The 72,089-nt window shown below is 37.8% G+C and overlaps 1 protein-coding gene across 1 annotated transcript; it reads left to right on the top strand.

Moving 5' to 3' along the window:
• Positions 1-49,157: 49,157 nt before the first annotated feature.
• On the top strand, positions 49,158-64,939 carry CMAS (cytidine monophosphate N-acetylneuraminic acid synthetase). Its single transcript, XM_061205037.1, has 8 exons — positions 49,158-49,518; positions 55,893-56,035; positions 56,195-56,350; positions 58,104-58,237; positions 59,985-60,079; positions 60,461-60,632; positions 61,407-61,560; positions 64,437-64,939. Exons 1-8 carry the CDS (start codon positions 49,259-49,261, stop codon positions 64,625-64,627), a joined length of 1,305 nt encoding a protein of 434 aa, XP_061061020.1. The 5' UTR covers positions 49,158-49,258; the 3' UTR covers positions 64,628-64,939.
• The last annotated feature ends 7,150 nt before the right edge of the window (positions 64,940-72,089 follow it).

Raw genomic sequence — 72,089 nt, 5'->3', positions numbered from 1 at the left:
GATTTCTGTGCATTAATTTTATATCCTGCTACTTTACCAAATTCATTGATTAGCTCTAGTAGTTTTCTGGTAGCATCTTTTGGATTCTCTATGTGTAGTATCATGTCATCTGCAAACAGTGACAGCTTTACTTCTTCTTTTCCGATTTGGATTCCTTTTATTTCTTTTTCTTCTCTGATTGCTGTGGCTAACACTTCCAAAACTATGTTGAATAATAGTGGTGAGAGTGGGCAACCTTGTCTTGTTCCTGATCTTAGTGGAAATGGTTTCAGTTTTTCACCATTGAGGACAATGTTGGCTGTGGGTTTGTCATATACGGCCTTTATTATGTTGAGGAAAGTTCCCTCTATGCCTACTTTCTGCAGGACTTTTATCATAAATGGGTGTTGAATTTTGTCGAAAGCTTTCTCTGCATCTATTGAGATGATCATATGGTTTTTCTCCTTCAATCTGTTAATATGATGTATCACGTTGATTGATTTGCGTATATTGAAGAATCCTTGCATTCCTGGAATAAACCCCACTTGATCATGGTGTATAATCCTTTTAATGTGCTGTTGGATTCTGTTTGCTAGTATTTTGTTGAGGATTTTTGCATCTATGTTCATCAGTGATATTGGCCTGTAGTTTTCTTTCTTTGTGACATCTTTGTCTGGTTTTGGTATCAGGGTGATGGTGGCCTCGTAGAATGAGTTGGGGAGTGTTCCTCCCTCTGCAATATTTTGCAAGAGTTTGAGAAGGATAGGTGTTATCTCTTCTCTAAATGTTTGATAGAATTCGCCTGTGAAGCCATCTGGTCCTGGGCTTTTGTTTGTTGGAAGATTTTTAATCACAGTTTCAATTTCAGTGCTTGTGATTGGTCTGTTCATATTTTCTATTTCTTCCTGGTTCAGTCTTGGCAGGTTGTGCATTTCTAAGAATCTGTCCATTTCTTCCAGGTTGTCCATTTTATTGGCATAGAGTTGCTTGTAGTAATCTCTCATGATCGTTTGTATTTCTGCAGTGTCAGTGGTTACTTCTCCTTTTTCATTTCTAATTCTATTAATTTGAGTCTTCTCCCTTTTTCTCTTGATGAGTCTGGCTAATGGTTTATCAATTTTGTTTATCTTCTCAAAGAACCAGCTTTTAGTTTCATTGATTTTTGCTATTGTTTCCTTCATTTCTTTTTCATTTATTTCTGATCTGATCTTTATGATTTCTTTCCTTCTGCTAGCTTTGGGGTTTTTTTGTTCTTCTTTCTCTAATTGCTTTAGGTGCAAGGTTAGGTTGTTTATTCGAGATGTTTCCTGTTTCTTGATGTAGGCTTGTATTGCTATAAACTTCCCTCTTAGAACTGCTTTTGCTGCATCCCATAGGTTTTGGATCGTCGTGTCTCCATTGTCATTTGTTTCTAGGTATTTTTTGATTTCCCCTTTGATTTCTTCAGTGATCACTTCGTTATTAAGTAGTGGATTGTGTAGCCTCCATGTGTTTGTATTTTTTACAGATCTTTTCCTGTAATTGATACCTAGTCTCATAGCGTTGTGGTCGGAAAAGATACTTGATACGATTTCAATTTTCTTAAATTTACCAAGGCTTGATTTGTGGCCCAAGATATGATCTATCCTGGAGAATGTTCCATGAGCACTTGAGAAAAATGTGTATTCTGTTGTTTTTGGGTGGAATGTCCTATAAATATCAATTAAGTCCATCTTGTTTAATGTATCATTTAAAGCTTGTGTTTCCTTATTTATTTTCATTTTGGATGATCTGTCCATTGGTGAAAGTGGGGTGTTAAAGTCCCCTACTATGATTGTGTTGCTGTCGATTTCCCCTTTTATGGCTGTTAGTATTTGCCTTATGTATTGAGGTGCTCCTATGTTGGGTGCATAAATATTTACAATTGTTATACCTTCCTCTTGGATCGATCCCTTGATCATTATATAGTGTCCTTCTTTGTCTCTTGTAATAGTCTTTATTTTAAAGTCTATTTTGTCTGATATGAGAATTGCTACTCCAGCTTTCTTTTGATTTCCATTTGCATGGAATATCTTTTTCCATCCCCTCACTTTCAGTCTGTATGTGTCTCTAGGTCTGAAGTGGGTCTCTTGCAGACAGCATATATATGGGTCTTGTTTTTGTATCCATTCAGCCAGTCTGTGTCTTTTGGTGGGAGCATTTAAACCATTTACATTTAAGGTAATTATCGATATGTATGTTCCTATTCCCATTTTCTTAAATGTTTTGGGTTTGTTATTGTAGGTGTTTTCCTTGTCTTGTGTTTCTTGCCTAGAGAAGTTCCTTTAGCATTTGTTGTAAAGCTGGTTTGGTGGTGCTGAACTCTCTCAGCTTTTGCTTGTCTGTAAAGGTTTTAATTTCTCCATCAAATCTGAATGAGATCCTTGCTGGGTAGAGTAATCTTGGTTGTAGGTTTTTCTCCTTCATCACTTTAAGTATATCCTGCCACTCCCTTCTGGCTTGCAGAGTTTCTGCTGAAAGATCAGCTGTTAACCTTATGGGGATGCCCTTGTGTGTTATTTGTTGTTTTTCCCTTGCTGCTTTTAATATGTTTTCTTTATATTTAATTTTTGATAGTTTGATTAATATGTGTCTTGGTGTGTTTCTCCTTGGATTTATCCTGTATGGGACTCTCTGTGCTTCCAGGACTTGATTAACTATTTCCTTTCCCATATTAGGGAAGTTTTCAACTATAATCTCTTCAAGTATTTTCTCAGTCCCTTTCTTTTTCTCTTCTTCTTCTGGGACCCCTATAATTCGAATGTTGTTGCGTTTAATGTTGTCCCAGAAGTCTCTGAGACTGTCCTCAGTTCTTTTCATTCTTTTTTCTTTATTCTGCTCTGCAGTAGTTATTTCCACCATTTTATCTTCCAGGTCACTTATCCGTTCCTCTGCCTCAGTTATTCTGCTATTGATCCCATCTAGAGTATTTTTAATTTCATTTATTGTGCTTTTCATCGTTGCTTGGTTCCTCTTTAGTTCTTCTACGTCCTTGTTAAATGTTTCTTGCATTTTGTCTATTCTATTTCCAAGATTTTGGATCATCCTTACTATCATTATTCTGAATTCTTTTTCAGGTAGACTACCTATTTCCTCTTCATTTGTTAGGTCTGGTGTGTTTTGACCCTGCTCCTTCATCTGCTGTGTGTTTTTCTGTCTTCTCATTTTGCTTATCTTACTGTGTTTGGGGTCTCCTTTTCACAGGCTGCAGGTTCGTAGTTCCCGTTGTTTTTGGTATCTGTCCCCAGTGGCTAAGGTTGGTTCAGTGGGTTGTGTAGGTTTCCTGGTGGAGGGAACTAGTGCCTGTGTTCTGGTGGATGAGGCTGGATGTTGTCTTTCTGGTGGGCTCGTCCACGTCTGGTGGTGTGTTTTGGGGTGTCTGTGGCCTTATTATGATTTTAGGCAGCCTCTCTGTTAATGGATGGGGCTGTGTTCCTGTCTTGCTAGTTGTTTGGCATAGGGTATCCAGCACTGTAGCTTGCTGGTCGTTGAGTGAAGCTGGGTCTTGATGGTGAGATGGAGATCTCTGAGAGATTTTTGCCGTTTGGTATTACGTGGAGCTGGGAGGTCTCTTGTGGACCAGTGTCCTGAAGTTGGCTCTCCCACCTCAGAGGCACAGCCCTGATGCCTGGCTGGAGCACCAAGAGCCTTTCATCCACACGGCTCAGAATAAAAGGGAGAAAAAATGGAAAGAAAGAAAGAAAGAGGATAAAATAAAATAAAATAAAGCAATTATAATAAAAAATAAGAAAAAAAATTAAATAAAAAAATTATTAAGAATAAATTTATTAAGAGAAAAATTTTTTTAATTTTTAAAAATAGATTTATTAATTTTTTATGCTAAAAATAAGAAAAAAATTATTAAGAAAAAATTTATTAAGAAAAAAAATTTTTTTAATTTTTTAAAAATAAAAAATACGAAAAAACTTATTAAAAATTTTTTTTTAATTTTTTAAAAATAGAAAATAAGGAAAAAATTATTAAGAAAACATTTATTAGGGGAAAAAAATTTTTTTTAAGTAAAAAAAAACAGAAAAAAAACGGACGGACCTAACTCTAGGACTAACGGTGAGAGCAAAGCTATACAGACAAAATCTCACCCAGAAGCATACACATATACACTCACAAAAAAAGGAAAAGGGGAAAAGTTAATATATCCTGCTCCCAAAGTCCACCTCCTAAATTTGGGATGATTCGTTGTCTATTCAGGTAGTCAACAGATGCAGGCACATCAAGTTGTTTGTGGAGCTTTAATCCGCTGCTTCTGAGGCTGCTGGGAGAGATTTCCCTTTCTCTTCTTTATTCGTACAGCTCCCGGAGTTCAGCTTTGGATTTGGACCCGCCTCTGCATGTAGGTCGCCTGAGGGCGTCTGTTCCCCGCCCAGACAGAATGGGGTTAAAGGAGCAGCTGCTTCGGGGGCTCTGGCTCAGTCAGGCCGGGGGGAGGGAGCAGTACGGAGGAGGCGGGGCGAGCCTGCGGCGGCAGAAGCCGGCGTGACGTTGCAGCAGCCTGAGGCGCGCCGTGCGCTCTCCCGGGGAAGTTGTCCCCAGATTACGGGAGCCTGGCCGCGGCAGGCTGCACAGGCTCCCGGGAGGGGCGGTGTAGAGAATGACCTGTGCTCGCCCACAGGCTTTTTGGTGGCGGCAGCAGCAGCCTTAGCGTCTCATGCCTGTCTCTGGGGTCCGCGCTGATAGCCGCGGCTCGCGCCCATCTCTGGAGTTCGTTTAAGCGGCGCTCTGAATCCCCTCTCCTTGCACGCCGCGAAACAAAGAGGCAAGAAAAAGTCTCTTGCCTCTTCGGCAGCTGCAGACTTTTTCTCGGGCACCCTCCTGGCTAGTTGTGGTGCGCTAGCCCCTTCAGGCTGTGTTCACGCAGCCAACCCCAGTCCTCTCCCTGGGATCCGACCGAAGCCCGCGCCTCAGCTCCCAGCCCCCGCCCGCCCTGGCGGGTGAGCAGACAAGCCTCTCGGGCTGGTGAGTGCTGCTCGGCGCCGAGCCTCTGTGCGGGAATCTCTCCGTTTTTCCCTCTGCGTCCCTGTTGCTGTGGGATCCACGCTGATAGCCGCGGCTCGCGCCCGTCTCTGGAGCTCGTTTAGGCGGCGCTCTGAATCCCCTCTCCTTGCGCGCCGCGAAACAAAGAGGCAAGAAAAAGTCTCTTGCCTCTTCCGCAGCTGCAGTCTTTTTCCCAGACTCCCTCCCGGCCAGCACCGAAGCCCGAGCCCCAGCTCCCAGCCCCCGCCTGCCCCGGCGGGTGAGCAGACAAGCCTCTCGGGCTGGTGAGTGCTGGTCGGCACCGCTCCTCTGTGCGGGAATCTCTCCGCTTTGCCCTCCGCACCCCTGTGGCTGCGCTCTCCTCCGTGGCTCTGAAGCTTCCCCCCTCTGCCACCCGCAGTCTCTGCCCACGAAGGGGCTTCCTAGTGTGTGGAAACCTTTCCTCCTTCACAGCTCCCTCCCACTGGTGCAGGTCCCGTCCCTATTCTTTTGTCTCTGTTATTTCTTTTTTCTTTTGCCCTACCCAAGTACGTGGGGATTTTCTTGCCTTTTGGGAGGTCTGACGTCTTCTGCCAGCGTTCAGTGGGTGTTCTGTAGGAGCAGTTCCACGTGTAGATGTATTTCTCATGTATCTGTGGGGAGGAAGGTGATCTCCGCGTCTTACTCTTCCGCCATCTTGCCCCTCCCTCCTGTTTCCTTAAGTCAGATTTGAAGTAGCTGTTGATTCTCCTTCAGTGGATTGTGTCTTTTGGTTTTCATATAGTCAGTGATGGGAAATGCCAACATACATTTTCTGCAAATTACATATTCTTCATGAATTTTTCTTGATAATTAGAAATTAAGTATTTAACACTTCAATGAATATGGATTTTTGTCTTTTGGAGCTCACCATTGTCTAGAGAGTTTATTGCAAAATACTAAAGGGCTACCAAACAATAAAATATAAATAAGTAGCTGCAGATTTCCATCATACAATAAATGACAAAACCACTGGAGGAAGGGTTCAGACTGTACTCTTTGTGACCTATGTGAGGACTGCTCTGCCTATAGTTGCCTGCCTGTATTTCATGTAAATCTAACCTACAATTTCCTCCAGTTCACTCTAACTCTGGTACCCTAACCTGTGGCCTGGCAGCTTCCTGCCTCTTGCAGGCAATGGCATGGCCCAGGACATAACTGTCAGGTCCTTTAAGTGGTTGGTGAGGGCAGTAAGTCTGAACATTTCTCAACCACCCACAGAGACTGGAAATAGTTTGCTGTTTTAGATGCACCTTTAATCATTCTGCGTTCTGCCATTTCGAGAGAAGTGTGAGTCACACTGCATGTGGGTCAGGTTAGGAGAAGAGAGACAGGCTGTTGCTGGATGTCTTTCATTCTCATCATATGTGAAAAAGAATCTTCTCGGCACACAAGTCTCACACACTACCTGGTAAGCCAGGTACTGCAGAAGCTAAAAATGAAAAGTGGTACTCTGCCAAACCGGTGCTGGATGATTTTAATGCAACAATCAATAACAATGCTTAATTTAGAAAATAAATCTCTGAGACAAATGCTAAACCAGACAGGAGACCAAGACAATTGGTATAAACTTGGACTTTCCAGGAAAACCACTTTACCTCCTATTTAGCACTATTATCATGGACCTTATTCAGCACAATTACCATGGACTCTTCCAAACCTTTTGATGTTCAGCCCCTGAAGACTTTTTCATTGGCTGGGGCAATAGCCAGTGTGATCCTTTGCTTCTCGGTCACAGAACCTCTGGGAGTTCAGATTATACCTCAGCCCGTGTGATGAAAATGTTCCTCTGTGTATCAGGACTTTTGGTGGCAGATGAGAGAAACTCAAGCTGAACTAGCTTAAGCAAGAATAACAATAAAAACAGCAGCAGCAATAACAACAATGAATGATATTTACTGGAAAACTATCAGAGTTCAATATCTTTTGGTGCCGTTTGCAGAAATAAAGCTGTAAAGCCAAGCATAAGGAAACCACGAGTCAGAGTAGCTTCAGGGCTGTCAGGGATTGGAACCAGGAATCTAGTGCCACCAGGAGTGTGTGTGTTTGTGTCTCTCTCGCCTTCCCATTTTTGCATCTTTCTGTGTGTTGGGTTCATTTCCCCAAATGTGAACCAGCTCCTTACACATGGCTGGGGTTCTGGCCTGTGACAGCTGCAGGTTCACATCTTCCCAGCATTACTACCAAAGGAAAGAATCTTCTTAATTTAAATATCACAACTAAATCTCCTTTAAAGATAAAACACCTAATTATATTAAAAGTCAGTGTTACCATTATCACTAAAATGACAGTAAACATCCACTGTTCCAGTATCTTGGAAATCACAGATGCTCATCATTATAGAACCTCAGAGGTTCTATTTCCTTCAAGTGTTATGGAAGGAGTGAAATGAGATAATAAACTAAGTGAGGTACAACTAAACAGATCTCCAGAACCAGCGTTCAGAGACTGAGCTGGTTTCTAGCCATTCTCATTGAACTTTAGTAGGTATTTTTTTTAACTTTTTATTTTACATTGGAGTATAGTTGATTAACAATGTTGTGCTAGCCTCAGGTATACAGCAAAGTGATTCAGCCACACACATACATGCATCCATTCTTTCTCCAACTCCCCTTTCATCTAGGCTGCTATATAATATTGAGCAGAGTTCCCTGTGCTACACAGTAAGTCCCTGCTGGCCATCCATTCCAAATAAAGCAGTGTGTACACGTCAATCTCAAACTCCCCAACTATCCCCCCAAATCTTTGTCCTGGTAACTATAAGTTCATTCTCTAAGTCTGTGAGTCTGTTTCTGTTTTGTAAATAAGTTCATTTGAATCATTTTTTTAGATTCTGCATATAAGCAATATCATACAACATTTCTCTTTCTCTGACTTACTTCACTCAGTATGACAGTCTCTAGGTCCATCCATGTTGCTGGAAATGGCATTATTTCATTCTTTTTAATGGCTGAGTAATATTCCATTGTATATATGTGCCACATCTTCTTTATCCATTCCTATGTCTATGGAAATTTAGGTTGCTTCCATGTCTTGGCTATTGTAAACAGTGCTGCAATGAACATTGGGGTGCATGTATCCTTTCGAACCATGTTTTTCTCTGGATATATGCCCAGGAGTGGGATTGCTGGATCATATGGTAGCTCTATTTTTAGTTTTTTAAGGAACCTCCATACTGTTCTCCACAGTGGCTATACGAATTTACATTCCCACCAACAGTGCAGGAGGGTTCCCTTCTCTCCACATCCTCTCCAGCATTTATCATTTGGGGATTTTTTTGATGACAGCCATTCTGATTGGTGTGAGGTGATATCGCATTGTAGTTTTGATTTGCATTTCTCTAATAATTAGCAATGTTGAACATCTTTTCATTTGTCTCATGGCCATCTGTACGTCTTCTCTGGAGAAATGTCTGCTTAGGTTTTCTGCCCATTTTTTGATTGGGTTTTTTGTTTTGATGACATTAAGCCGCATGTGTTGTTTGTAAATTTTGGAGACTAATGCCTTGTCGGTCGCTTCATTTGCACATATTTTCTCCCATTCTGTGGGTTGTCTTTCCATCTTGTTTATGGTTTCCTTTGCTATGCAAAAGTTTTTAAGTTTGGTTAGGTCCTATTTGTTTATTTTTGTTTTTATTTCCATTACTCTAGGAGACGGCTCAAAAATGATATTGCTGCGGTTTATGTCAGACAATGTTCTGCCTATGTTTTCCTCTAAGAGTTTTACACTGTCTGGCCTTACATTTAGGTCTTTAATCCATTTTGAGTTTATTTTTGTGTATGGTGTTAAAGAATGTTCTAATTTCATTTTTTTACATGTAGCTGTCCAGTTTTCCCAGCACTATTTATTGAAGAGAGTGTCTTTCCTCCATTGTATAGTCTTGCCTCCTTTGTCATAGATTAATTGACCATAGGTGCATGGGTTTATTTCTGGGCTTTCTCTCCTGTTCCATTGATCTATATTTCTATTTTTGTGCCAGTACCATACTGATTTCATGACTATAGCTTTGTAGTATAGTCTGAAGTCTGAGAGCCTGATTCTTCAAGCTCCATTATTCTTTCTCAAGATTGCTTTGGCTATTTGGGGTACTTTGTGTCTTCATACAAATTTAAAACTTTTTCTGTTCTAGTTCTGTGAAAAATGCCATTGGTAATTTGATAGGGATTGCATTGAATCTGTGCACTGCTTTGGGTAGTATAGTCATTTTGACAATATTAATTCTTCCAATCCAAGAACATGGTATATTTATCCATTTGTTTGTGTCATCTTTGATTTCTTTCACCAGTGTCTTATAGTTTTCGAAGTACAGGTCTTTTGTCTCCTTAGGTAGGTTTATTCCTAGGTATTTTATTCTTTTTGATGCAATGGTAAATGGGATTGTTTCTTGAATTTCTCTTTCTGATCTTTCATTTTTAGTGTATAGAAATACGATAGATTTCTATGTATTAATTTTGTAACCTGCAACTTTACCAAATTTACTGATGAGCTCTAGTAGTTTTCTGGTAGCATTTTTAGAATTTTTGTGTATAATATGATGTCATCTGCAAACAGTGACAGTTTAACTTTTTCTTTTCCAATTTGGATTCCTTTTATTTATTTTTCTTCTATGATTTCTGTGGCTAGGACTTCCAAAACTATGTTGAATAAAAGTGGCGAGAGTGGACATCCTCTTCTTGTTCCTGATCTTAGAGGAAATGCTTTCAGCGTTTCACCACTGAGTATGATGTTAGCTGTAAGTTTGTCATATATGGCCTTTACTATGTTGAGGTACGGTCCTTCTATGCACACTTTGTGGAGAGTTTTTATCATAAATGGGTGTTGAATTTTGTCAAAAGCTTTTTCTGCATCTATTGAGGTAATCATATGGTTTTTATTCCTCACTTTGTTGATGTGGTGTATCACACTGATTGATTTGCAGATATTGAAAAATCCTTGCATCCCTGGGATAAATCCCACTTGATCATGGTGTATGACCCTTTTCATATATTGTTGGATTCAGAGTGCTAGTATTTTGTTGAGGATTTTTGCGTCTATGTTCATCAGTGATATTGGCCTGTAATTTTGTGTGTGTGTGTGCGTGCTATCTGTGTCTGATTTTGGTATCACGGTGATGGTGGCCTCATAGAATGAGTTTGGGAGTTTTCCTTCTTCTTCAATTTTTTGTAACAGTTTTGGAAGGATATGTGATAGCTCTTCTCTAAATGTTTGATAGAATTCACCTGTGAATCCGTCTGGTCCTGGACTTTTGTTTGTTGGAAGATTTTTAATCACAGTTTGAATTTCAGTACTTGTGATGATTGGTCTGTTCATATTTTCTATTTCTTCTTGGTTCAGTCTTGGGAGATTGTACCTTTCTAAAAATTTGTCCATTTCTTCTAGGTTATCCATTTTATTGGCTTATAGTTGCTTGTAGTAGTCTCTTGTGATCCTGTGTATTTCTGTGGTGTCAGTTGTAACTTCTTTTTCATTTCTAATTTTATTAATTTCAGTCTTCTCCTTTTTTGTCTTGAGGAGTCTGGCTAAGGATTTATCAATTTTGTTTATCTTTTCAAAGAACCAGCTTTTAGTTTCATTGATCTTTGTTATTGTTTTCTTTGTCTCTATTTCATTTATTTCTGCTCTGATCTTTATAATTTCTTTCCTTCTACCAACTTTGGGTTTTGTTTGGTCTTCTTTCTCTAGTTGCTTTAGGTGTAAGGTTAGGTTGTTTGAGATTTTCTTGTTTCCTGAGGTAAGATTTTATTGCTATAAACTTCCATCTTAGAACTGCTTTTGCTGCATCCCATAGGTTTTGGTTCATTGTGTTTTCATTTTCATTTTTCTCTAGTTATTTTTTAATTTCCTCTTTGATTTTTTCAGTGATCCATTGGTTGTTTAGTAGCATATTCTTTGTGTTTGTGTTTTTTATAGTTTTTTTCCTTGTAATTTATTTCTAATCTCATAACATTGTGGTCAGAAAAGATGCTTGATATGATTTCAATTTTCTTAAATTTACTGAGGCTCGCTTTGTGGCCCAGCATGTGGTCAATCCTGGAGAATGTTCCATGTGCACATGGGGAAAATGTGTATTCTGCAGCTTTTGGATAGACTGCTCTATAAATATCAATTAAGTCCATCTGGTCTAATGTGTCATTTAAGGCCTGTGTTTCCTTATTAATTTTCTGTCTGGATGATCTGTCCATTGATGAAAGTGGGGTGTTAAAGTCCCCTACTATTATTGTGTTACTGTCGATTTCTCCTTTTATGGCTGTTAGTATTTGCCTTATATATTGAGGCATTCCTATGTTGGTTGCATATATATTTACAGTTGTTTTATCTTCTTCTTGGATTTATCCCGTGATCATTATGTAGCGTCCTTCTTTGCCTCTTATAACAGTCTTTATTTTAAAGTCTATTTTGTCTGATATGAGTATTGTGACTCCAGCTTTCTTTTGATTTCCATTTGCATGGAATACGTTTTTTCATCACCTCACTTTCAGTCTGTATGTGTCCCTGGGTCTGAAGTGGGTCTCTTGTAGATAGCATATATATGGGTCTTGTTTTTGTATCCATTCATCCATTCTATATTTTCTGGTTGGAGCATTTAATCCATTTACATTGAAGGTAATTATCAATATGTATGTTCTTATTGTCATTTTCTTGTTTTGGGTTTGTTTTTGTAGGTCTTTTTTCTTCCCTTCCTCTCTTGTTCTCTTCTCTTGTGGTTTGATGACCATCTTTAGTGTTGTGTTTGGGTTGCTTTTTCTTTTTTGTGTGTGTATCTATTGTAGCTTTTGAGTTTGCTGTTCCCATGAGGTTTTGATATAGCAGTCTATATATTACAAGGTTGTTTTAGGTTTCTGGTCTCTTTCCTGTCTAGAGAAGTTCCTTTAGCATTTGTTGCAAAGCTGGTCTGGTGGTGCTGAATTCTCTTAGATTTTGCTTGTCTGTAAAGCTTTTGATTTCTCTGTCAAATCTAAATGAGAACCTTGCTGGGTAGAGTATTTTTGGTTGTAGGTTCTTCCCTTTCATCACTTTGAATATATCCTGCCACTTCCTTCTGGCCTGCAGAAGTTTCTGCTGAGACATCAGGTGATAACCTTATGGGAGTTCCCTTGTATGTTATTTGTTATTTTTCCCTTTTTGCTTTTAATAGTTTTTCTTTGTCTTTAATTTTTATCAATTTGATTGCTATGTGTCTCAGTGTGTTCCTCCCTGGGTTTATCCTGCCTGGGATTCTCTGTGTTTCCTGGACTTAGGTGACTGTTTCGTTTCCCATGTTAGGGAATTTTTCAGCAATTATCTCTTTGAATATTTTCTCAGGTCCTTTCTCTCTCTATTCTCTTTCTGGGAGCCCTATAATGAGAATGTTGGTGCATTAAATGTTGTCCCAGAGATCTCTTAGACTGTCTTCATTTCTTTTCATTCTTTTTTCTTTATTCTGTTCCATGGCAGTGATTTCCACATTTCTGTCTTCCAGGTCACTTATCTGTTCTTCTGCCTCAGTTATTCTGCTATTGATTCCTTCTAGTGTATTTTTCATTTCAGTTATTGTATTGTTCATCTCTGTTTGTTTGTTCTTTAGTTCTTCTAGGTCTTTGTTAAACATTTCTTGCATCTTCTTGATCCTTACCTCCATCTCCATCCTTACCTTCTTTCTCCAAGATCCTGAATCATCTTCGCTATAATTATTCTGAATTCTTTTTCTGGAAAGTTGTGTATCTTCGCTTCACTTAGTTGTTTTTTCTGGGGTTTTATCTTGTTCCTTCATCTGGGACATATTCCTCTCTGTTTAATTTTATCTAACTTTCTGTGATTGTGGTTTCCATTCCACATGATGCAGGATTGTAGTTCTTCTTGCTTCTGCTCTCTGCCCTCTGGTGGATAAGGCTATCTAAGAGGCTTGGGCAAGCTTCCTAATGGGTGGGACTTGTGGTGGGTGGAGATGGGTCTTGTCCCTCTGGGGGGTAGGGCTGTACTCAGTAAAACTTTAATCCACTTGTCTGCTGATGGGTGGGGCTGTGTTCCCACCCTGTTGGTTGTTTGGCCTGAGGCAACCCAGCACTGGAGCCTACAGGCTGTTTGGTGGGGCTAATGGTGGCCTCTGGGAGGGCTCATGCCAATGAATACTTCCCAGAACTGCTGTCAGTGTCTTTGAGCCACAGCTGCCACCCACCCCCCCACCTCTGCAGGAGACACTCCAATAATACCAGGTAGGTCTGGCCTAGTCTCCCATGGGGTCACTGCTTTTTTTCCCCATGGTCCTGGTGCACACAAGAGTTTGTGTGAGCCCTCCAAGAGTGGAGTTTCTGTTTCCCCCAGTCCCATGGAAGTCCTGTGATCAAACACTGCTGGCTTTCAAAGTCAGATTCTCTGGGGACTCCTCCTCCCATTGCTGGACCTCCAGGCTGGGAAGCCTGAAGTGGGCTCAGAACTTTTACTCCTGTATAATTTTTTTCCAGTTTGTGGGTTGCCCACCCAGTGAGTATGGGATTTGATTTTATTGTGATTGAGCCCCTCCTACAATCTCATTGTGGCTTCTTCTTTGTCTTTGGGTGTAGGGTATGTTTTTTTTTGGTGGGTTCCAGTGGTTTTTTTTGTTGATGGTTGTTCAACAGTTAGTTGTGATTTTGGTGTTTTCATAAGAAGGGGGTGAGCTCACGTCCTTCTACTCCACCATCTTGAGCTACTTCAATCCCCAACTTAGGTAGGTATTAAAAGCAGAAAAGATAATGATGATCCAGGACAGGCATAAAGCTGACTTGTTTTTATAATCTCTGTCTTTCTAAGAAACATATATATATATGCATATGTGTGTGTATTTTTTAATGAATTTTGTGCTCTGTAGGATTTTATTGCTGTATTAAAAATTAATTCTCACCTACACTTTTACTAAACAAATACTTTCTTCATAGGGCAAAAGCAATTTATGCACTGGAAAAAGAATAAAGAAGGCTATTAAGACAGCAAAAGAAAAAATATGTTTTAGACTTTGAGGCCAATTGAATCATATAATCTAACTCTATTTTTAAGCCTAGTTTCCTGTTTCCCATTCAAACAACACTACTAAATTACTCCCTTTCCCTATCTGTTCTATAAAGCATATATATTCCAGATATATGGTACTTTTAATGATCTAGGCAGAAATTATGTCAACAGGAAAGCACTGGCTGATTTCGTAGTAAAGATTAAAACACACACAGAGATTTTTCTTAAATTTGTAGTTTTCTTCCCCAAATAATTTGTTTGTTTGAGAAAAGTATGTGACCTTAATTAGTTACATTGATAAAACTTTGTTCTTTCAAGTTGGATTAAAGCTCTGTGAAGTTCAAGGCTACTCTGGAAAATGCACAGATATTCTCAAGGAGCAATTACATATAAAGCAACAGTGGTTTTTAATAATAAATTATAACTGTAGTGAAATTTTTTTAAAAATCTGAGCACAATTTCTTTATTTCATCATATTCACAAATACAGTGTCACTATTTATGACACCTTGGCTCTGAATCCTGCTGCTACCACTTAGTAGGTGAGTAACCTTGGGCAAGTTAGTTAATCTCTAACAATTTCCTCCTCTGAATAAAAGGAGGAATATTAGCTTCTTTAGAGAGTTTTTACAAAGAGGAAATAAGATGATATATGGACAAGCAATTAACATAGAGCCTGGCATGAAGTAATATTCAATAAATTGCTTTGTTTTTAGGTTTTGTTGTAGGTGGAAGTCTGTAGCTCAAAAGGAAGTTATCAAGATTTTATGTAAAGTAAGTCCTTATAGCATAAGAGGAATCAGCTCTTCCTCATTCTTAGAGATAAGAGGGTTGTGGGACCCTAAAGGGCTATGATGGTATAATGATTAAAAGAACAGCAACAAAGTTTTTCAAAGAAACGGAATAACTCCTTAAATCTTTTCAATTTTATCCATACTCCAAATATTTTTCATTTTAGAAGGGAGCATAATTTGAGTTTCATAAGAATATGATAGGGTTACATAAAAATATAAATTATCTCCTGGAGCTACATAAACTGCTTCTCTATTTCAATTTGCTTTGGATGGTTCATTCATCTAGCTAGTTCATTAGCTGAAATTGCTAATTATTTTCATCCCTGTGATGGACAGTGGCCCACAGGAGTCCATCAGTGATACAGTGGTATCATTGTGTTGAAAGGGATTGTAAGGTAATTAATCATATCTACCTGCTCTATGGTTCCTGCTTTTGGTTTGTAGGTACTATATATAAATTCTAGCTCTTTCTTTCTGCTTGGATGGTAAACTCATGGCAAGGACTGAATGTAACTCACCTTTGACTCTTCAACAAGTAGACCAGTTCCTAGAATATGGATTTAGGTATGTGGTTGTTGATCTAACCTTATAGCATGTCTGAGTTCTCCTTTTCTTTTTTCTTGTGTCACCAGGCTTTTGTGTTGGTGTAGTCAAACATGGCATGAAGACAACGCTAAACCCGATACTATGGAGGACAATTTTTAATCAGCTTACAGAGATTTGGCGTTTATCATTCTTCCCTTCCCTCCCCCCACTTAATGGCATATAAGGACTTCAATGGTTAAAATATAGCCTTAAGTTGGCCCCTCAGCCACCAGAGAATTGGATTGTATCTCTTATAAGCAAGGAAGCTGTCCATGTGGGAAGCATCACTCCCATGGGATATTTGTATGACTGTTCAAATTTAAACAATATATCTGGGGAAAAGAAAGAATGCGGGCAAAATATAATAAAATTTTCTTATGTGTTTGTATAATTTCTACTTTTTGGCCAAAAGGAGTAATACATAACAATGGTTTCACGTTTTTCAGCACTTGGTCCCAAGCCAAGTTGAAAAATATCTCCTCTCCCTCTGAGGATCATCTGAGGCTTTAGTGTCTCCTTTTTGTTGTGAGAACCACATCCCAGGATGTTTCCCTTGTTTTGAAATGAGAGAGTGGACGTGCAGACCTGAGCGCAGTGGCCTGGTCATTAACACTCACCAGCTGTCTCAAGACATGGGATCCCAAAATAAAAGTGACGTGAAACATCCCAGGCCTAAAAGTCACTCTACTAACACCAGGGCATGAGAGAGGAAAGAACTCTCTGTGACTCCAAACTGTAGCTTACGTGCCAGGGGAAGAACACTTTTCCTGGTAGTATTGCTACAAAACAGGTGTGGGGAGAACACGGGCTCTGCCTGACCATCAGCAGTCTCCAGAGACCCAGGTGTGGGGAGCAGATGGGGGAGCTGGGTGATTTCATTGCACTTCTAAACAGCATGTGATCTTTGCATGCACTTTGTCTGTGTTTTGCCCTTTGACTCATTATCAGCCAGAGTCTGGGACCGGAAGGAGAATCTACTTCAGACAAAAGTATTTTGTTCTATTATTATTTTCCCATCCAAATTTAGGTCAAGAGCTAGGTTAATGTTCTATGGGAATCAAAACAAATCTAGATTGGTTGTTAGAGTGGTTGAGGTAAACAGACTAACTGTATCCTTGTCAGGATAATTTTATTGTGTGTATAAAAATGCTTTGTTCTTTAGGAAGAGACTAAAGCATTCAATGTGCAACAAGATTTGAAATATTCTACCTCTACTTGTCCAAATCTAGGGTATATATATATAAATAGGGACCTAATACCAGTGGGTTTTTTTAAAATCGATTCTTATCTAAATTAAAATCGAATAAAATCAAGTTCATTCTAGACCAGGTTGGAATTAGAGGTGAGTCTAGAAGCTGAGGCATCTCTGAGATATAAAATTTCAAAAATCATTGGATTATTTGATTGTTAACATGCCTGGTCTTGGTATAATACATATGTAAGTATATTTCCACTTTAAAAATTAAGGGAGGCAGGGTAGTGAGTGCCATGAAAAGATCATGAGCTTAGGAATCAAAAGTGGGTTTGAATCCCAGCTGTGCTACCAGCTATAGTATGTGACGTTAGTCAAGTAATTTTATTTTCCCCAAGTCAAAACCTCTGAGTTGGCAAAATTAGGGCAATACCTACTTCACGGAGTTGCAAAAAGTAAATGATAATGTATATGTGAAAGGCCAATTGCGTCATATATATATATATATAAAATATATATCATGTTATATATTATATTCATATATATTATATATATGTTATATATTATGTATATACATACATATGTTAGCAGTCTGATTAATGTCCATTTCCTTCCTTACTAGGACATCTAGATATTCAAGATATTAAACATTCCTCAAATATTAGCGCCTACTTTCTATACCTTAAATTGTGTGAATTATAGTTTTCATTAGGCCAGCTGTCTAATATTTTGGAATTTCATTCTAGTGAGTCCACCATTGGTTCACTCAGACTTAAAAGAAAAAAATCGACAGTATTACAGCAGGAAGTTATCCTTCGAAATGAGTGATACTTTCTAAGTGAAAACTAAGTGATATTTAGAGACCCTAAATATTGCAAAGATTATGGTGTCCCATCCTCCTTATCATTTATTCATTTGTTCATTTGTCACTTAACACATACTTATTGATTACCTACAATTGTCAGGCACTGACAGAAAAGTGATCCCAAATGATAATAACCTCTGCTTATAAGAAGTTTATATATTAGTGCAGGAGATAATATAATAAATATTACATCAAAGGTGATGTGTGCTTTGGAGAAAAATAGAGAGTAGAGTAATAGAGATGGGATGCTGGGGCAAGGGATAAGGTTCAAAATTGTAAACAGGGCCCTCCATATACTTGTCAATGTGAGAGGTGCAGAAAGCAAGGAGGTGAGAGAGTAAGCCAAGTAAACACTGAAGGGAGAGTCTTTCAGGCAAAGGGAATGGCCAATGCAAAGGCCCTGAGGTAGGGGTGGACCAGCTGTGTTGGAGGGAAAAAAGGAGGTCAGTATGGCTAGAGTGGAGTGAGAGAGAAGAAGAGCAGTAAGAGGTGAACTCAAGGATGTGATAAAGACCAGATCTTATTTGACCTTGTAGTTCATTGTAAGGACTTGGATTTTATTGTGAGTGAAATGTGGAGCCATTGCAGAGTTTTGAGCAAAAGAGTAACAAACAGGACCACTCTGGCTGCTGTGCTAAAAATAGACTGTAAAGCAGTCAAAGTGGAGGCTGAGAGATGGGTTGGAAAGCTATTGCAGTAATTCATATGAGAGATGATAATGGATTGAACCAAGGCAGGAACAGTAGAGTAATGAGAGAGGGTTGGGTTCTGGGCATATGCTGACGTTGCAGGAGCCAATAGGACTTCATGACAGGTTGGAAATGACAAGTCAAGAATACTTTCAATGTTTTTAGCCCGATCAACTGAAAAGGTATGGAGCTGCCATCAACAGATAAACAAGACTATGGCAGAGGAGATTTGGAGGTGGGAAGAAAATTGGGGCACCTTTGAGATTTTTATTAGACATCCAAGTAGAATTGCCAGATAAACAGTTGAATACAGGTCTGGAATTCAGAGAGGAGGTCCAGGCTAGAGATATAAATTTGAGCATTGTCACCAAAGAGATGGTCACCGAACTCAGATGGTCCACAACAACACATCCCATGATTTTGTGGAATTTAAATATAACTTGATTAGCAACCACTACTCTGTCGCATCAGGTTAGCCTTAAAATGATGCAGCAATTCTTTTTACACAATGGAATCTTTTGGACTCCACTTAAAATGTGGACATTTTACTTGTATTTAAAACTGTAAACCTAGATGATATCAATAAGGAAGTGAGTGTAGATAAGAAAAAGGATTGACCAATGTTGGGGCACTCCGACATTAAAAGATTAGAAGATTCGGGAGAAGTGGGAAGAGCTAAGACAGGCAAACAGCCAGCTAGGGGGAAGGAAAACCAAGAGAATGTGGTGTCCTGAAAGCCAAGCACAAAAGATGGTTTCAAAAGAAGAGAGTGATCTGCTGTGTGACATGCTGTTCACAGGGCAAACAAAACGAAGCCTGAGAATAAGAACTGGATTTAGCAACATGGAGGCCATTGACAACTTTTCAAAAGCACCATAAAAAATTCAAAGTAAAAAAAAATCATAATATAAGTTAAGGAAGACCCACAAAATTCTGATTTCGATATTAAGATTACTTTGATTTCTTTTTTAAAGTATCAGAGTCTTTTAAAAATGGGCAATGTGTAGTCCATTTTTAGTAGCTAAGGAATATATATATATACGCAGTCTGTGTTTTACATAATCTAGCACTGGCATGATTAACCCAACAAAATTACTCATCAAACCGAATTAAAATGTGAAGTGTAGACTTTACATCAGTCTTATCTATATCAACTTTATCTACACAAAAGCCCTTAGTAGTTACAACTAATGGTAATTTCAAATACATTTTTAATAAAAATTCTGAATATATGAGGAATATATTTCCAGACCTCGGGCGATGGTCCATTCCTTTTTGAACACTGGGTACAACAACCTCAAATATTAAAATATAAATTACATGTTGCAGTTTAGTAGAAATCAATTTGGCCTCTAATGAGTACATACTTATAGTGCCATCTACTGTTTGGTAGTAAGATCATAACATACTAGTGAATTAGGATAAAGAAATAAAATACAGGTATCTTCTTATTATCACAACTCCTTTCTGGAAATCAGACATCTTGTGCCATAACTCTAACCTGAAGAAAACATCCTATTATTTCCATGAGGAAAAATTACAACTAACACATTACACATCAAGGCAAAATCCTTACCAATTTTATAAAATGTAACAAAAGCTCACCAAAGCAAATATGTGTGTGTGTGTATATATATATACATATATATATATGAATGCGTACATATGTATGAAACAAACTATGTTAGGATGTAAATGCTTAAAACATTACTTTCTGATTATCAAACAATTGATATGGTTATTTCATAAACAACTGTTTTATATCCAGTAACATTAGTTGCCCATTGACATATTTTTCAAAAGTCTACAAGTAATTTCAATTTTCTTTGAAATGTAACTCAGTTTTCCTTCTAATCATTTGTTTAGCATGTTATATTTACCATAGAATTATCTCTAGGGTATACTGTTAGATGGAAAAGTAGAGAAAATTTTGTAAAATCTATCATTTATCTAAGAAAGGGGAGAGGCTATTATATATTATAAACAATGTTTAAAATCTATATATAACATATATGTATATAACATATGTGTTATTTTGAAAACAGTCAGATAAATTATTAAAAAATTAAAAGCAGTATCCTGTATAAGGAGGAAGAGATTAGAGCAAGGGAACAGGAATAGAAGCAAAGTTTCCTTAAATATACTTTCTTTAGTAGATTCAACCACATAATTATAAAGCACTATTAAATATGAAAAGGAATTCCAATAAATAAGGTGAAAGGAATGAAAAGTTATATTGAGCTTTAGTAGTGTGAATAAAAAATATTCTTATAAAAAACATTCTAATGAGGGATAAATACATTCTATGAAGTTGAAGTATAAAAAACCAAAAGTCATTTTTAACGGGAAAACATTAAAAAGGGGAGAGTTTGCGGCAGAGGGGGGGGGTCTGTCTGTACACTTTGGCACACTGAAAAGACTAAGGACCACATTTCTGTAGCTAATGTGTGTTATGCAGACTCTTCTCATCTTTAACAGACCTGAGTTCAAGTATTATCATTTAATTGCAAATATTCATGGGCCTTAACAAAATTTTATACTCAACATCTTCTCTCATTTTTACTCCCTTTGGAATCAACACAAAAGTATTTTATTCATTTGATAAGATTAATTTATAGACTCCACTAGGATATAGGTCTTTGTGTTTTTATGATGGTGGAAGGTCATTGTTTATTGTTTTGTTTTCTTTTCTCTGTGCTTGAAGCACTCTGCATCTATAAGGAAATCAAGTTGTCATCTTCACCTGTCAACACTTTAATTATTCTACAGAATAATTTATAGAATGGTAAATAGTAAAATTTAAAGGTAAGGTTAGTAAAATCAAATGAAGAAATTACAGTGCTTCCTCCCTTCCTTCCCTCTATCTTTCTATTTGTTCAGTCACTCAGCAAATATTTACTGAATTCCTGCTACCTGCAGGCTCTGGGTATACAATGGTAAGCAAACGTTGGCCTCACGAAGCTGAGGGTGAATCATAGGAACAGGAACAGCAAGGAGGAAACAGAGACAAAAGTATAAGGGGAAGGTCCTGGTCATTTTTATTTCATTTTTACTTCAGCCAGCTCTTCTTCAGCCCACATTAATACTCTATTGTGTTAAAGAAATTTGAGCTCTCAAACTCACCTGTGTCCTCTTAGTAGGGAAAGAGAAAGAGGACTGGGAGGAGGACCAGGGGAAGAGAAAGGTAGTGATGACAGTGAAATGAGAACACGTGTTGCATCTGATTGCTGGACTGTCCCATCCCGTCCCTCTGTAGGACTCATTCCAAGAGGCCACGTCCTCCTTGAAGTCTTTCCTGATGCTCTGAACTGGAGGTAATTTGTTTCCCCTTTAAATACCAAGGTCTATTATTTATCATTTGGTACTCACATTTCTCCACCCACCTTCTGTTAACTCTACTGCGTAGCACCCTTCAATAATTCCTTAAGGACAAAAGCTGTCTCTTAATCATTCTAGTGTCTTCTACATAATAAGAACTTAATAAATGTTGATCAGATTAAACCTTAAAGTCATAATGAATCTGCCTAAAACCAAATGTTACACAGATCAAACTGACTTTTTTTTTTTTACCACCTATTGCCTTTTTTTTTTTTTAGGCTGCAAGCAAAGCAATCCTTTAATGCAGAGGATGACATTATTATCATTATACTGGATATTTGCTTCTGTTTCAGAGGGAGACACTATCTTCCAATTCCAAGCCTGTTTACTATACAAACATTCTTTTTTTTTTTTTTAAATCAGTCATCAATTTTATACACATCACTGTATACATGTCAATCGCAATTGCCCAATCACCTATTGCCTTTTAAAAGCTTGGAATATAAATGCACTCAATTCAAAATTCTGTGTGCATGTGCACACATACACATAATACAATCATTTATATTTTATACAACTATATACATTTCATATGATGAAATGTAGTCTATAAACTATTCTATCATAGTACCCAAGGGATCACTTTAAATTTAAAAAGTCACTTCTTGAGTGCTCTCAAACAGATCCCATTGAATGAAATAAAATCCTTTTCCAGGTTGCTAAGCCATCTTTCATCTTCAATTCATAAACTTTTATGAGAAGGATAAAAATTGTGATCAAAATTCTTTGGCTAGCTGAAACCTAGTAGGAGATAAGCACACCCCCACCTTCCCAAATGGTGTGAGGCATACAAAAGAGTACCTGTATTTGAAAGATCAAATCAAAAGCAGACAAAAAAGATAGAAAACTGAACAATATTAGAAAATCTGTCATACCATCCAGAAGTTTAATATATGCAATAGTCACATTTTGTAGTCATCTCTGAGAAAAGCTTCTTAGCAAATATTTTGCCAACAATGTCTGTGAATTAAGGTTAGCAAAAACTCAAAAGAAAGTGGCAGGTTGCCATGTAGGTAGTCACAGAAATAGTCCAGACTATTAGAACTGCCATAAAAGTGCTTAGTGCTTGAACCCAATGGGTTCAAAATGGATTTAGAATTTCAATCACAGTGACTCAGATACTGGCCATGTAGAACAGGACCCAAAATAAATGCTTCCTACAGATGCTCCCTTGACTTACATCTGTAGTGAAGCGGTAAATATCTAGTCAAGCAGTACTTCTGGTTAGGATTTTAAATTTTCATTAAAAGATTGCAACAAATAACTTATAACAGTGGTTTAGGATTTAGGTAATAAACTAAGGCAAAATAGGAGTTTATTTCATTCAGAGAGAAGGAATGATGAAGACATCCAAGAGTATGTGAGATGAGATTTGTAATATTTTCTGAGTACTGCAGGAGGAAAAATCCTGGGTTAAGATTTTCAGGACTTTATTCTTAGGTAAACTAATTGACTTTTCTCTCTCATTTCACTCAATTCTGTCTTCTTTATGCAAGAATGAATGTTATTGCTGTTTCTTAGGAATTCAAGGCATTCTACTAAACAGTTGTTTTTTTTTTTTTTTACTAAACAGTTTTTAAATGTAGAATCCTTAGTTGTCTTTGTATCACTTGAGTTTCTTCTGTATTAATCTGACCCTCTAGTAGCAAATAAAAGTAAGTCAATAGTAAACAACCTTCCATGGTGGTGGTAGGATATGACATAATAAAATATAACTTCTATATATAAGTACATTTACATATAATTTATAAATATAAATAGCTTAGTAATTTGATTTAGGTAACATGTAAATTAAAATGACTTTTTCTATCAGCTTGTTAATCAGACTCTAAGAACTTTCTCATCTTTATACTGCTTAGATATCTTATATATGTCCTAAGTACACATTGAATTAAACTGTTTTCTATTTAAACTTTAAGCAAACAAGACTCCTAATTTGTCACCCTTTCTTATATTTGATAATCAGATAATTCATGCATATTTTTGGCAGGGGTTGTAGGAAAGGTGTGATCTGGCTATGGGATTAAGTTCTATATTCCTCCAAGTTTATATTATTCTATGAATAATATAGGGAATGAATCAATTTTGCTCAATTTACTTTTTATTGTGTATCCCATAAAAGTGTTATAGCCAACCACATGAGAATTTTATGATATTCAAGATCTTGAGACTATGTGTCATAAATAAAGAATATACAGACATGGTCATTAAACCCCAATCTTTGGAGTTTTGACCTTTATCCTGGAATTTTATAAAGACAACACAAAATACCTTTTGAAAACACAAATGTGATACTAAAATATATTAACATTAAAAAATAGGCAATAAAGATTGGTTTTGATGCATCTTTCTGGTATAATGATGAGCAATTATTAAAGTTATTAGCATTATTCATTATTTGCATATTCAATTAAAGAGGATATTTCATTATCATGGATTTAAGTAAGTCAAGATTAAATAGATCAGGCAGAATAAACTTTTTCAAGTAATTCAATGCTTTTCTATGCCCCACCAACTTTGGAGAGCCTTAAAACTTTGGAACAAGCAGTTATTTTATATCTACCCAAACACATGAGGCAGCCTGTATTCAAATAGATTAAGAGACAACCAAGTTATCAACACTGGGTAAGTTAAGAGCCATAACAAAGTATTGAATTGATGTTAAAGTGATGAAGCTAAAAATAAGGGCCAAAAGACCTAGATATTATGCCTCTCACTAATATCTTGGAAAATTTGAGAGAAATTAAAAATCTAAAAATTATAATAGGAGCAAAACATGTCATTTAATAGCTAATTGCTGCAATATGAGCTGATGAGCCTAAGAAGAAGGCAGAATTCCTCACAAAACAAAATAAGCAACAAAAACCTGGACTTCTTTTTAGAGAAGATACCTCAAAATGTTGGTGTGATCATAAAGGTGAGTTTACCCCATCAACCTTTTTAGATGGAAAAAATTTAAAGAAAACATGTTAAATTGTAATGCATAATAGAGTACTCAAGCACTATTTGTCACTTATACAAAGTTAATTCCCTACTTCTTTCCTACAGACAAAATCCTGATTATTCAAATCTCTACCTCCATGCCAGGGTGGGCATATTCCTAACTCAGGGGTAAATCTTGACCATCCAAGCCAGTAATGGCCAAGAGATATGTGAGGGGTTCTGCTTGAAGGCTTCTGGGAGAGGTTTCTTTGCTCTTAAAAAGAAGAAACTGGTCGAGGCAATCTCTCTCTACTTCTGGATGTTGGGTTTTAATTATGATGCCTAGGGGACTCCCTTGTGGTCCACTGGGCAATACTCCATGCTCCCAATGCAGGGGGCCTAGGTAGATCCCTGGTCGGGGAACTAGATCCCACATGCATGTCACAACTAAGAGTCCACATGCTGCAACTAAAAGATCTCGCATGCCACAACTAAAGATCCCACATGCCGCAACGAAGATCCCACATGTTGCAACTAAGACCTGGCACAGACTAAATAAATAAATAAATAAATATTTAATTATGATGCCTAGAACTGTTGCCATGTTTTACGAAGAGAGGTCGTCTGAGAAAGAAGGCAACATACTAAGAACTGCAGAGAAGAAAACCAAACCAGAAAGAAACAGGGTACCTGATGGCATCATTGAACCTTTAACAGTGTCTGGAGCCTCCCTACCTCTGGACTTCAGGTGTGAGATAATAAACATCCTTATGGGACTTCCCTGGTGGCACAGTGGTTAAGAATCCACCTGCCAATGCAGGGGACATGGGTTCGAGCCCTGGTCCAGGAAGATCCCACATGCCGCAGATCAACTAAGCCTGTGCGCCACAACTACTGAGCCCATGTGCCACAACTATTGAAGCCCACGCACCTAGAGCCTGTACTCCACAACAAGAGAAGCCACCGCAATGAGAAGTCCACGCACTGCAACGACAAGTAGCCCCCGCTCGCCGCAACTAGAGAAAGCCCGCACGCAGCAACAAAGACCCAACACAGCCAAAAATAAAAAAACAACAACAAACAAATAAATAAATAAATAAAAATAAATTTAAAAAAATAAACATCTTTATGAGCTAAGCCACTTTGAATGGGGTTTTTCATACTCACCAGAAGCATCCTGATACATAAAGCAACAAGAATTTGGGATCTTTCCCTGGCAGGTAGAATAAACAACCATTTTGGGAGTGATGGAATTATGGAGAAGGGTCTTGTGAAATAGTTGGGGGTTGGGGAGGGACAGATGAGCAAAGGAATCAGTAAACAGGACCCTAAGGAGGACGTCCAGTGATGACTTCCACATGGCAGCAGTGGCTGGGAAATTTTGTGCTGAGTGCTCTAACAACTCTGTACTGTGCCAAATAGTCAGTGAAACTCAACAAATCTACAACAACCTTGTGGTATTGCTGCTTTGGGAAATAAAGGGAGAGAGTACCTAACAAGTAATACTATGTCGTAGAGAAAGTACAGGAACCACCCCAACAAGTTAAGAATTTTAAAATCTGCTGATAGCCTGATCACCAGTAGAAATATACCCTACCATGCACATTTTTCAAGAAACTTGAATGATAGATCTAGGAGCTTAAAAAAATTATTGTAAAATGAAAGTAAGAGAAATACTAAAAGATATTACATTAGTACATCAAAATATGTCTTTAAATATGTATACTATGTATTATATAATATTATTATAATATAATATTTATAAATAAATAATAATGTGTAATATATTGTGTGTCATATAATATTTAATACATTATTTAACATTATTACTCAAGAGATGGGATCCCCTTTCCCAAACCCCTCCCAAAGGCTTTGCTCCCCTGCCCTGCTTCCCCTCCCCCACCATTGTCTTCTCAGCCATGGAAACCTTTCCCTAAGCCAGCTGCCCCAGAAGCTACAGTCCACCCCTGTGGAAATGGGGATTTCTTAGAACTAAAACCAGTTTACTGGAGACTTGGGAATGGGCTGAAGGTGCAACATTTTCTCCCTGGATTTTTACCAGTTTCACATGATTCCAACCATCACCTTGGCCACCAAGCCTTGATTGGTGTTGTCAATTGTCCTCCTTTCAGAGAGGGACTTTGCAGCTCTTTGGCTCAGTGGAAGCCTGAATGGAAGCTGTTCGTGTGTGTGTGTGTGTGTGTGTGTTTATGTGTGTGTGTGTGTGTGTGTGTGTGTGTGTGTGTGAGACAGAGACAGAGAAAGAGAGAGAGAAAGAGAGATCTCCATCCATTAGAATATACTACAAATGTCTATTAGCATACCTTATTTAAATTCAAATCAAGGAACAATGTCCACTATGCAGGGAGAGAAGCCAGGGATAAAGATGAAAATTTAATTATAATTCATTCAGATGAAACTGTGAGCACAGATCAACTACAAAAAAAGAAGAATGTAAAGTGAAGAGGGGGGAAAAAAAAAGGCAAGTATAAAAATGTGTCCAAATTTAAGATAGAAATATCTTGTTTCCAAAGCTGGCACTTCTGCCTTTTCTTTCTGGAAATCATCCAAAAATAATGAGGAAAAAGAGAAACACAAACACTGAAGTTGTTTTTGGCAAAACTAGAAGACAGTTGAAACTCCAAACCAGAAAATAGGTGGAAGGGCTTTCAAAAGCAATGAGAATCAAGCAGGCAAATGCACCGCCGCCCCCCCCAAAAAAACCCACAGAGGGGAAAAAAAATGCTGCAGCTGTAGAGCCTCGAAAGACCCAGAAAAAAAGTACAAACAGAGGTGCACATCCTAAGGTACAAAATCTTATATCCCTGGTCTACAACGGTAGGAAGAAGGAGCATGCTTCAACTGTTGGAATTCAGTTTGGTTCCAAATATTGGTGCAGGCAAAGCCAACTAAGGAATCACACAAAGGCGCCATTTTTAATGAAGCGGTTTGTCTCTGTAATAGTGGAAGAGAGACTTTCCCTTGTTAAACAAACAAACTTTGTGTTTGTCTATCCAACTATTCTGCCCCAAAGCCTTGGTCCTTCCTCACTCTCCCAAATTTCTGTAAATAGCTAGAGGAAATGACCTGTTTCACTGATAAATTTTAAAAAGGAAATCTGTTTAGGAGCCACATAAAGATACTAGAAGGAGAGGGAGAGGAGGGAGAAGAAGAAAGAAATGGGAAAAAATCAACTGACAAGTGAGGGACACTCACTAGAATAATATTACCAAGGAATAAGTTTAAATTATCACCAGATATTTAATATAAATAAGAAAATCTTAAGTAAGCAGTTGCCTCATGAAACAAGAATAAGGAGCAGAGATCTAGCAGCTCAACAAAGATTTTGTGAGGAAATGGAAAGAGAAAACAAGCAGGGAGAAATCAGAAGAGAAAACATAAAATCATTCACAGAACAAAAGTGAGCTGGAGGAAGTGCAGGGGAAAATAGGTACTGATGAAAATACAGTAAGGAGCATAGAAGATAAAAGTAAGGTGAGCCCACAAAATGAAATAAAATGAAGAGTTAAAATGATGGGAGAACAATCATGGAAATGGACAATAGTCAGACAGGCAACATACATACCATTGAAATTCCCATCTAAAATAAAACTTTGAGAACATAATATATAACTGAAGCTATATTATTCAAGAAAAAGGTCCTGAAATAGCAGACATGGATCCTTTCAGGGAAATTTGATCCAGAGCAGTCAATGTCATGAAATAGCCAGATAAAGTTTGCAGATTTCAAAAAATCTTTAGGAATGCAGATATATATAAAAGAAGAATGAATACTAGTCCTGCAAAAATATTTCCAAAAAATAGTATAGGAGGGAACACTTCCCAACTCATTCCATGTAGCCAGTTTTACTCTGATACCAAAGCCAGATAAAGATATCACAAGAAAAGAAAACTAAAGACCAATATACCTTATGAATATAGAGTCACAACAGTCTTCAACAAAATACTAGTATGTTGGTTTTCTCTGGCTACTATAACAAATTACCCAAATTTGGTGCCTTAAAACAATAGAAATTTATTCTTTCAGAGTTCTGAAAGCCAAGGAATGTGGTCATTGTCACTCCAATCTCTTTCTCCATGGTCACATTGCTTTCTTTTATTCTGTCTTTAATTTCCTTCTGCCACCCTCTTAAAGGACACTTGTGATTGCATGTAGGGCCTGCTTAGATAACCCAAGATAATCTCCCCATCTCAAGATCCTTAACTTAATCTCATCTGCAAAGTCTTTGCCATATAAGGTAACAATCACAGGTTCCACCCAGGAATTATGACAAGCGTATCTTTTGGAAAGCCATTATTTAGCCTACCACAACTAAGACCACAAGTTTAGCAACATGTAAAAAGGATTATACACCACAACCTAGTGAGATTTATCTTAGAAAAGCAAGGTTGGTTTGACATTCCCCCCCAAAATCAATCAACATAATATGCCATATTTATAGTATAAGGGACAAAAAACACATGATCATCTCTATAGATGCAGAAAAGGTATTTGAGGAAAATCCAGCACACTTTCATGATAAAAACACACAACAAACTAGGAACAGAAGGGGTCTTCCTTAACCTGATAATGGACATCTATGAAAAAGACACAGCTAACATCATACTTAATAATGAAAGAGTGAAATCGGGCTTCCCTGGTGGTGCAGTGGTTAAGAATCCATCTGCCAATGCAGGGGGTGTGGGTTCAAGCCCTGGTCTGGGAAGATCCCACATGTCGCAGAGCAACTAAGCCCATGCGTCACAACTACTGTGCCTATACCCTAGAGCCCGTGAGCCACAACTACTCAGCCCGCATGCCTAGAGACTGTGCTCTGCAACAAGAGAAGCCACTGCAATGAGAAGCCTGCACACCACAGTGAAGAGTAGCCCCCACTCGCCACAACTAGAGAAGGCCCGCACGCAGCAACGAAGACCCAACACAGCCAAAAACAAAATAAATAAAATAAATAAATAAATTTATAAAAAAAAAAAAAGAAAAGAGAGAAAGAGTGAAATCTTTCCCACTAAGGTCAGAGGAGAATATTCACTCTCACCACTTCTATTCACTTTGGAAATTCTAGCCAGGGCAATTAGTCAAGTAAAGAAAAGAAAAGTCACCAGATTGGAAAGGAAGTAGTAAAACTATTAGCAGATGACAGAATCATGTATTTAGAAAATCCAAAGGAATCCACTAAAAAACTATTAGAGCTAATAAATAAGTTCAATAAGTTTGCTTGAGGGTAAAAACTATGACTTTACTCTGAAGTTTCGATGTAATTCTTCTTTCAGGTGCTGTAATCCTGTGCTGCTCTTCAAAAGGGAGAGCTCAGATGCAATTCAAGGAAATTTTCTTCTACTTGTTCCATCACACATGTTTTCATCACTGCTCACCAACCATCTCCTGCAGCTACAAAGTATAAAGAAGAAAATCTCAGTCCACTGCATGGCCTACTCCACCCCTGTAGTAAATGTCAACATTCTGGAGTGCTTATGCAATGTCAAAAAATTAGAGTGAAACATCTGGTCTTGGCCATTATTGTCAGTCTATTTTAGCAGCTGCTGCCATGATCTGCATTTCAATCGGTCTTTGGTGGTGCATCTATGTAGGTCACCACTGTATTCTCTTTGTCATGACTATAAGAACAATGGGCTGGAAGCCTGTCTAAGTCTGATACATACAAACTCTCTCTTTGCTACTTCTGTTCTTCCTCTCTAGAGACACAAAAGTCTTGGTGACGTCAAAGTCCTTCCTCTCCAGGTTACTGCCCAGTACACAGAAGATCACTTGGCTGTGCCCCCTATTATGCTGGGAGTAAAACTCTATGTTGGTCTCTCAGGGTCCTCTGCCTACACATACATCCTGTAGATGTTGTCTGTCCCTCCTATACCATGCAATGGCAGGGGCCAGCTGAGGGGGTCTTACCTTTTTCCCAGTCTCTGCCTAGGAAGAGGGCACTGGTCCTTTCTGTTTTATTTTATTTATTTATTTTTAATTTATTTTAAATTGAGATGTAATGGACATAAAACATTGTGTAAGCTTAAGGCATACAACGTGTTGACTTGATACATTTATATATCACAATATGATCACCACCATAGCTTAGCCAGCACCTCTATCATGTCACATGATTATAATTTCTTTTTTATGGTTAAAATATTTAAGATCCAGTCCCTTAGCAATTTAAGCATATAATAGAGTATTATTAATTATAATCACTGTGCTGGGCATTAGATCTCCAGAACTTACTCATTTTCTAGTTGCAAATTTGTACCGTTTCATAGCATCTCCCCAATTCCCCCACCCCATCCTATCTGCTTTTAGAGTCTTCAAGCTTAGATGATGTTTTTGCTTCCCTCTCTGTACTGGTAGAGCCATTCTGGATGAAATTAAGTAGGTGAAAAAAAGAAGAAACTCTTGGATGCAACTAGTGATTATCATACTAAGTGAAGTAAGTCAGAAAGAGAAAGACAAATACTGTATGCTGTCACTTATATGTGGAATCTAAAATATGACACAAATGAAACAGAAACAGAAACACAATCAGGGACATAGAGAATACACTGGTGGTTGCCAAGGGATGGGGGTTAGGAGAGGGATGGATTGGGAGTTTGGGATTAGCAGATGCAAACTAGTATATATAGAATGGATAAACAACAAGGTCCTACTGTATAGCACAGGGAGCTATATTCAATATCCTGTGATACACCATAATGGAAAAGAATATGAAAAAGAATGTATATATATGTATAGCTGAGTCACTTTGCTGTACAGCAGTGATTAACACAACATTGTAATTCAACTATACATCAATAAAAAATAAATTTAATAAAAAGAAGAAACTCTTTCACATAGCAAATTTAAAATACATACACACAGGGCGGAGTCAAGTTGGCAGACTAGGAGGACGCGGAATTCGCATCTCCGCACAACTAGGGCACATACCAGGCACCGGTGGGGGACCACTGACACCTAAGGGGATGGGAGGAACCCCCAGTGACTGGATAGGATGTGGGGTGTTGTGGGGAGTGAAGGGGGAGGAGAAGTGGAGGTGGGATGGGACTGGTGTCCCTGAGGGGTGGCTGGGGGAGGGGAAGGGATCCCAAGCCTGAAGGGGGAAATTGGGGGACCATTGGGAAGGCTGAGGATTAAAAGGGAGCATGGCCAGGTTTCCTCTGCCCACTAGGGTCCCCAGGAGCCTGCTGAGATCCCTGGCCTGATCTTCTGCCCACTGAGACGCCATCCAGTGACACAGGTACTGAGGGAGTGGGAGGGAGGGAAGGTGGAGGAAAAGTAAAGGCAGGACCTAAAGGACCAGCACCCCTGAGGGGCGGCTGGGGGAGGGGAGGAGTTCCTAAACCTAGCAGGACCCACCCACGGTTAGGGGTCCAGCGGGGACCAGAGAGACCCTGGGGGAGACCGGGGGGGTGTGGAAGAACAGAAGGAAACGAGGCCAGTGCTTTCCCTGTCCACTTAGGCACCAGGGAGCCTGTTGGTCTCCGGGGCCTAATCTTCTGCCCGCAGAGCCTCCCTCCTGCCATGCAGAGCCCAAGCCCCACCCCTACACCCCCAGCCAGGGCTCTACCTCTACACTTGGAGACCCCCTCTGAGACCTGTTCCAACCTTGCTGGGCCTAAACCCCACCCACACACCCTCACCCAGAGTCTTATCTCCAGACTCTGGAACTCCACACTCCAGAGGCCCCTCTTTGGACATGCTGCCTCTCCCCTTCTGTGCAAGCCCTAAGCAAAGTCCCCACCCCATGCTTGAACGTCACCTTGCCTAGGCTCTGCCCCCAGGCCTTTTCTGGCTGCAGGGGTCCTGAACCTGGGCCCCGCCCCACGCTCAAACATCAACCCCCACCTGCCAAGGTCCCGCCCCACCCTAAACCCCACCCCTGCCTAAGTTCCACCCCCACATAAACTCCACCCCCCATAGCCAAAGCTTTGTCTTTTTTTCCTCTTTTAGATTGGGGCTCTGTTTTACCTTGTTGGTTCATTGTTGTTGATTCATTTATATTTTTCTTTTTTCTAATAAATCTTTTATTTTTCTAGTTTTATTTTATTCTTTATACTTTGTTATTGTTCTGCTCCTTTTGGCTTGTTCCCCTTTTCTTTTTTCTGTTGTGGTTTTATTTTACCTTGTTGCAGTTGTTTCAATTATATTTTTATTTTTCCTAATATATTTTTTATCTTTCTAACTTTATTTTGTTTTTTATTCTTTGTTATTGTACTGCTCCTTTTATTCTTTTTTTTTTTTTTTTGCCACGCCACATGACTTGCGGGATCTTGGTTCTGAGGCCGGAAGTCGAGCCCAAGCTCCTGTGGTGGGAGCTCCAAGTCCAAACCGCTGGACTAACAGAGAACATCAGACCCCAGGGAATATTAATCAGAGTGAGGCCTCCCGGAGGTTCTCATCTTGGCACCAAGACTTGGCACTATCCAACTGCCTGAAAACTCCAGTGTTGGTTGCCTCAGGCCAAACAACCAGTAAGACAGGAATACAGCCCCACCCATCAAAAAAAAAGAAATGAAACAACAAAAAAATATGTTGCAGACAAAAGAGCAAGGTAAAAACCTGCAACACCAAATAAATGAAGATGAAATAGGAAACCTACCTGAAAAAGAATTCAGAATAATGATAGTAAAGATGATCCAAAATCTCGGAAACAGAATGGAGAAAAGACAAAAAACATTTAACAAGGATCTAGAAGAACTAAAGAGCAAACAAACAGTGATGAACAACACAATAACTGAAATTAAAAATACTCTAGAAGGAATCGATAGCAGAATAACTGAGGCAGAAAAACAGATAAGTGAGCTGGAAGATAAAAAGTTGGAAATAACTGCCAGGGAGCAGAATAAAGAAAAAAGAATGAAAAGAATTGAGGACAGTCTCAGAGACTACTGGGACAACATTAAACACACCAACATTCAAATTATAGGGGTCCCAGAAGAACAGAAAAAGAAAGAGGGTGAGAAAATATTTGAAGAGATTATAGTCAAAAACTTCCCTAACATGGGAAAGGAAATAGTCAGTCAACACCAGGAGTGCAGAGAGTACCATACAGGATAAACCCAAAGAGAAACAGGCTGAGACACATATTAATCAAACTGTCAAAAATTAAATACAAAGAAAAAATATTAAAAGCAGCAAGGGAAAAGCAACAAATAGCATACAAGGGAATCCCCATAAGGTTAACAGCTGATATTTCAGCAGAAACTTTGCAAGCCAGAAGGGAGTGGCAGGACATATTTAAAGTGATGAAAGGGAAGAACCTACAACTAAGATTACTCTACCCAGCAAGGATCTCCTTCAGATTCAATGGAGAAATCAAAAGCTTTACAGACAACCAAAAGCTACAAGAATTCAGCACCACCAAACCAGCTTTACAACAAATGCTAAAGGAACTTCTCTAAGCGGGAAGCACAAGAGAAGAAAAAGACCCACAAGAACAAACCCAAATCAATTAAGAAAATGGTAATAGAAACATACATATTGATAATCACCTTGAATGTAAATGGATTAAATGCTCCAACCAAAAGACACAGACTAGCTGAATGGATACAAAAACAAGACCCTTATATATGCTGTCTACAAGAAACCCACTTCAGACCTAGGGACACATACAGACTGAAAGTGAGGGGATGGAAAAAGATATTCCATGCGAATGGAAATCACAAGAAAGCTGGAGTAGCAATACTCATATCAGATAAAGTAGACTTTAAAATAAAGACTGTTACAAGAGATAAGGAAGGGCACTATATAATGATCAAGGGATCAATCCAAGAAGAAAACATAACAATTATAATTATTTATGCACCCAACATAGGAGCACCTCAATACATAAGGCAAATGCTAACGGCTATAAAAGTAGAAATAGACAGTAACACATTAATAGTAGGGGACTTTAACACCCCACTTACATGAATAGACAGATCATCTAGACAGAAAATAAATAAAGAAACACAAGCTTTAAATGACACAATAGACCAGATAGACTTAATTGATATTTTTAGGACATTCCACCCGAAAGTGGAAGAATACACCATCTTCTCAAGTGCACACAGAACGTTCTCCAGAATAGATCACATCTTGGGTCAAAAATCAAACCTTGCAAAATTTAAGAAAATTGAAATCATCTCAAGCATCTTTTCCGACCACAACGCTATGAGATTAGAAATCAATTACAGGAAAAAAATAGTAAAAAACACAAATACATGGAGGCTAAACAGTGCACTGCTAAATAACCAAGACATCAGTGAAGAAATCAAAGACGAAATCAAAAACTACCTAGAAAAAAATGACAATGAAAACACAACGTTCCAAAACCTATGGGATGCAGCAAAAGCAGTTCTAAGAGGGAAGTCCATAGCAATTCAAGCTCACCTCAAGAAACAAGAAAAATCTCAAATAAACAATCTAACCTTACAACTAAAGCAACTAGAAAAAGAACAGAGAAAACCCAAAATTAGTAGAAGGAAAAATATCGTAAACACCAGAGCAGAAATAAATGAAATAGAAACAAATAAAACAATAGCAAAGATCAATAAAACTAAAAGATGGTTCTTTGAGAAGATAAACAAAATTGATAAACATTTAACCAGACTCATCATGAAAAAAAGGGAGAGGACTCAATTCAATAAAATTAGAAATGAAAGAGGAGAGATTACAACTGACACCGCAGAAATACAAAAGATTACAAGAGACTACTACAAGCAACTATATGCCAATAAAATGGACAACCTGGAAGAAATGGATAAACTATTAGAAAAGCACAACCTTCCGAGACGGAACCAGGAAGAAATAGAAAATATAAACAGACCAATCACAGGTAATGAAATTAAAACTGTAATTAAAAATCTTCCAACAAACAAAAGTCCAGGACCAGATGGCTTCACAGGTGAATTCTGTCAAACATTTAGAGAAGAGTTAAGACCTATCCTTCTCAAACTCTTCCAAAAAATTGCAGAGGGAGGAACACTCCCAAACTCGTTCTACAAGGCCACCATCAACCTGATACCAAAACCAGACAAAGATATCACAAAAAAGAAAATTATAGACCAATATCACTGATGAACATAGATGCAAAAATCCTCAACAAAATACTAGCAAACAGAATCCAACAACGCATTGAAAGGATCATACAGCATGATCAAGTGGGATTTATCCCAGGGATGCAAGGATTCTACAATATGCACAAAACAATCAATGTGATACACCATATTAACAAATTGAAGAAGAAAAACCATATGATCATCTCAATAGATGCAAAAAAAGCTTTTGACAAAATTCAACACCCATTTATGGTAAAACTCTCCAGAAAGTGGGCATAGAGGGAACCTACCTCAACATAATAAAAGTAATATATGACAAACCCACAGCAAACATCATTCTTAATGGTGAAAAACTGAAAGCATTTCCTCTAAGATCAGGAACAAGACAAGGATGTCCACTTTTGCCACTATTATTCAACATAGTATTGGAAGTCCTAGCCATGGCAATCAGAGAAAAAAAAGAAATAAAAGGAATACAAATTGGAAAAGAAGAAGTAAAACTGTCACTGATTGCAGAAGACATGCTACTATACATAGAAAATCCTAAAGATGCCACCAGAAAACCACTAGAACTAATCAAAGAATTTGGTAAGGTTGCAGGTTACAAAATTAATGCACAGAAATCTCTTGCATTCCTATACACTAACAACGAAAGATCAGGAAGAGAAATTGAGGAAACAATCCCATTCATCACTGCAACAAAAAGAATAAAATACCTAGGAATAAACCTACCTGAGGAGACAAAAGACCTGTACTCAGAAAACTATAAAACACTGATTAAAGAAATCAAAGGTAACAAAAACATAGAGAGATATACCATGCTCCTGGATTGGAAGAATCAATATTGTGAAAATGAGTATATACCTAAAGCAATCTACAAGTTCAATGCATCCCTATCAAACTACCAATGGCATTTTTCACAGAACTAGAGCAAAAAATTTCACAATTTGTATGGAAACACAAAAGACCCCAAATAGCCAAATAAATCTTGAGAAAGAAAAACAGAGCTGGAGGAATCAGATTCCCTGACTTCAGACTATACTACAAAGCTACAGTAATCAAGACAGTATGGTACTGGCACAAAAACAGAAATATAGATCAATGGAACAGGATAGAAAGCCCAGAGATAAACCCATGTACATATGGTCAACTTATCTTTGACAAAGGAAGCAAGAGAATACAATAGAGAAAAGACAGCCTCTTCAATAAATGGTGCTAGGAAAACTGGACAGCTACATGTAAAAGAATGAAATTAGAACACTCCCTAACACCATACACAAAAATAAACTCAAAATGGATTAAAGACCTAAATGTAAGGCCAGATACTATAAAACTCTTAGAGGAAAACATAGGCAGAACACTCTATGACATAAAACAGCAAGATCCTTTTTGACCTACCTCCTAGAGAAATGGAAATAAAAACAAAAATAAACAAATGGGACCTAATGAAACTTAAAAGCTTTGTGCAGCAAAGGAAACCATAAACAAGACAAAAAGACAACCCTCCGAATGGGAGAAAATATTTGCAAATGAAGCAACTGACAAAGGATTAATCTCCAAAATATACAAGTAACTCATGCAGCTCAATATCAAAAAAACAAACAACCTAATCCAAAAATGGGCAGAAGACCTAAATAGACATTTCTCCAAAGAAGACATACAGATGGACAACAAGTGCATGAAAAGATGCTCAACATCACTAATCATTAGAGAAATGCAAATCAAAACCACAATGAGGTATCACCTCCCACCAGTCAGAATGGCCATCATCAAAAAATCTACAAACAATAAATGCTGGCGAGGGCGTGGTGAAAAGGGAACCCTCTTGCACTGCTGGTGGGAATGTAAATTGATACAGCCACTATGGAGAACAGTATGGAGCTTCCTTAAAAAACTAAAAACAGAACTACCATATGACCCAGCAATCCCACTACTGGTCATATACCCTGAGAAAACCATAATTCAAAAAGAGACATGTACCACAATGTTCACTGCAGCACTATTTACGATAGCCAGGACATGGAAGCAACCTAAACGTCCATCAACAGATGAATGGATAAAGAAGATGTGGCACATATATACAAAGGAATATTACACAGCCATAAAAAGTGCCGAAATTGAGTTATTTGTAGTGAGGTGGGTGGACCTAGAATCTGTCATACAGAGTGAAATAAGTCAGAAAGAGAAAAACAAGTATCATATGCTAACGCATATATATGGAATTTTTAAAAGTGGTACTGATGAACCTAGTGGCAGGGCAGGAATAAAGACACAGATGTAGAGAACGGACTTGAGGGCCCGGAGTGGGAAGGGGAAGCTGGGATGAAGTGAGAGAGTAGCATTGACGTATATACACTACCAAATGTAAAATGGATGTCTAGTGGGAAGCTGCTGCATATCACAGGGAGGTCAGCTCTGTGCTTTGTGACGACCTAGAGGGATGTTATAGGGAGTGTGGGAGGGAGGCTCAAGAGGGAGGGGATATGGGGATATATATATACATTTAGCTGATTCACTTTGTTGTATAGCAGAAACTAACACAACATTGTAAAGCAATTATACTCCAATAAAGATGTGAAAAATAAAATAAAATACATACGCAAAGGAAAGCTACATTTACACTTGCATACACAGCCAAGGACATGTATGAAACATATTAGAATAAGTGTCTGTGAGAAGGAGGAAGAGAGTGAATGGGGAAAAAATGAGAGAGGGGCATCTCATAGACCAACCATAATAGAAAATAATGAATAGAAAACATCTCAAATATCAACACCTTAATTTAGGAAACAAAACATCCTCTGCCCAAACGTGGTAAGGACAATCAACTAAAACACATCAGTATTTTTCAAATATTTCCAGTATTTTCAAAATAGTATCTTGCTCCAGAAATTTTAATTTATTTCCACATATTTTTTGTTGGGCTTTAAGAGAACACTGTAAAATTTTCTGTTTTCCCCGTTTCCTGGACTTTCCAATGTATTTCAGATCAATCTTATAGATACTTGTCATTCCTCTTTATGTTTGAAAATATGAATGCTGAGTTTAAAATGGCTGTGTTTCAAGATTTCATTTTTCTTCAGCTGTTAGAACTCAAACACATTTTCCTAGTATAATAATATTATAAATACTGGTGAAAGGAAGTGGCAAGGTATTACGTGTGAAAATAAATGCATGAACATGATGACTGAATGCATGAAGATAGAAGATACTTTATATTATACACTTTATTCCCCATATGTGATATTTAATAATTTACCTCTCTGTTCTCCTCCATAAAATGTTAAGGTTTTCTACAATTGGAGCCCTGTGGGCTTTTTATAGTTATATAACCTACTGCGATGCTTAGGAAATTGATTCTGCTCAGAATACGCCCTCAGCAAATGTTTGTTGGGTGCAGAGATGGATGGTTCATGAATATTGTGCTGCCCACAACATATAAAGTGAATAACTCAGTTAAGTCCTTGTAGAGTCTGTCCTCCCATCAAAAGGAAAAAGAAACTAAATCTTCAAAAAAAAATGAATTTCAGTGCCATTCCCCTTTTCTTGTCCACATCTCAAGTCTACTGGGTAACACAGAAGTATTTGACTTCATAGGTAATAAGGCCGTGTTCGTTGGTGCAGGTGACAGAACATTTGTAAGTAAAAAAGGAGGGTGAAAAAAGAAGCTTCTGTATTAATATAACTCTGTAAACCAAAAAAAAAAAAAAAAAAAGTACCCAGAGTCTGTAGTACCCAAGTTACTGAACAGGCAAATCATTTTAATGTGTTTCAAGCCCTTGGCGTCAGAGGTCATTAAACAATTCTCCAGTCCATGGAAATGGGGCCACCTAGTGGTCAGCGACCTTTAAGTTTGTGGTGTCTGAAAGCATTTCACCACCTGAAGCACAAGCCTTGCTTTCGTCCCTGGGAGCAGTATAGATAAATCCTGGAAAGCAACCGGACTATATGTATTAGGATTCCTAAAACTGCTGTTGTCCAAGTTTCTCTGGGCCGTATGGGTGAAGTAACAGAAATGATAGTAATTCAAACTGTCTGGCTATCCCTGCTGATGTAACAGATCATCCCTCCATCAGTGTTCCCTCAAGTCTTTTGAGGAGTCTTCAGGGATATCTAATATTTCTCCAAACAAGTCCTAACCCATCAGTGACACTGCTGGTTCTCCTGGCACCATCTCACCCAGCCCCTACACCACCTCCCATCATGGATTCTGAAGCTTCTCTCTTCTCTGCCCAGAATAGCCCCTAACAAATCCACTAGAAGCCTCTCCACCTAAGAACGGTGCTAGCCCGCACTTTCCCTGCTCTGTGTCATACTGTCTCACCCAGAGCCCTAAGCATTGCTGCTTCTGCCCTCATCCCTCAAACTCTCCATGAGGACAGCTCCTTCATTTTCTACCTATAGCTCTTCCTTTTGTAGGACCCAGATGCCAACCCAGAGGGCCTGGCAGAGGACAGACCACTACACTGTCTTCTACTTTTCCACTCTTGCCCAAATAGTCAAATCTCCTCCTCTATATTAGTTTCCTTTGGGTACTGCAATAAATTACTTCAAATTTAGTGCCTGAAAACAATTGAATTTATTATCTTACAGTTCTAGAGGTCAGAAGTCCAAAATCAGTTTCAATGGGATAAAGTCAAGGCATCTGGAGGTCTTCAGTCCTTCCGGAGGCTTTAGGGGAGAACTCTTGTCCTGCCTTTTCCAGGTTCAAGAGGCTGTCTGCTTTCCTTGGCTCATGGACCCTTGGTCTTCAAAGACGGCAATGAAGCATCTTTTCTCCTCTCTGACTTCGGCTTCTATTCTTAGATCTTCTCACTCTGACTCTGACATGCCTGTCTTCCTCTTGTAAGGACTCTCCTGGTTGCATTGGCACCACCTGAATAATCCAAGATAATCTCCTCATTTCAAAATTCTTAACTAATTGCACCTGCAAGTCCCCTTTTACCATGTAGCATGTTCACAGGATCTGAGGATTAGGATTTGAAAATCATTGCAGAGCAGCCGCCTTTACCCTCCTTCAAAAAACACAAATGCCTTCATGAGAACAAAGATAATTGAGCCCTTTAAGACGCACCGTCATTTTTGCCAACCATTCACCTAGATGATTAAGTTTGGAATCAAACTAGTAATAATTGTAACACAACTAACGCTTGTTGCTTCTTGGCCTTTTGGCTGAGATCAAGTGAAGTATCACTTGTTTACAAGTCTCAAATTCCTTGTACTTCAAGAGTTAAATAAAATTTGCTCATACTCCCATACTACATATAGCTGGATATCAATTATCCCTCTGTGTTTCTCTGCAGGCTCCTGGGAGTCTTCCATTTCTCCTTCTCATCTCTACTTCTTCTTTTTTTTTTTTTTTTTGAAGTATAGTTGATTTTCAATGTTATGTTAGTTTCAGGTGTACAGCACAGTGATTCAGATATATATATCTATATCTATCTATCTATATATATATATTCTTTTTCAGATTCTTTTCTCTTATAGGTTATTATAAACTATTGAGTATAGTTCCCTGTGCTATACAGTAGGCCCTTGCTGGTTTTCTATTTTATATATAGTAGTGTGTATATGTTAATCCCAACCTCCTAATTTATCCCTTTCCCCTTTGGTAACCATAAGTTTGTTTTCTATGTCTGTGGGTCTATTTCTGTTTTGTAAATAATTTCATTTGTATCTGCTCATCCCTACTTCTGATTTCTTGCTTTCGCTGCATTCTCAATTCCACTCTACCTCTCATCTCATCTCTTGGGCATTCTCTCCTGCTTTAAGGACTGCACTCCCCTAACCTTTACCCTGAGCCTTGACAGAGGCTATGCAGGAAGCCAACTCCAGCTGAAGACAGGAAGGCACAAAATGTGTTTACAGCACAGCATAGCACAGACAACATCTTTAGAATGCTCTAAATCCATCATATCCAGGCCATGCTCTCCACTCTTCCACCCCAAATTTTACCTTTTCTACCCAAAAAGCCTCTCAAGGCATTAAAAAATAAAAGGCTCAGTTATCTTCTGATAAAATATGAAACATTATGCCAGCTCATAAGCTAACATTTCTTTCTCTAATACATAAATATTTCAATAATTCTATTTATTGGATGCTTATATGATATGTTATTCACTGTGCTAAATCTGAATATGTGGTCATTATGAGACAGATGAGAAAATTTAGACTCATAGAGGCTAAGTTATTTTTCAAGGTAAATCAACTAAAATGTGATAAAAGGAAAATCTGAACACATAGACAGTTGAGTACAAGGCATGCGTAGGAGACAAACTTTGTCCTCTTTCAACCCCATGCAAAGATCTTCTTTGTATAACATTGTGGCAGTTGGATAAATGGCAGCATGTTAACTGGGGTACTCTGGTACTTCTGGCTTCCTGCCCGGGTCACAGACTCCCATATGCTTAAAAGGAGCAGTGCTGGCCAGGCTCACACCCACACTGGGCAGGAGTAGTGCATGTGATCAGGACACTGGGCAACTTTGTGACATCCTCTGTAGATTACTCACCTCCATCCACAGCTTCCTTTTCCCCATCACAGACTCCTTCAAGAATGGGGCTGGAGCTTCACGCTGGGCCCTGTTTATTTGGCACTGTGTGACCTGGGTCTAGGAACTGTCTTCTGCTCAAGACAATATCTGGGGACAAAGATCTGATCAGATGATCCACCCTTCTTATCCTCTGATCAAGGTGACACCCTTGTGTCTCTACTTTCTAGGTGGCTCTTTTCAGGATACCTCCTTCCTACCCTTTAACAGCCTTAAGGCCTCTATACAAGTGAACAGTGGAATTCTCTATTTGCCCCCTTTTGGGGAAGTAGTTTATGAGGGCACCTGATGTTATCAGCACTGCTCGCTCCTAAGGTCTCACGGTTTCCATAGCTTTTCCACCATCTTGGCCAGGAACTCCATTTGTACCAGAGGACTGAGCACACTATAGAAACATGTTACCAGATCCTATTTATTCTGAATCTGGGTGTTCTCTCTGTTCTTTCCTCTCCTCCTCAGATCAAAATATAACTACTAAATCATTCAAGACGGGTTCTCATAGCCTAAGGGTTCAGAACCCAGATTCTAGAGTTGGAGACTTTGCATTTGAATCTCACCTTGACCACTTGCCAGCTGTGGGATTTTGAACAGGAGTTAAAGTTCCTGAAAGAGCCAGGTGGGGCTCAGTTTTCTTATCTACCATTGGGGATGGTGTTAAGGGTTAGGGTCGTCATGAAAATGAAATGAGATAATACATGTGAAGACGCAGCAGTCTGCATGGCACCAAGTTCTCAGGAAAGGTTAGCTACAATTATGAATACATCCTTCTAGAAAGTGATCATTCTCCATTAACATCAACATAGTGGTGGGCATTTTTCATTCACCACATTGCAGAGTATTGTTCCAGAAACATTCTCCTTTGAGGGCTAGGCAGAATCTTCTCTGATTTTGTTGGCCTTAAATCTTGTCTTTGAGGGGTTGTTTCCATAGTTTTATGGAACACAAAGTCTTGGTGTCTTCCTGACTCCTCCTTGGCATCCTCAGTAACAGAGGATGGCTCTCTGTTTTACAATTTACCTGCTTCCCCTCCACCTTTCAGTCTCCCAAACCTGTCACAGAACAATGGTTGTGTTTGCCTTAAAGACCTGATATTTTGCCCAGAAGTTCTCTAATTGCAGACAGTCCTTATCAGATGTTTTTAATACCAGGAGCAACTCCCCCACCTTCAGGCCTGGCTCTTATCAACATCTCCCATGGAGTTCAAAGTCTGAAATAGCTGGAGGCCGGACTGGCTCTGAGCTCAGTGGTTCTAAGGCACGTCTCTTTCCTTCTCCTTCTAAATAAGGATCCAGGGAGTCCTTCAAGTCTTCCAAATAATCTGAGATTCCACAGTACCATTTCTCTGCAGGTTAACCCTTCCTTCACTTGCTCCATGCAAGTTTTCAAGTTTATTTTCTACAGATTCTTTCCAACCTGCTTTTTGGAATAATTTCCCTAGCATTAATATATCCATGTTTTAAAAAACTCATTTATCTTGATACAGTTTGAAAAATTCATCTGTTCATCCCAGGTATATTAAATGCCAATTCAAATCTTAATAAATATAAGGTCACAAACACCAAACCGTTAGCAACTTTGTGGCAGTGGAAGTCCTCTTAATCAGGAATCTTTCACTCCATTTATTATTTCTGCTTGAGGGATGTGCATCTTGGGTTACGCCCCAGTAATAGGGTCTGGCCACATTTGAAATTTCTCCCGCACAGGTGCTGTCATCACACCTTCTGGGAATACCTATGATTTGGCAGCCATGTGGGCTCTGTCATGGACTGTAAAAAAAAAAAAAATAATTCTACCTATCTAATGCCCATTTGGGATTATTAATCTAGTCTCCTGGGGATACTTCCCAGGAATCTGGGGTCAGGGTAGACCTCCTCCTTCCTTCTAAAGCTGATAAAAAAAGAAAGGAAGGGAAGGGAGGAAAGAGGAGGCCCAACTCCTAGGTTACGGTGATTTTAAAAATATGTCCATAAATTCTTTGACACTCTCCCCTTCAAAAGTAAAGCCAATTTCCCTTCCCTTGAGAGTGGGCTGGACTTAGTGACTCACTTGAAACAAATAGAATGAAACAAAAGCGACAGTGTGTGACTTTGGAGACTGGGCCTTTATATTTTGTGTGTTTTGGGGATTTGGGTTTTTTTTAACTTATTTTTAATTTTTAAAAAATTTTAAATTAAAAAATTTTTTTGGAGACTGGGTCTTTAAAAGATACTGTGGCTTCCATCTTGGTTGCTCTGTCTTTCACTCTTTCTTGAATCACTTGCTCGGGGGATGCAGCTTGCTATACTGTGAGCTGCCTCGTGGAAAGGCCCATGTGGCGAGGAGCTGAGGGAAGCTTCTGGACACACAAACAGCCAGCAAGGAACTGAGACTTGCCAACAGCCAGGTGGATGAGCCACCTTAGAAGTGGATTCTCTAGCTCGGTCAGGCCCTGAGGTGATCATGGCCCCTACTTGAGAGCTTGACTGAAACCACATGAGACACCCTGAGCCAGAATCACTCCTCTAAATGCCTCTCTGCCCCTCAGAAACTGTGAGATGGAAATGTCTGTTGGTTTAAGTTGCTAAGTTTTAGGGTAATTTATTATGTGGCAAGAGATAACTTACACGTGACTAGTAACCATTGCCAACATACCCAGATAGCACTGAATCTTAATTTGGATTCAAAGGAAGATAATCACTACATTTTAATCAGGTAATTTCATTTATAGAAATCTGTTTCAGGAACCATCACCTACATCATTACAAATTTATACACAAAGTTATTAGGGATTATTACCTTACATAAAAATGTTCAGCAATAAGGAATTGCTGAATAAAGTATGGTCTGTCCATTGAAAGTAATTTTAAACAACTTTTACCAGCAAGTTTAAAGACTTTATAATGATGCAAACAACAAAAAAAGAATATAAAATTGTGTGTGTGTGTATATGTATATATATACATACAATATACATATGTATATACATATATATAGTACTTACAACTCAGTAAATATGTATATACATATATATATAGTACTTACAAATCAGTAAAATATATATACATATATATATACACATATATGTAGTACTTACAACTCAGTAAAAATCTATGTGTTAAAAAACCAATAAGAAAGTCTTAGCTTAGCTCCAGAGAGAGAAATAGGTCTGTGGTGCTCTAGCAACTGCAGTCACTATAAGTCACAGCCAGGACGTTCATTTTCATGGGCACATGTAAGACACCCTTGAGAACTCCCAGAAATACTCAAGGAAAGGGGGCTTTCTCCAGAGCTGGGATTCTTGCATCACCAGAGACCGACTGATCCTTAGATTCAGATGTTGGTATGGCTTCATTCCTACCCACTTGTTGGTGAGAGTCACCAACATTAAAAAATTATAATGGTCAGGCCAAAGATCCTGCCACCACTCTTATCTCCCTTTTTCTCTCACACCCCTCATCTGGCTTGTCAGCAAATCCTATTAGCTATACTTCTAAGATACATCCAGAAATTGAGCACTTTCTAGCACCTTCAATGTATTTCCAGGGACCAGCAAAGTACCTAACACACAGTAGTCATGCAATAATGATTTGCTGAAAGAATGAAGTGAATTGTGTCCTATCCCTGCTCTTCATAACTTCCTTGACAAGGCTTGGCTCCTAATACCTTTATGTGCTGTAATCTGGCCCACATGTTCCCCTCTATTCTCATCTTTTGCCATGAACCCACAAGTATCATATGCTCCAATTATAGTGACCTACTTCAAGTTTCCCAGTTTCTCTTTGGAAAGCTATTTCATTCTTTTGTGCCTTCCCCAATGTTGTTCCCTCAGCAGAGAAGATTCTCATACTTGAACAGTATTGCAAGAGTCATCTCAGCCAATAAAAATCTCACTCTAACCTAAATACTTCTCCCCCATTCTTGCCCACCCCAGAACACACGTTTCTATCAAATCACAAACGACACTCTACTGAGGTTTGCCTGTCTCCCCAACAGAATGCTAAGTTCTGGGTCTAGGCCATCTTGCTTTGGCATTCCTAAAGTGTCACACGAGGCCTGGCTTGTGGAATGCAAAAAATGTGAGCAAATCAATGAATCAAAGGATTCCTCTGTGTATTGAATGTGTTCATATACAGAATCATAAAATAAGAGGTCATACAAAGATATATTCTCTCACTCTGGATACAAATGAATTATTCTTTGGCAGCAATACTTCACACGCATCTTCAAAGAAAGGATGAGTCCGAATATTTGTTTTGAGAGCAGTTTATTTTTAACTCCTTCAGAGTAACCCAAAGACAAGCTAACATTTCCTCTTCCTGGCACAGTTATTGTCTCTCTCTTTTTTTCAAAATTTTATTTACTGTGATATGAACACGTAACATGAGATCTGCCATCTTAAATTTTAAGTGTGCAATACATTATTGTTGACAATAGGTACAATGTTGTACAGCAAATCTCTAGAGTTTATCCATCTTGTTTACTGGAAACTTTATGCCCGTTGACCACACAGAAGAAAAATATATTAAATGAGTATATTCTAATTTCATTGAAAAAAAAAGTATCAAACTTCCATGTGTCATATATTGAATTAGATGAATCACCTTCCACTTTTTCTAACCTTTCCCCCGCCTCTCTCTCTTTCTTTCTCAGGACTGGAATCAGCCAGTTGTCAAGTGTAACCAAAACTGTACCGTAAAAATACAAAGAATACAAGATACTTTATTATTGTAAGACTGCAACCATATAAAAAAAGTATGTGTGGCAGTATACCACTTTGTGGTTGGTTTGGGGGAGAGAGTTTTCATCAGCTAAAAGTATGATTCTTGGTTTGTTTGTTTTGTTTTTGTGTTCTTATAGTTGCTTTGTATGGAGTTGGTTTAATTTTTTGCTATTCCTGGGCATTTAACACATCATATGAATGTCCAATTCAGCCAGGATATGGACATACAGTTTCTTTTAAATAAATGAGTTTATGGTAATGTTGGAGAGTGAAAAAAAAAAAAGAAAAAAGTATGTGTGGGCAGAGACTGGAAAAGTAACATCAGACGTAGTTCACTGCCGTTTACTAAGCAGCTACTGTGACCCACATATTGTTCTGGATGTGATTACAAAGAAGGAACAGTCCCTCTCCTGGAGGAGTCCATAGTCTCACAGCTTTTACGCGAATTGCTATAATCTCCTTTGATAAGCAACAGTGGTGCCACTTGCTGTGTCCCCAGCTTGGAGGACACCAACACCAGAGAAGTTAAACTACTCAGTGTCAGTGGCCCACTAAGGTTTGTGGGCCCCTAGGGAATTACTGTGGAGAATGGTAACGATCTTATTAGTGGGAACTAAGATTGTTATTGGGGTGGAAAGGAGAAAAGAGGTTTTGGTGTGTAAGAAGCAGTAGATGTCCTCCTCACATGGTTGCCAAAAAATCAGTGCTGCTCTCTCTCAAGCAAAATAACTGTGAAGGTGCCAGTCAAAGAGCCAGTACGTTGGGGGCAAAGTGGTCACTTGGCCTGGAGTGCTGGGATGGTTCTTGGAGGTCTGGCCCCCTTCTTCAGGCACTGCACTGATGTCTGTTTACAGCCACACTACCCCACATCCAGCACCTTCTCCCAGAACCAGTCCCAGTAAGGGCTGAGCTACTTGACAGGCAAACAGATGAGACGTGAAGTGCCAGTGCCTGCCCAGGACCCAAAACACTAAAGGCTTACTCTGTCTCCTTCAGAAAGAGCCAAGACCTGAGAAGCACAAAGGCTTTCTGTCACTTCTTGAGAAGAAGAGGCAGTACTACTATCTTTCATTCGTTCTGGATGTACTAGCCTTTACCCAGGACAGACAAGGAGACTCTCTACTTCCAGATACAGGCTTGCAAAAGTGGTAAAAAACAAAATGCGTGCTAGGTAGGAGATTCCTTCCTAAAAAACCACCCAAAAGAAGAGATATATGTATGCATGTGTGTGCGTGTGTGTGCGCGCGCGCGCGCCTTTGAAACTCTTGGCTGGATCAAGAGGTTTAAATGATGCCATCGGGGCTCTTTCTCTCTTCTCCCTGCATGTCTTGGCCCTGTTTTCTTCTGTGTGAACATCAGCCTCCCAGCCAATTTCAGAACAGAAACTCCCACCACCCCCCTTCCCTCATCCTGCCCTCAGGATTCAGGTTTACAGGGTCCTTAGCACCCAAATATTCAGCAAGAAAAAGATCCTTTCTTTCCCAGAGTCTCTGGAAAGGACGCCAAGAGGCTCTGCTTGGTCATATGCCTGTCCCTAGACCACAACTGTGTTCAGGAAGATGAGGTACTTAGATTGATCAGCTTGGGTCACACACTCACCGCTACACTGCTGAGGATTTGCGTGAAACGCCCACCAGGTAAGAGAGGTAACAATTCCTGAAAGGGAAAAGTTTTCAGTAGTCCAAAAACAAAAAAAAAGAAAACTAACAGGTGTCTACTACACTTAGAAGGGAGTAGACAAGGTTGACTTCCAAGTTTTTCCACCAGACGGGTGGTGATATTTGATAGAAAATGCAGACAGATATGTTGAAAGGTTAACTAAACCTATTGTGGTGATCATTTCCCAATACATACAAATAGCGAATCATTACATGTACACCTGAAACTAACATGTTATATGTCAGTTACACCTCAATTAAAAAAAAGAAAGAAAGAAAAAGAAAATGCAGAGGTAGAAGCAGTTTGAGCTTCTCCTCACATGGTTACCAAAAATACAGGGTTGCTCTGGGAGAGTTGTTTTTAAAATGTTGAATTTAAGGTGCTTGGAGGACATTCGAATGAGGTCATCTCTTGGAAACAAGGAGTCAGAAGCATAGCAGAAAGACGGACGTTTAAAATATAAAATTTAAAATATAAAATTGATTAGTGTTCGGGTGCACCAGGGTGTGCCGTGGAAAACCCACCACAATTCCTAAATGGGGAAGTTCTTCAGCAAAAGATCGGTAACCTGTGTTGCCTATTTTATTAATCTCCATACAATATCAAGCCCCCCAGAAGCTACACTTCCTTCCAGGCATTTCTGGCCTTTCCGTGCCGGGCTTGGACTTGGGGGTCGCCCGGGCAGAACCTACTGGGCCTCCGGGATCCTGAGAGCGATCCGTGGACTACAATTCCCGGCGTGCCCCGCGAGGGCGCGGGGACGTGGCGGTGGGCGGGGTCGGGAACAGCAATCCCCGCGAGCGGTCGGGCGGGGAGATCGGGCGGCGCCGAGCTGAGGTGGCGAGACAAGAGCTCCCGGATGTGGAGAAGCTGGGGAGAAGGCGTGGGAGGAAGATGGACTCGGTGGAGAAGGGGGCAGCCACCTCCGTCTCCAACCCGCGGGGGCGGCCCTCCCGGGGTCGGCCGCCAAAGCTGCAGCGCAACTCCCGCGGCGGCCAGGGCCGAGGTGTGGAGAAGCCCCCGCACCTGGCGGCCCTAATCCTGGCCCGCGGCGGCAGCAAGGGCATCCCCCTGAAGAACATTAAGCACCTGGCGGGGGTCCCGCTCATTGGCTGGGTCCTGCGTGCGGCCCTGGACTCGGGGGTCTTCCAGAGGTGCGCATGTGCGAGAGTGGGCGGTGCGGCCTGGGCGGGGGTCGTGAGGGGGAGCCGGGCCGCCGGAGGGGCAGGGGCTCCGGGGGGCAATCGCCCCCGGAAGGGGTGTGCAAGATCCGGGGTGCCTGGGCCACGGCTGGCAGCCGGGGGAGGAGGGGCTCCAGCTTCCTCCTTGTTCGGTAGCTGCTAATAGCCATGAACCTGGGACCGTTCCTGTCTCCGCCCTTGAGAATAACATCCATAAAGGGGGAGATTTCCTCTTCTCTACCGTCTGCGCTGCCCGGGTTGACCTCGCAGGGTAAAGGAAAGGAGTCCACCCTTGTGAAACGTCTGCGATAATCTGTGAACTCCTTTAGGCAGTGGCCGTTGGCTTTCCCCTGTTGCCCGGCGTCTGACACCCACCTGGTGCTGAACGATTAAGGAGGCATCGGGTTCATGAATGGAGTGGGCTGTCAAGGCTTTTCTCATTTCAAGTTCAGCTTGGAGATCCTCTCCTGACCTTTGGAAAATACTCTAAGCTATCTGCCTGTGAGTCAGCACAATCTAGAAAGCTCCCCACATTTGTATATAGGTGCGAGAGAGTGGAAAACCGCACCGCTGGACTGTTTCATGAAATGCTTATAAATGGTTTGATCATACTTTGGAACCTCGTTTGTCCTAAGGACAGTTTTAATTGTGCATCATTTAGAGACATGGCCATATGCCGTATTGGTCGGGAGTTACAAGCTTACGTCGTTCATAAAAGAAGGGAGGTAGAATTCTGTGTCAAGAATGAATTTACACATGGTAATTTCAACCTAATTATGCTTGAATTTGTTACCGTGGAAAGTAAATTATTTTCACCTTTTGATATTTGGGTTTTGGTTTTTAAAGAGATGGCTGGTTTTGTAGCATATTAATTACCTACATTAATGTATGGATAAATGATTTTGATTTAACTGTTCTTGTTTACAAAGGAGGTACCAAAAAAGTATAAATTTACTAATTTTCTTAATGTTTTTATCCAAAGGAAGTCCTGGGTGGTGCAAGGTAAATAAGAGCTGGCGCACAGAATATAACAGTAATGTAACAGGAAGTGTGCAAAGGAATGATAAAGAAAGACTGGGGGATTTGGTTCAGTTCAGTAAACACTGAGCCCTAATTTCTGCCATACACATCCAAGGGAACAGCAAGATGTGTGTGACATGGTTCTTTCCGTGTTAAGCTCACAGACTTTTGGACCTCCTTACAAAGGGTACACACTGGGAAAAAAAAAAAAAAGGACCGAGAGAAGGTGCATCCAGTTAGTAGTGATGTAGTAAAATCCTATTTTTGTAACATAAACTAGAGAGGAAAATCACATTCATAATAGATTGAGAACAGAACCCATTTACAACTCCAGTTGCATATGTCAAGAAACCCCTTTCAAACTGGCTAAACAAAAAAAGGTAGGGCTTGTTTGAGATACAGATTCAAGGGCAAAAATGATTCATTCATTCAGCAAACATTTATTGACTACCTACTACGTGACAGGCACTGTTACGTGTCCTTAACCAAGGGTTATAGCAGTAGGGTCCATCCCTAGGCTGGTGGAGCTTGCATTATAATAGGGAGAAGACAGTTAATATATAAACAGTGTATACTGTATCAGGTGATAATACATATTTTTAAGAAAAGGAAAGTAAGGGGATAGTGCACTTGGTCACCATAATCCTCTATTTCTTGGTTCCTCTAGATAGGCTCTCCCTTTATGGTATGGGGGTAGTTTTGCTGAGAACTGCAAAACTTTCCACACATAACAAACAACTCCATCCAAAGCTCTGTGTTCAACCAAACTCTGTCATGGTTTCTAGCAGCTTAAGGCCTTGTTCTTAGGATGATCCCAGCCCCCGAAAATGTGTGCTCAATGCTGCCGGGAGAATTTACCTGTGTTCTGGCAGATAGCCCCTGAATGCCCTCTTAAAACAGTTAATTTAGAAAGCTTGCAATTATACATCACTCTCTGCCCTTTGAGTTCTAATCTACCACCCAAAAGGGGTAGATTTGAATTTAATTGACTTATTCTGAAGCTGCAGTCAGTTTGGAGCAGCCTTCCTGCTTCTCCCCTCTGCCTCCTTCAACAAATATGTACCCTATGAAGGAATTGGGGAAAACTGTAGCTTGCCTGATTTGTGTTTTTCAGGCCTGGAGATTATTTTGTTCAAAATCATTTTGACTTAATTGAGTTTCTGGCCTGCTTAGAATCAAAGCTAACGATACTTTCAAGGTTGCTAACTTTGCACACTAACTTGGAGAGTTAACAGTCAAGAAAAATGCGGAGATAATATTTTCATTTAGTAAAAAGCTATTGTTTGAGCTGAGTTTTTAAGAGCTTGGTTTCAACAGTGGTTGAGTGCTGTGTAAGTGAATCTCAGAGTAAATTGATTTTTTAAAATGTTGCCTAACGTGAAAAATAAACATAAGTTTTGGTTTCATTTCTAGGGTGTGGATTTATGATTAATGAAAGGCCATGCTATGTTGTCCTTGAAATGGCAGTTTATGATTTGAAGTTTCTGTCGTAGGGATCATGGTTGATACTCCTGTTCGTCCTGTTAGATGTGGTATGACTTCATCTGAGGCTAAAGCCATTGGCGTTGAACTTTGACATTTACTTTATACTTGATTTTAACTTTTATTAGCCCTGTTTGTTCATTTGCTCATTCTTTCTCTTTTGCCCTCCCTCATCTGATGCCCCTAAACCAAGGGAGAATGATTGACTGACTTAGTCCTTCTAATAAGTGATGATCATTGTATTTTAAGTGTACCTATAAGATGCTGTTTTCATATTCATAATGCCATTGCCTTACATAATACATACAAATTAGACATTTGGACCTTTGAAGGTCTGAAAGCAAAACTTCAGTTTTCCTTCCAACAAAGTCAGTGTGAGGATTAAATGAGACTGTGTAGCTGTTCCTTTATTACCATTGCTATTTTATTATTTTCAATAGCTAACACTTATTAAATGTTTATTCTGTATTGTGGTTTATGTTGAATTCTCATAACAATCATATTAGGTAATTACTACGATTATTACCTCCGTTTTACTGAAAATTGAGGCTTAGGGAGATTTGACCTAGAGTCATATAGCTAGCTTGTGGTAGAGCCAGGATTTGAAGCCCTTCCTTCAGAGCCCATGCTCTTAACCATCTACTGTTTCATTCATTCAACAAATTGAGCACCTGTTATCTAGCAGGCACTATAAAAATACCTTGTAAAAAGTAAAGCATTGTAGAAAGGTTAGTTATTGCTTCCTGACCTCTCGCTGTCTCTACCAATCGGCTGAGAGTTTCTCAAGAAAACGGATTATATATCTCGGTGTCCAGAGTAGGGCCTGAAACAGAGTAGGCAGTCAGGAATCATTTCATGAATGAAGGAATGAATGAATAATAAAAGGGAGGAAAGAAGAAACAAAGGCAAACCTCTTCCCAACCTCTGTTATTTCTTGTTTACTGTTTAGCATTTCCAAAAGATCACTGAATCCTGAGGTGTTGAATATTTATTACAGTAAAGATCAGGCTAATAAAGTAAATGGCTTCAGTAATTTATTTCAATTAGTGATGGAAAACAGATGTCAAAAGACTCATCTCTTTCTTTTACTGTTCACTTTTTACTGTGTTACTATCACCACCCTCCTTTTATCCTCTCTTTAAAAAATTCACTACATTTTTGTTGATACTTCACTTTGTTGTATAACTTTGTGACATTTTCCAGTGAAAAACTTATCCCAAAATTATTTCAGATTTTGAGATGGAGGAAAATGAGGGCTCCTATGTTCTGCCTTACGCAGAATGACATGAGTAGATATGACACACTTGACTCCTAGCCAATGGCTCATCTTGTTTACTAGGTTTTCTCTGAAAAAAGAATTGGGGGCACTATGGGGGTTTATTGACTTTATCTCTAAATCATCTGCCAATAGTAAAGGCAATAAATGAAATTAAATTCATAAATGAAAGCCAGAGATGTTAGAAATTTTTCTTTAGTTTCTCTCTTTTCACTCTTGACAATTGAGCATAGACGTTTGAAACATGCAGGTTCTCATTCGTTCAGTAGATATTGAATGAAAGGGGTAGAAGAAATACAGTTGACCCTTGAACAATGTGGGGTCAGGGGTGTCGACTCCCCTCCCCACCCCGGGCAGTCAAAAATCCCAGATTAGCTTTTGATCCACCAAAACTTAACTACTAATAGCCTACTGTTGACTAAAGCCTTACCAGTAACATAAACACATTATGTTTTTAAATTTTAATTGATTTTTTTAATTGAAGGAAAGATTCTTTAAATTCTGTAGTGCTTTACAATTTTCAAAAGTTTCACACATGATTTTATGTAATCCCATAATAACCCTTTTTTTTCCCCTACCCCTATATTGGCCCGCCCCCTTTCCCTCTTCCCACGGGTAACCGTGAGTTTTCTATCTCTGAAACACATTATGTTTTATTTAGTTTTATGTTTTATTTTATGTTTTATTTATTTTTTATTATTAACACATTTTATAATATATATGTATTGTATAGTATATTACAATAAGCTAGAGAAAAAATCATAAGGAAGACAAAATACATTTACAGTACTGCACTATATCAATATCATAAGTTTACTTTGTTTACAAGATGAATCACCTGTCAGTATCAATATTGTCTTATATGACACAAAACACTGTAGATGTTACACATATTACTAACACTGAACATCAAAAATGAAAAGATAATGTGAAAAAGAAATTCATATTTATTTACAGGTATAATGATTCAGGCATTGGTAACAAAGAAGCAACAGTATGATTGCTTTATGGTAGCCTATTGTAATCAGTATGATTGCTTCACGGTAGCCTAGCCTATACACTAATGAATGAATCATTATAAAATTTTTATGGCATACAGTATTACAGTCATATTCATAATACAGTGTCAGAAACATTGTTCCATTTTTTTAAAAAACCACTTACCTGTGATGATGGGCAGAGTTAAAAAACAGAAAAGTAAAACATTATTATCTTTATATTAAATATCACTCATGTCTATGTAAGGATAGACTATTATCTACGTATGTTGTATGCGTTCATGGCATACCTTTTTTTTTTTTTTGCGTTTTTGTGGTATTATACTTAGTCATCTTGGCTGGTTTAATCACATCGTTGTTGTTTATTTTTTGGCCATGCCTCAGCATGTGCGATCTTAGTTCCCCAACCAGGGATCGAACCCACACCCTGTGCATTGGAAGCACGGAGTCGTAACCACTGGACTGCCAGGGAAGTCCCACCTAACTTTTTCTTATTTTTTCCAATATTACTAGGCTACACAGTTTGCAATTTTTTTCAAATTGTAGCAGACCTTCTAAAATTTTTCCAGTGCATTTATTGAAAAACATTCACACAGTTCAAACCAGTGCTGTTCAAGGGTCAACTGTATATGCATATACCAAAGAAGTCATTCAGATTTCTTTGTGTAATGTCACTATAAAAACATTGTGGCTAGGGTAATACTCACATCTTCTGTTTCTAGCAGTGGGGATTTGTAAAGGTCAAGGAAACAATTCAGTACAGACTAGTACACACCCCCAAAATAATGTTTTATATTTTACTCTTAGTCGTCGTCTTGTAAAGTCCAAATGGTCAACTCTGTAAGCTGTGGTTAATAGAGCTGTTCAACTAAGCTCTCCTGAGCCAATCAAGTCATGTTCTCCACATCTTTAATTGTTATCGGTGGCTTTACCCACTTGATTCTGTGTTCAGATATTTATGTACCCATTGTTAGTTGGCAAAAAAAAAAAAAAAAAGAGTTGGCTTGTCTGATTGTTTTGGGCATTTAGTCTCTACTAAGCTTGAAACTCTTTCAGTGTTGTGGGTTGGCTAAGCCAAATCCATTTTTTTCTTAGCAAGTATATTAAATACACAATATTTTGGATTTTGATGGGGAACGAGAAGCAGTATCTTCTTTATTTCCTTTAGATTTGAACTTCTAGTGTTACTAGTGTCTTTAATATACCAGTAGCTTTAAAAATACCAATTATCATTTTTTTCTAATTTTATAAAACTATATCTAGGGCTATATAAATAATATGTATATAAATAATATGTTATATATAATATAAATATTTATATATGTAAATATAAATATTACATCTAGGACCACATTTTTGATTCAGACATTTTAAAATGTAGTTTACATAGAAAATACTTTATTTTTCTTTAACTTTCATATTTCTATCTGTAACATTATTTTGCTGGTACAAAAACTATTCTAACATTATGTAAGCTGTATTTTTGGGGTTGCAGAGCTCCTTTTTATCTTTAATGATTTTTTTTTTAGTGATTTGGCTTTTTATTTTTTTATTTTTTAATATCTGTACAGTGTTTGGGTTTCAACAGACCATGATGAAATTGAGAATGTGGCCAAACAATTTGGTGCACAAGTTCATCGAAGAAGTTCTGAAGCTTCAAAAGACAGTTCTACCTCACTAGATGCCATCATAGAATTTCTTAATTATCACAATGGTATGAGTTTGACTAATAGTTTATTCAAAATTTTACATAATTTCCAACTTGCCTATCATTTCACAAGACTTGTTTTAACATTTGAATTTAGATCTTAGTATTACTTGGTTGCAAAGAACTTTATTTTGATGTTCTTTTCATTTGTTTTGTCTTTTTAAGAGGTTGACATTGTAGGAAATATTCAAGCTACTTCTCCATGTTTACATCCTACTGATCTTCAAAAAGTTGCAGAAATGATTCGAGAAGAAGGATATGATTCTGTTTTCTCTGTTGTGAGACGCCATCAGTTTCGATGGGGTGAAATTCAGAAAGGAGGTAATCTGTTGTATCAATCTTTATTTTAGCTCATTTTATGAAGAATTAATTTTTCATATGTAAATATTCTTTAGGAGTGGGGAGAGTAAAAAAGGAGCAGTAAAATAGAACATGGGATTCTTAACTCTAGTAGGTAATAACATTTATAATGTGTTCTAAATCTTGTGATTATTGAGGCAGAACAATGAGACCAAATTAATTCTCTACCAAATTACTTTTTACAAAGGATTATTTTAACCCTCTATTTGTATTTTGAGGAAGACATGTCATTTTTCTAGAGCAAATAATTTTATGTTGTTCTAGACTTGTTTGATAAACTCCCTATAAATCATAGAATTGTGGGAATAGAGATCTTCCACCAAAAAGTTTTGGAGAACCTCAAGAATGAATTTGTGGAATTGCTTCCCAAAATGTGTATCTTCTTGTGCAAAAAGAGTTCCATAATGTTTAGCTAGAGCCTGATTTCTAGCCAGATAAAGTAGCAAAATCTGTAATAAAGAATAGAATCACCAACAAATAGGTAAATGTAACATACGTGAAGAAAGGCAGTGTGATTACTCTTCAGTGCCCTGACATTTGTTGAATGTAGGAACGCTGGCCCATTTGTCTCTAACCTATGTTTGACTTAAAGGAGAGAGGAAGATGCAGTGAAAATGGAGAAGGTCCACAAAAGAGCAATTAAGATAAGATAAAGTTATAGACAGAAAATGATGATTTTTCAGCCTCTAAATATGAATGCTATCAAAATCAATGCAGTATATCAATGACTACATTTATTGATTTCATTCAATAAGCATTTATTGAGTGTCTTCTCTGTAGCAAGTTCTATGTTAAGTTTTATATATATAATATTTTGAACTTATTCACTAAATATCAGAAATAAGATATAGGAAGGATTAAAGCTTGAAAAACACATTTTTGAACAAATCAAGGAAGCCCAGTGTTAGACTGAATATTGAGCTTTATATGATATATGATTAAAGTTAAAAAAGTTCAAAAAGTATCTATACACATCCACAAGCACAAATTTGGCAAAAATTTAGTGGAAAGCCAAGGGAATTCCTATATACCAATACTGAAGTCTTCATTTATTATATCATGTTATAATCATTAATGTTGGTATTGCTCAGCCTTCATTATTACCAACAATAATAATAAGTAAACATAATTTATTTATTGTTATGTATATTTTATATTAGTATTTTTTTAACTACTGGTAAGAATGTATCATACATTATATAAGCAGTTCTATCAATATGAAAGTTTCAATAATTTAATGGGGAAGTATTCATTTTTCTGTAATAATTCCATGAAAGTAATTTCTCAACCACATTAGATAAATAACACATACATTGTATTTCTATAGAAGCACATAGTGAGCAGTAGATTTAAAGGGCTCAAATATTGAATTATGGGTACTTTATAACAAATTCAGTTCTTTTGAAACTATTTTAAGGTTGCCTTTATGTCCTCCCAAAGCATCATATTTGTATAAATAGCTTAAAACTTTAATTACTCAGAATTTCTCTATAAGATACTTTATTTTTCTCTTATTATTGTTATTGAAAAGCAAAGATAAATCATCAGAATTATTAGAGGTTTTGTTTCTTTAAAAAATCTTTTAAATTGTTTATTTAGATACAGAAATATTCTACCTTCTGAGTTCATTTTTATTTGCTTTTTAAAAAAATTACTGAATGAACATTTTCAGTGTTCAAAGCACCTGGGACTTACTGTAGCTTTTTGCTTTTAGTTCGTGAAATGACTGAGCCTCTGAATTTGAATCCAGCTAAACGACCTCGTCGACAAGACTGGGATGGAGAATTATATGAAAATGGCTCGTTTTATTTTGCTAAAAGACATTTGATAGAGATGGGTTACTTACAGGTTTGTGCCCTCATTTTGCAAAAACCTTTCAAACCCTTTTATCTATATACTGTGAGTTCTAAGAAAGAAGTATGGCACATAAAGGAAAGTATTAACCCCTAGGGGAAAAGCAGTAACTGACAAGATTTATCATCTGAGGCATTTATCCTGCACACTTACCCCAAAATGATCTTTGGGGTTCATTCAGTGAATATGGGAAGGATTCTGCTACAATTGTACCATTAAGATAAGAAATGAAACAAGTATTGAATGTTCTATATGTGTCCTGGTATTCATATTATTTCATTCAAAACTCTGTTTTTAATCCATAGTTGTATTACTGTCAGGTTGTGGTTGTACAGTTGAATAACCTTTATTACTTTGAAAAGAGACAGGAAAACACAACAGTATAGTAGAAGTGAAAGAGCACCAACCTGGGCATCAGGAAAACTGGAATATATTGTAGTAAAATCTCTATCTATAACTATTTAACCTTGAATATATCATTTTATCTGTTCTGAGTCTTAATGCTCTCATTTTACAATAAGGGAGTTGGATGTCTCTCTCATCTTTAGAGCCTGTGTGGTTACATCATATGCTATTTGTTCATTTTGGTTATAGCTATTCTTTGTTCAGCACTTACTATGGACCCAGGACTATATGAAATACTACATAGGTTATCTTATATAACGGAATAAAATGGATGTTCCTAGTTCTGTTTCAGAGGAGGAAACGGCAGCTCTGAAAAATGAAGCAATTGGCTCAAAGCAAAAACAAGTTGTAAATGGCACTGTTAGGATTTGGATTCAAGTCCTTATGTTACTCAAAAAATAGCATTTAAGAACCCCTGAACTCCACTCTTTATAGTAAAAATTCTAATGTGACTCATTCTCTAAGGGGAAGGAATTTTTCCAATCTTCTGGTCAGTAGGCAAACTGTAGGCTGGCTGTTCAGTTAAGTTTGAGTATTCAGGAAAATTAGATTTGACATCTACAGATACACCCTCCATAAGCTCTTTGCTAAGGGGGACTGTGATTTGACCCTTTCCTAAAGTGCGGAGAAAAATAGCTTTCTCATTGTAACAAGATTTGTAAAGAGACTGACAATTCTGAAAAATGAAAATTTCTCGTGATTGATATTGACCTTCAAATGATTACAATCAGCAAAGGCCTCACTCCTGTTGCCCCACACCCCAGGATCATGACACTGTTCCTACCTTTGCCCACATGTGACCCAGACAATTATTGTCCACTCCCATCTGTAGCTCAGGGATGGATCTAAGACAATTCTGTACAGTAGATACTACAGTTCCTTTTCCTCCCCAATCTTACCCCTATTGCAAATAGGAACAGAAGTTCCAAAAACATTTATACTACTGCTTTTGGATGATGATGGGAGAGACTACCAGAACAAAGGGGATACAATTAGGGATTCCCAGAAAATTCCTTGTGGTCAGAATACTGGAGGATGCGTATTATTTCTACTCTGTTTCAATCTTAAAAATCTATTTAAAGAAAGATGGGAACTTGCACTGTGTAGATAGAATTTGGAAAATGTCAAGGTTGTTTGTTTTATGTGGTTTGAATATATGGAAAACAATAAGCTCTCCCCTCCAAAAAAAATTATTTGTTGTATGTCTGGTATTACTGGCTTATTCATTTTTCTTAGTACTGTAGAAGTGGATTCATTGTTCTGTATTGTAATAAACTTTTTGATACGTGTGAATGCATGTTGACAACAGTCCTCATGGCACCTGTGCTATCTTTAGGGTGGGAAAATGGCATACTACGAGATGCGAGCCGAGCACAGTGTGGACATAGATGTGGACATTGACTGGCCTATTGCAGAACAAAGAGTATTAAGGTAAAAACAAGATTGTATAGCCTTTGCACTAGACCATAATGAATGATTTTTAGTAGATACATTTAAATTCACTTGTGGACAACTGATTTTTGATCCTCCAATCTTAGGATCTTTTGTAATTATTTTGCTTATGTGAGGAAGACATATACATAAAATATGCCTATAGATGGCTTATTCAATAACTTGAGAAGCACATAATCTGGTTAGACCACACTTAAAATCCTTGCATTGTAAGTTGAAGTGTATATGTGAGGTTACTTGGAAAGGTAATGTTTGAGTAATTAAATGGAAACGGGTTATCAAGTTTACTGGTGTTAGCTAGATGAGAGGGAGTGATTAGTATCACACTTGGATTCAAAAGTCTATTTTGGTTTCTTTTAGATTTGGCTATTTTGGCAAAGAGAAGCTGAAGGAGATAAAACTTTTCGTTTGCAATATTGATGGATGTCTAACCAATGGCCACATTTATGTATCAGGAGACCAAAAAGAAATAATATCTTATGATGTAAAAGATGCTATTGGGATAAGTTTATTAAAGAAAAGTGGTATTGAGGTATGTGCCCCCTGAACATAGCAATGCTTTTTAAGATTGTGATTTAAGGTCAAGAAACATGTGAGGGAAATAAGAGATTTACATTTTTAGTATTATCAATTAAAATATCTGAAATTTGGCTTTCACATGCCTAGAAAATTGTGCTGTTTACTTCTGGATGAGTAGAATTAGTAATTTGTCTATCAATAAATAATATTTCTTATTTATTTAATGAGTATGGTAGTAGGTGCTATCTAGTATTTCCGATAGGATCTTGCAACCCGAAAGATTTCACAGAAAATAGGTGTCAGCATTTGGAAAAAAGCAAATCTCAGGTGGATTTTTTAAATGTAGCTTATTCTTATGATTGAAAATTTTAATCAAAATAACAATACGTATGTGTATTTTCAAAAATGAAGTTTAAGATGATTTCTTAGAATTCACTAGAAATCTTAAATACGTGTTTCTGAGCAGCATGAGAGACAAGTTAGACTTTCCTCTGAATAAATTGAATTATTGGAGAATCTTAGATTGTTATCAGACAGTGTATATTTTAGTTTTTACCTGTAGATAGAATCCTTTCCACTGTAGAAAATAGTCTTTCGCCTTTATTGGACTACTAGCAATCAAATGTGTTAAAGCTTCATCATTTTAAAATAAATTAGTTGATTTTACTTAATTAGTCCTTCAGACTACTCACTTGTGATTTGTATTATTTAAAAGGTGTTATTTTATTATGAGAGATTTCTGTTTTCTCATTTTGCCCTTTGTTTTTTGTTTTTTTTTTTTCTTAAGGTGAGGTTAATCTCAGAAAGGGCCTGTTCAAAGCAGACTCTCTCTTCCTTAAAACTGGATTGCAAAATGGAAGTCAGTGTACCAGACAAGCTTGCAGTTGTAGATGAATGGAGAAAAGAAATGGGCCTGTGCTGGAAAGAAGTGGCATATCTTGGTTGGTATCCTTCTATTCAGCCATAATAATGGATTAAAGATGTCTGATATATAGGAAGTACATTCTGAACATTTTTTGCTATTATTAAAATGTACATAGATTTGACTCCCCAGATTCCATTTCCAGGAAAGAAATTGAACAAATATGCCAATAATGGAGGGATAAAAAGAACCCACCTAAATATCCTGCAAAAATATATTTATGCAATCATTAAAAACAATGCTGTATGTAATATGTATTCCTTGACATGGTCACATGTCATAAGTTTTTCACTTTAGCATTAAGCAAGTATATTTATCAGGTGTCTCCTCTATGCATACTTGGAACTGGTTGCTGAGACTTATTGCTTACAGAGTTTACAGTCTAATGATGTCAACATTTTTGAATATCAATAATGAAAAGTTACTAAAATACATAATAACTATAAACCGTGTATGAGATAAATATTTACAAGGACAATATGGGCCTCAAAAGAAGCAGCACAGGGATGCTTTGGGAGCACGTGATCTGGGGACTTCAGGAATAGCCTTTGAATCACATGTGAAGATTCAGTGGAGAAAAATACTGTAGAACCTTTGATAGAAAATGATCCAATTTGTGTAAGAAGAAAACAATTTTAATGGAACATATAACAAATCCCAGCTGTACTTATTATTACCTGTGCAACCTTAAGCAGCTTCTCTAAGCCTTAGTTTTCCTATTTATAGTATAAACACAAATCAAACTTCATAAGGCTATTGGGAAAGAAATTGAAGATAATATAAAATCCTTAAAATAGTATATGCATTTAGTAATAAGTGTATATCATTTATATAAGTAAAACTGTAAAATACATGCCAAAGTGTAGTGATTGTCCATAAATAATGATAATTAGTCTAATTTTGATTTTTTTTGCCTTCGTTTATTTTTTTAAAAAGTTTCTACCAAGAATATGCATTACTTATATCACATAAGGAAAAAATTATAAAAAGTAGAGGTTAGAAAATCAAGAAAATAGAGAATAAACTCTAAATTTTTATCTTAAAAGTCAGAGCAGTATTTTGTATCAGCCACATAAATGTATAAAAGTGTATTCCTTTAAAATGTTGACACTTTTTTTTTCTTCCAATTTTATTGAGATATAACTGACTTACAGCACTGTATAAGTTTAAGGTCTACAGCACAGTGATTTAACTTATGTACATCGTGCAGTGATTATCACAGTAAATTTAGTGAACATCCATCATCTCATATAGATACATATGAGATAATAAAAATATGTTTTCCCTGCGATGAGAACTCTTAGGATTAATCTCTTAACATACTGCTTTAATGAGTATAGCTTTTGAAAACAGGGAACATGATTCCTTCAGCTCTGTTCTTCTTTCTCAAGATTGTTTTGGCTATTTGGGGTCTTTTGTTTCCATACAAATTTTAGATTTATTCTAGTTCTGTGAAAAATGCCTTTGGTATTTTGGTAGGGATTGCATTGAATCTGTAGATTGCCTTTGGTGTAGTTATGATCATTTTAACAACATTAATTCTTCTAATCCATGAGCACAGTATATCTTTCCATCTGCTTGTGTCATCTTCAGTTTCTTTTGTCAGTGTCTTAAAGAGTTTTCTGAGTACAGGTCTTCTACCTCCTTAGATTTATTCCTAGGTATTTTATTCTTTTTGATGAAATAGTAAATGGGATCGTTTTCTTAATTTCTCATTCTGAGAGTTCATTATTAGTATATATAGAAACGCAATAGACTTCTATGCATTAATTTTGTATCCTGCAACTTTACTGAATTCATTTATTAGTTCTAATAAACACTTTTATAAATAAAATTTAATAAAGTTTAGTTTCAGGGGTGGGTTATGCAAAGAAATACTTTAATTTTTATCATCTTTCATTGAAAACAATTCAAATTTCAATACATTTAATAATAAAAGAAAAATTTCAGTAGATAAATGTAGAACAGATTTAAAACAAACACTCTTAACCAACATTTATTAGTAGTATTTGGTCTATATTATAGTAATAGTTATATGCAGAATGGTGAATGTTAGATCCTGGGAGCTTCTAAAATTCATCCTACCAAAAAAAAAATAAATAAATAAGAGGGGGAGGTGGAGAAACTAATAAGCAAGGCAGGGAGAGAAAGGATGTAGTTATGTCAGTGTGATGGTAATTTTTCAACAAGCAGCATACAAATCAGAACTGTTAGAGACTTAAGATGTATAGCAACAAAATGCAGTATGTGGACCTTTTTTGGTTTCTGATTCAAATGAATCAACTATAAAAAGACAATTTTGAGACAGCTGAGGATATTTGAGCATGTACTAGGTTATTAGATGATATTAAGGAATTAGTGTTGATTTTGTTGGTTGGGTGATACTGTGTCAGTTTCTTAAAAATATATGTATTATAGACAGATGGCAAAGAGTTTATGGGTAAAGTATGTTGTCTGGGAATTCCTTCTTCTCCCTTTCCTCCAAAAAACTTGGGGGCAGGGAATGGACAAAAATATTGATAAATAATGCAAAACATTAATAATTACGCTACATAAATTTGGGATTCTTGCATGTTTGAAATTTTCCTTAATAAAAAGTTTAAATAATAGTTTATATTAGATTTCTAGTAATTGTAATATGCATGGCAAGCAGAAAGTACACTCCATTCTCCTCTAATTGATAAGCGTTTATTATGAATTACTTAGGAGAAACCCTAGACCTTAAGTATTTATTATACTTGGAAATACTTTTATTTTTGTTCCATCTAATCTGTAGTATTCTAATATACAGTGTCTGAAGTTGCCAGAATTACTTACTGATTGCTGTTTGCATTATTTAGGAAGAAAATTCCTTCTCTCTTTAAATATTCAACCAGTGTTTCTTTAACTTGATAGGAAATGAAGTGTCTGATGAGGAATGCTTGAAGAAAGTGGGCCTCGGTGGCGTTCCTGCTGATGCCTGTGCCGCTGCCCAGAAGGCTGTTGGATATATTTGCAAAAGCAATGGTGGCCGTGGTGCCCTCCGAGAGTTTGCAGAGCACGTTTTCCTACTAATGGAAAAGGTTATTAATTCATGCCAAAAATAGAAATTAGTGTTATGTTGGAAAAGAAAGTATACAGCCTTCTTCAGCCACTTTACTTTTATTTTTGATTAAGTACAATTCCATGCTGTAATGTTAACAGAGAGTGTGATTGGATTTGTGATATATCTTAATATCTTTTAAAGCAGAGTCTTCTCAAACTGTCACTCCAAAACCTTCTATGAAATAACTGTGCTGTACTTTTCTCTTTATGCAGGATCATTATTTAGAGATTGATTACAGTCTCTCTCAGATTTTTAGTAAATGCAAGTAAGAGCATCATCAAAATTGACTTTGTATTTTACCCTGTAAAATTGTGTGTTTGTGTGCTTTTAATGATGCTGAAACTTTATTTATTTTGGGACAGTTTGTCTGGTAAGACATGCCCTTCTATTAATTAATAAAATTACATTTCACAAACTTGATGCAAACTGTCTTGTTGCTGTAGAAGAGATGTACCAAACATTGCCTGATTTCCTTTCAACACTGACCATGCGGTCAGCGTGAGAAACAAGCCACTAAATACCAGCTGTGGAGCATCTGCTTGTACTTCATATATGGATACATACAGCACATAAATACAAATACAGATGTCTGAAGAAATTCATGTATTGTGAAGGTTGTATATTGGTTTGTAGTAAATCGTTTGCAGTTACCTCGGAGATCATGGTAATTTTGTGTACTAAATTTGGGTATTATCACAATTTTACAGCCAGCACAAATCTCTCTCCTACCTGGTTAGATTCCAAGAATGGGACATTAGCTCATAAATGTGGATGCTTACCTAATAAAAACACTAACCATTTCCTGTGGAACATTTTCATCTATTTCCACTATAAAAAGAGTTCATGTAAAACTCTAGCAAGAAGCAAGCCATTCACGCTGTGCTATATAGGAAGCTGTTTTCCAGTCAAGACTGGGTGGATCTGTACAGTTCAGAGTCTGCCCCTATAGGCCAGACATAAGTTGGAAGAAAAAAGGATCATCTTCTACCTTAATTTCCTTTACATCTTGTCCTGGTTTTACTCCCATCTTTCTTGCTTTTCCACTGCTAACTCTATGTTCTCCCATCCCCTTAAATTTACACATTCCCAAAGGCTCAAAACGCAGCTCTTGTTCTTCCCGAAGACCACATCTCTATTCAGTATTTCAGCTCTAACCTCCATGCAGATGACTCCAAAATCTAATGACTCCAAAATCTAATCTCTGTTGTGAGATCTGGTTGCATTTCAAGTTCTTTGTATTATAGGCCAGACTCCTGTACCTCATCTCTCAAATGTCTGATTTTATCATTGGGACATCACAGCCTTCCTCAGTTTCTCCTTTTCATTTCTAGTCAGACACTAAATCTTGAGCTTGACACTACTAGCCCAGTGTCCCTTCAGTTTATCTAATACTGTTGCTAGATTAATTATGTATTTGCTGTTATCCTTTACAAAATCTGTAGTGACTCCATGCTGACCACAGAATGTAATCAAACATTTCCCAGTCTAAATGTACTCTGGACACAATACTTCCAGCTTCGGTTCCTACTGATTCTTGTGCGGTTCTCCACCCCAATCAAGCTATTCTGTGTAATTCTCCAACCATGACTCTATTAGCCTATTCTCAAGTCTTATATTTAATCAGCACATGAGTCACTCATTCCTAAAAAACGTCCTGACAAAATACCTCCTGTAATTACCATGCGTAAGTATAGATTATACTGGAGTCCTTGTTTCATTCCCCTCAAAACCAAATACAAAGAGACAGTTCAGACCCCCTTGTGACTCCTAGTTCCTGTGTGCCCAATAGTAGGGAAACTTAGCCAAGAAAATATATGTTCAGCTCTGACATGTAAAGAACTTAGAAGTTGCCAACCCCTTCCTTACAAGACAAACTGGCCAAAATCCATGACAATCACATCCAGAGATAACAGCACCTGATATTGGTTTGCCTAGAGCAAAACCTGCTGGATGCCATAAACTGATGGGAACATTTAGTGATTTTGCAAATTGCCAGAAGTTGTGTGGAACTAATGTGAGAGTGAGAAACTCCTAGAAACTGCAGTCATGGGAGGTGGGAGTGGGACACACTTTCCCTCCAGAAATGCCAGCAGGTTATCACAGAACGGGTCTGAGGATTCAAGAAAAATCCCCTTATGGTCCTGATAGGAGAAACCCTATCTCCCTAAGAAAGGACTACTCCAGTAGGAAGGACATCTCCCCAGAGGGCAATACAGAAGACTTACCCCAACAGGGAGAAGGGAACTCTGCTCCACTCCAACCTCTCTGTCTCACCTAAGGTGGGAAATTCCCCCTTATTCAACAGGGGAGATGACATCAAGGAAATAGAGAATGCTGCAGGCAGGAAAAACAGTAGCAGCAGGAAGAAGAAAGCTATACGTTGTAGGAGAGACAGAAACACTTGTGAAGGCATATTCCCAAGACAAGCCCACTAAGAGACCAAGTCTTAGAAGATTTTAGAATGCTCCCCATCTTCTACATCCTATGCTACACCAACATGTTGCTAGTATGATAACAGTGGATTACAGCTTAAAAGACTACAAGACACAGACTTTCTCTGAGGAGAAATAAAAAAGGAAGTCCCAAAATCAAAAACAAGGACATTAGAGGAATTTGAAGTCTCTGGTTCCTATAGCTACAGGAAACAGTAAATACAGCCCAACTCCTAGAAAGATTAACATAAATCTTCATACTAGAGACTTTGTGTCTTGGTACCCATTACCCAATAACATACATGGCTTTCAACAACAAAATTGTAAAGCATACAAAAGGCAAGAAAAAGCAGAGTCTGAAGAGAAAAAGTAATCATCAGATCCAGACTCAGATATGACACACTTGTTAGTATTATCAAATAGGCAATTTAAATAGCTATGATTAATATCTAAAAGGATGTAATGGGAAAAGTACCCAACATGAAAGACCAGATAGGTAACGTCAGTAGAGAGATGGAAACTATAAGAAAGAATCAGAAGGAAATGCTAGAAATCAGACACAGGAACAGAAATGAAGAATGCCTTTGAGAGTGGGTGAGTAGACTTGAAACAGCTGAGGAAAGAATGGGTGAACTTAAATATTAGCCGATTTTATTTTGTTTTTCTCTATACATCTGAATTACATGTTTATTTTATTACAGTTTGTTTTTTTCCAGCTTTATTGAGCTATACTTGACATATAACATTTTGTAAGTTTAAGGTGTACAACGTGATGATTTGAAATATGTATACATTGCAAATGATTATCACAATAATATTAGTCAGCACATCCATTACCTCACACAGCTACCATTCCATGTGTGTGTGTGTGTGTGTGTGTGTGTGTGTGGTGAGAACATTTAAGATCTACTCTCTTAGAGGCTTTCAAGTGTACAACACAGTATTGTTAACTACAGTCACCATACTGGACATTAGTTCCCAGAAACTTACATATCTTATAACTGGAACTTCGGACCCTTTGACCAACATCATCTGTTTCCCTTACTCCCCAGCCCCTGGCAACCACCAGTGCACTCTCTATTAATTCTTTTGGTTTTTTGTTTGTTTTTTTTTAGATTCTGCATATAAGTGAAATCACTTGGCATTTGTCTTTCTCTGTCTGGCTTATTTCACTTAGCATAAGTGCCCTTAAGTTTCATTAATGTTGGGAAAATAGCAGGATTTCCTCCTTTTTATGGCTGAATAATATTCCACTGTATATATCTATATACCACATTTTCTTCATTCATCATTGACGGACACTTAGGTTGTTTCCATGTATTATGAACTTGTCAAGTTAACACTTAATAAGTGGATCACATAGATATGTGGTCAACCAAGGTGGTGACACAGGAGACTCCTGAACTCCTCACACCAACACAACAAATGTACAGCTACATACAGAGCAATTTCCTTTAAAAGAAATCCAGAAATTAGCTGGGTGATTCCTAAACATCAGACAAATGAGAAAATACACACATTGAAACTGGTAAAAAAGGCTGAGACACACTCTTGCTATAAACCCTACTCCCAGCACAGTAGGGAACAATCAGGAGGGAACTCCAACTACCAGCTTCTCCCCGAAGAGTGAAGAGTTTGGACATTACATTTAGCTCCCAAACTTTTAAGACTCCCACCCAATAGATGGGACCCCAAAACACCTGACTCTGAGAGCCAATGAGGCTTGCATACATGAGACCCAAAAGACTATCTCAAAAGAAGAAGCAATAGTTAATGGGCATATGAGCACTTGCCAAAGCTATCCCACCAGGGCTCAGTGCAGAGGAAGGAGGCAAAAACACCCATCTCACACTCTTTCCCTGGAAGCACCTTAACTACATTCTTTACCAGCTGCTGCCTGAGAGTCCAGTCTTGGTAAGATATATGTTTCTAGGAATTTATCCACTTCTTTTAGGTTATCCAATTTGTTGGAATATAATTCTTCATAGTAACCTTTATAATCCTTTGTATTGCTGTAGTGTCAGTTGTAATGTCTCCCCTTCCATTTATAATTTTATTTGAGTCCTCTCTTTTTTTTTTTTTTGGTTAGCTAAAAGTTTGTCAGTTTTGTTTATGTTTTAAAAAAAACCAACTCAAAGTTTCATTGATTTTTTTCTATTGTCTTTCTAGTTTCTATTTCATTTATTTCTAATCTTTACTATTTTCTTCTTTCTGTTAACTTAAGGCTTAGTTTGTTCTTTTTCTAATTCCTTGAAATTAGGTGGTTTATTTGAGATCTTTCTCTTAATGTATGTGTTTATCACTATAAACTTCCCTCTCAGAACTGCTTTTACTGCATTCCATAAGTTTTGGTATCTTGTATTTCCATTTTCACTTGTCTTGACATATTCTTTTATTTCCCTTTTGACTTCTTTTTTGACCCATTGGTTGATGAGGAGTGTGTTAATTTCCACATATTTGTGAGTTTTCCAACTTTCTTCCTGTTATTGACTTCTAGTTTTATACCATTGTGGACAGAACAAATGCTTGACATAATTTCAATATTCTTAAATTTGTTAAGGCTTGCTTTATGACCCAATATATGATCTCTCCTGGAGAATGTTCCATGTGTGCTTGAGAAGAATGTTTATTTTGGTGGTATTGGGTGGAATATTCTATATATTTTGTTAGGTGCATTTGGTCTACAGTGTTATTCAGGTCTGCTGTTTTCTTATTGATTTTCTGTCTGGTTGATCTATCCAGGGTGATCATAGCATATGGATAAATGAAATGATTGACAGCAGTGTCTCAAGGCATGGGAAGGATGACTTGGGAATACACTCATAAAGTGGAGCAGTATAGTGTTATTTGAAGGTGGACTTAGAATATTTTTAAATGTATATTGTAAACCCTAGGGCAACAACTGAAAATGTTTTTTTTAAAATGTCGAGAGGAAGTAAAATGGAATAGTACAAAATTCTCAATTAAACACATGGAAGTCAGAAAAAGAGGGGTGGGAGAAAAACGAACAAATGTAATGAATAGAAAACAGTTACAAAGATGGTAAATTTTAATCCAACTATATCAATAATCACTTTAAATGTGAATGGTCTAAACACACTAGTTAAAAGACAGAGATCTTCAGAGCGGATTAAAAAAACTAGACCCAACTTTATGCTGTCTACCACAAACCTACTTTAAATATAATGACTCAGAAAAAATTAAAAGTAATGAGATGGAAAAAGAAACACCATGCTAACACTAATCAAATGATAATATTATACACTGTACCAGTTATCTATTGCTATATAATGAACTACTTCAAAATATGTTTGCTTAAAACAACCACCATTTAATTTTTCACAGTTCTTTGGGTCAGCAACTTGAGTAGAGTGCAGTAGGGTTGTCCTTCTGGTCTCACCTGGGCTTACTCTTGTGGTTGCAGTCACCTAGTGGCTAGAATGACTGAATGATCTGAATTTTACTCACATGCTGGTTGTTGTCTGGGTCTTTCTCTTCTTGTAATCTTTCAACTTTAAGGAGAGTAGCCTAGGCTTCTTAACATGGCAATCTCAGAGCAGCTAGAAGGTGAGATTGGAAGCTGCAACACCTCTTGAGGGCTTCCTTAGAAGTCACCCAATGTCACTTCAGTCCCATTTCTACTGGTCAAAGTGAGGCAAGTTGCTGACTATCCAGCCCAGATCAAGAAGTCAGGAGATAGAGTCTATTTCCTAATGGAAGGAGTTTTATTTTTAATCCACTATCTATGTTGATATGTTCAGCTTTGGGAATTAAAGAAGCTGGGAAAAGAGATATGTTTGAGGGCTTTTATTGGAATTATTATGCATCATGCACTTTGGGCAAGTTAGTCAACTTCTCTGTGCCCTACCTTCCTTACTCTAATTGAAGCTAATAATATTATAGTATCACCTCAGAGGATTGTGAAGATTAAATGAGATAATATATAAGTAGCATCTTTAGAGGAGTACCTGGCTCATGTAGGGCCTCTAAGCATTGACGGTGATGATGATGATGATGATGATGATGAGTGATGAATTGATTTAGCAATTACTACTTCTAGATTCTAGCTTCAACTTTGTCACTAATTAGCTAGGTGGCATTTTTCAAATCATTTAACACCCTCAAGTTAGTTTATTTGACTATGAACTGAGGGGCTTATATAATAGACTATCTCCATGATCCCTTCTCATTCTACAGTTGCAACTGTACTGATGTTTAACTGAGAAGAAGTATTTCACATAGAAGAAATATATGCCAAATTTATGGTAAATATAGGTATTTAGGGCACTGGAGATGACTGGCCACAGAATTACAGTGCAGAGTCTTTCAAATTTCTTATTACAAAAATAAACTTGAAAAGGAAATAATCTTGATTAGATTCTGTGGTTCTTTGAGGGAAAGCAGCTATCAACAAAATAATCTGTGAGGACTATTTGCTTTTCTTCAATTCAGCAATAAAGCATTTAGCATGTTAAAGGTATTGTAATAGTCCCTGAAGACAAAAAGATAAATAAGACACCAGTTCACCACCTAGGCTGGCCAACAAATGTAGAGGAATGGGATGAGAGACAGAGGAATGGGATGAGGGATGAGTCTGGAGCGGTAAATAAACAAAGCCAAATCATACAGGGTCTTGTGAGTTACATTAAGGAATTTTTATTTTATTCTAAGACCAAGGGTAGAGAGAGGCCCTTAAAAATCTTGAAGCAGGAAAAGCTTTTCAGGTGAAGGTGCAATTCGAGGTGGCCTTAAAGATGACAGAAAATTTACTACCAGCTAGATTGTCTACTTAGTGCTTGCTGTTCTCTTTGTAAAAACTTACAGTGACTCCAAAACTGCCCACAGAATAAGGTAAACACTTCTCAGTCCAAGTGTTATAGTTCTTTGTATCCTTCCTGCCCTTCTACTCTGATGCAGAAATCAGCAGAGACAAAATTAGCCTTCCTCTCCTTACCCCCCCCCCCCGTGCCCATTATTCTCTTAAAGTTCACTCTTCCTTCATAGCCTGGAGTATTTATATGGGTGTTCATT

Source organism: Eubalaena glacialis, chromosome 11 (assembly GCF_028564815.1).
Source record: "Eubalaena glacialis isolate mEubGla1 chromosome 11, mEubGla1.1.hap2.+ XY, whole genome shotgun sequence".
Lineage (NCBI taxonomy): Eukaryota > Metazoa > Chordata > Mammalia > Artiodactyla > Balaenidae > Eubalaena > Eubalaena glacialis.
This window is presented reverse-complemented; position numbering and strand designations above follow the sequence as displayed.

Excerpts from the sequence above, each read along its gene's own strand:
- CMAS (XM_061205037.1), top strand. The coding sequence starts at position 49,259 with ATGGACTCGGTGGAGAAGGGGGCAGCCACCTCCGTCTCCAACCCGCGG. Across the intron at positions 49,519-55,892 it reads GACTCGGGGGTCTTCCAGAG|TGTTTGGGTTTCAACAGACC; the intron begins GTGCGCATGTGC and ends ATATCTGTACAG. Across the intron at positions 60,080-60,460 it reads GCAGAACAAAGAGTATTAAG|ATTTGGCTATTTTGGCAAAG; the intron begins GTAAAAACAAGA and ends GGTTTCTTTTAG.